This window comes from Saimiri boliviensis, chromosome 8, assembly GCF_048565385.1.
Source record: "Saimiri boliviensis isolate mSaiBol1 chromosome 8, mSaiBol1.pri, whole genome shotgun sequence".
Taxonomy (NCBI): Eukaryota; Metazoa; Chordata; class Mammalia; order Primates; family Cebidae; genus Saimiri; species Saimiri boliviensis.
Window position 1 is genome coordinate 72,869,027 of NC_133456.1, and position 57,188 is coordinate 72,926,214.

Here is a 57,188-nt window from a genome sequence, read left to right on the forward strand (position 1 = left end):
CATGATGAAACTCTGTCTCTACTAAAAAAACAAAAATTAGCCAGGCGCGGTGGTGGGCGCCTGTATTCTCAGCTACTTGGGAGGTCGAGGCAGGAGAATCACCGGAACCGGGAGGCAGAGGTCGCAGTGAGCTGAGATCGCACAAGTTGTCACTGCACTTCAGCCTGGGCAACAGAGTGAAATTCTATCTCAAAATAAATAAACAAAAATACAAAATTAGCTCAGCATGCTAGCATGCACCTGTAGTCCCAGCTACTCCGGAGGTTGAGTCATGAGAATCACTTGAACCCAGGTGGTGGAGGTTGCAGTGAGCTGAGATTAAGCCACTACACTCCAGTGTGAGTGAAACAGCGAGACTCTGTCTCAAACACACACACACACACACACACACACACACACACACACACACACACACTGGCTGGGCACAGTGGCTGACACTTGTAACCCCAGTACTTTGGGATGCCAAGGAGGGAGAATCCTTTGAGCACAAGGGTTCAAGACTGCAGTGAGCTACGATTGTGCCATGGCACTCCAGCTTGGTTGACAGAGTGAGACCCTGTCTCTGGGGAAAAAAGAAAGAAAGAAAAGAAGCAAACCAAAGTGTTGAGGGGTAAAGAGGTATGATGTGTAAAACTTAATTTGAAATGGTTCAGAAAAAAAATGCTTTCTTTGCAACTTTTGTGGAAGTTTTGAAGTTATTTTCAAACACAAAGTTTAAAAATTAATTGCTTAAAGGTCGGGCACAGTGGCTCACACCTGTAATTCCAGCACTTTGGGAAGCCGTGGCAGGTGCATCACCTGAGGTCAGGAGTTCAAGACCAGCTTGGTCAACATGGTGAAGCCCCATCTCTACTAAATATAGAAAACTTAGCTGGGTGTGGTGGCAGGTGCCTGTAATCTCAGCTACTGGGGAGGCTGAGATTACAGGAGAGGCAGGAGAATCGCTTGAACCCAAGAGGGGGAGGCTGCAGTGAGCTGAGATTGCACCATTGCCCTCCAGCCTGGGAGCGAAACTCCATCTCAAAAAAAAAAAAAAAAAAAATTTGCTTAATTGTGTGATGTCTTTTGTGAGGGGAGGGACCTACCATTGTCTTGTTTTCTGCTGTAGTTCCAGCTCCAGCACGTCGTAGACTTCAACAAGAAGTATTTCTTGAGGGAACGAATCAATGAATGAACTAAACCACCTTCCAATTTGGGTTTCAGGCAGGGGCTGGGATTTTGGAAGTCAAGCTTTAGACAGCAAGAGGCAAAATTCCTCTTTTTCTCTAGGTATAACTCTTCTGGAGCACCAGTCTGAGAGGGTAGATCATCTAAATCTTGGTCACAAGACCTCTGAACTCCAAGGGCTGACAGTCAGCCCAGAAGCAGGAGACATCGAGTTATGCTTTGCAACAAGAAAACCTGGCTGAGTGCCATTTTCTAAGTCAGTTCCCTCAGGTTCCCTGTTGCCCACATCACCACCACCCTTGGTTACATTTTTGTTTTGTTTTGTTTTTGTTTTTAATCTTTAATTGTTATGGAGACAGGGTCTCCCTGTGTTGCCCAGGCTGGTCTCAAACTCCTGGGATCAAGGGATCCTCCTGCCTTGGCCTCCCAAAATGCTAGGATTACAGGCATGAGTCACCATGCCTGGCCAGTTAAGATTTATTGATATGTTCTAGCCCCAATCTGGGCAGTGGTATCCTGAAAGCAGAGTCTGAAACCTCCCACTTGGGCCAGAGGAAAAGCAGCACTCTGCAGGCCAGTATGGTGGTGGCTGAGGTCAGCAGACGCCTGGACAGGGACCTTGGTGGCCACAATATATTATAAATATATAAAATATTTGTCAATTTAAAAACTGTTTTCTTTTTTTCTGAGACAGGGTCTTGCTCTGTCACCCAGGCTGGAGTGCAGTTGCTCAGTCACAGCTCACTGCAGCCTCAACCTCCCAGGCTCAATCCTCTCACCTCAGCCCCATGAGTAGCTGGGGCTACAGGTATGTGCCACCACACCTGGCTAATTTTAAAATTTTTTTGTAGAGATGGGATTTTGCCATGTTTCCCAGGCTAGTCTTGAACTCCTGGGCTCAAGGGAGCCTCCTACCTCAGCCTTAATTAACTTTTTTAGTGACAGAGTCTGGCTCTGTTGCCCAGGGTGGAGCCACATCTGGCTTTTTTTTTTCTTTCTTTCTTTCTTTTTTTTTTTAAGAGATGGGGTCTTGCTTTGTTGCCTGGGCTGGTCTTGAACTACGGGCCTCAAGAGATTCTCCTGCCTTAGGCTCCTGAAGTGCTGAGATTACAGTTATGAGCCACCAGCCGCCAGTTAAAAGCTTTTATAACATCCATTACTCTTCTAATGCAGCACTTACCTCAGTCTACTGGAACTGCCTATTTGTCTGCCCTTTTCACTAAAGTGTAAGACTCTTCTAGGCAGAGGCTAAGTCTTTTCAGCTTAGTATCCTCCTATCTGGCCTCACACCTGTAATCCTAGCACTTTGGGAGGCTGAGGCAGGCAGATTGCCTGAGCTCGGGAGTTCAAGACCAGCCTGGTAACATGGTGAAACCCCATTTCTACTAAAAATACAAAAAATTAGCCAGGCGTGGAGGCACATGCCTGTAATCCCAGCTACTCAGGAGGCTGAGGCATGAGAATCGCTTGAACCTGGAAGGCAGAGGTCGCAGTGAGCCGAGATCACACGTGGCACTCCAGCCTGGATAACACAGAGACTGTCTCAAAAACATCTATCATCTGTCTGTCTGTCTGTCTGTCTGTCTATCTATCTATCTAGCTATATCTATAATCTATCCTCCTATGACTACCATGCAGCCCACCACCCAAGCGCCATGCTATCCCCTTGCCCCACCTCCTGGAACCTAGTTCCTTCGAGGTCCAGTGCTGTCCCCTTCCGCTCTTGGCTGCCATGCTGCTGCCTCACCACCAGAGGGCCTTCCAGCTGGACCTCAGAGACGCTTCTTACTACCGACTCCCACCCCAGGTGCCAGGCACCCCGCACCGGCTCCCAGCTCCCCCATCCTGCAGGGTGCTCTACGCATTTTGTGGAGCCATTCAGCTGACTCTCCCTCCATTGGCCTCAGCTAAGATGGCCTTCCTAGCAAGACCTCAGAGCTGGTCCAGCTTCCCAGCAAAGTCTGGCTTCTGCCAACATATGTGTCTGGTCTGCAATAGGGACGCTATCTTCCTGGGAGACTGTCTTACATCCAGGTTCTTCTCAGGACCAAATAGAAGGGCCTCTTTTCCCATTTCCATGTGTCAGAGACCTCCCGAATGAGTGCTCTCTGCAGCCTCATTTTTGTTTGAGGGCCACCTCCCCTAACTTCCCCAGGGCTCTCAGACTCCCTCGGGGGTCTTGGGAGAGGTTTTATGGACCTTCCTGTTTTTTGACAGAGTAACACTGTCAAGCACAAGCAAAGTCTGCCAATAACAAGGGCCCCTCTGACAAGCAGAGATGTTTTCTCAGGGTGGGGGTCACTGCTATGAGGGGCAGTCTTCAGGCTGGAAGGCTTCACTCCCAAGGCCTACACAACCCAAGAGACCAAGGGGCTATAGCCTGAGGGAGCCGTCCTGCACACTCTCCCAACCCGGCAGAAGTTGGGAGTTGGCACTGCAGCGATGCCAAGGCTGGCTTCTTGGGGGTGGGAGGAAGTCGCTGCAGTGATGAGGAATCCCTGCTTGGAGTGAGTGGCCACTGAAGTGACTGCATGAACTGGAAGTACCTGCAGGGATGGGGGAGGTTTTCTGCAGTGATGAAAAGCACTCTGCAAAAGAAAGGGGCTGGCTTCTTGCGGGCAGAGTTCTGCGATGGTGGGGATGGGGCGCTGGGGTTCGCTGCAGTCAGGAGGGAGGGTCTCGGCAGCTACGGGAAGCCACTCAAGGCAGGGGGTGGGGTGGGCTGGAGAATGGACTGCCGTCGTGGTAAGGGGATAGCCGGGGTCGCAGCAGTGCGGAGGGCCCTTGCAGGATGCCTGATTCCTGAAGAATGGAGAGGGTGGGGTCTCTGAGGCCTTGGTCCCGCAGTGACGGGGATCCGTGCAGCGGCGGGGACGCGGTCCCTGCACTGCAGTGCCCAGCCTGGGTCGGGCTGGCGCGGCTGGCGCGGAGGCGGTACCGCGCCCGAAGGAGGGGGGAGCGCCATCCCCGCCGCAGCAGCAGCAGGCGGGGCCACGGCTGGTGGAGGGACCGCCTCTCGGAACGGGGGCGGGACCACCGCCGGCTGGACCCGCGGCCCTGCGGGGATTCAGAGCCGCTGCAGCCCGAGTCGCGAGCTGGCGGCTGGCAGTTGCCGGGACCAAGGGCCACCCCGGGCGCAGAGGCGGCACCACCCACCCGGATCCCGTGGGCGTCCAGAACTCCGCGGAGGACGCGACGGTGAGGCTGAGGCGGCCACAGGGACTGGGGCAATCCCCAGAGCCAGCCCGCGGCATCCCCTGCGCGGGCCGCGGCGCCTGCAGCCGCCCCCTCCTCCCACATCAGCTCTGCCCGGGTGGGGAGTGGAGCCCTGGCGGCTCCCGCGGACTCTCCGGCCCCACACCTCTCCCGGGCTTGCCTCCCAAAGACTCCCTCTCTTCGCCTCCCCAGCTCGCTCTTCCCACCCCAGCCCCCTTCCTCTCCGGCCAGCACCCCCGTCGGATGAGGGACCAGGGAGAGAAAGACCGAGGCCCTTTTGGCGCCCCCTCCACTCCGCCCCCGCGGTCCCTCGCCGGACCCGGGACCTCCCGGGGGATTCAGGCCCTTTAAACCTCCGCCCTCTCGGAGCATCTTCCATCTCCACCCGCGCAGCTTCCGACAGCTGGCGGCCGCGGGGAGCCCCGGGGGGCCGGCAGGTACGAGGGTGGCGGCAAGGCTGGGAGCGGGCGGGGGAACAGCTGTGGCCGCCCCCACCCGGGGGAGCTGCGGTGGGACTGCCGGGCGCCCGAGCGCTGGTTAATCATTCACCCTCCGCAGCCCGCGCCCCCGCCGCACTCCGCCCCGGCTGCCCAGGTAACGCGCGAGGATGCCCCCCTCCCCACCACGCCTGCACCCCCTTATCTCCCCCGCCACCTGTCGCCCGCAGGAGCCCCCGCTCGGCCTCGCGCCCCGGCAGGCGTGTCCCGGAGCTGGAGTGAGACTCTCGCGCTGGCCTCTGGAGCGCGGGGTGGGCGCCGCGTCCCCCTGCGCCCCGCTCCCCGGGCGCGTTCCCGCAGGGCCGGCCCCCAGGCGCCATGCCCGGTCTGTACTGCCCCTCCAGCTGGACGCCGCTGCCGCTCACGGACTCCTGGGTCCGGGCCTGCGCCAACGGCCCGTGCCTCAGCGTGCGGGCCCGGCTCACCTACCGCAACCCGCAGCCGCAGCCGGTGGACGGTGAGGCCCGGGTGGCGCGGGGCGGCGCGGGGCGGCGCGGGGAGGGCGGGCGCAGGGTGGGGTCCGACACCGCCTCCCGACGCCCTCCCCAGGCGTGTTCGTGTACCCGCTGGCCGAGGCCGAGGTGGTGTCCGGCTTCGAGGCCGAGGCCGCCGGACGGCGCGTCTCCTTCCAGCTGCAGAGCCGGCGCCGCTCGCAGGCCGCCTGCTGCCGCGCGCTGGGCCCCGGGTTGGGGACCCCGACGCCCCGCCGCTGCCCGCAGGGTGAGTCCGGCGCGGCGGCACCCGCGCTCCCGCACCCGCTCGGCCTCCGCCCCTCCCCCGCCTTCCTCCAGGCGCTGCCTTGTGCATTCATTGGCTCATCCCGGTATTCAACAGTCCTGGGCTGGGCACCTGACCTGCGCCAGGTGCTGGGAGAACGTGGCCTGGAGGTTCCCAGCCAGGGAGACAGACACAGCAGGCAGCACAGGGCTTGCAGGGGCGCACAGTGGACCAGTCTCTCTAGGGGGCTGCAAAGGGAGCCTTCCCCCCATGGTCCCCCCGGCCCCTTACCTTTTAGGCTGCACATCTCAGCCCGGCCCCGCGGGCCAGTGGATCAAGTGTAGACTCCTGGGCCCAGCAGCCAAGGCCCTTCCTCTCACCCCATTCCATCCCTCTCCCCCCGACCCCACACACCAGGTACCACCCCACTGGCCACGCTGACTGACAGGTCCCTTCCCACCTCTCTGCTCTGTCCTTCCATCTTCTATCGAGCAAATTCGTACTTCTCCTTTAGATCCACTGAACGTCACTCCCTGGGAAACCCTCCCTGGCTCCCCCAGAAATAGCTGCACTGTTTCCTGGCTCCCCCGGCCTTTTGTGCCCCCTCATTACGGCACCTAAGAGGGGGAGTCATTGTCACAGATGGGCATGTCTGTCTCCCGCTGGAGCACCTCCAAATCCCAGCACCTCACACAGACCCTGGCCCTACGAGGCCCAGCGAGTGTCGGGGGAAGGGACGGAAGCCCAGCCCTGTGCTGTGTGCTGGCTCGTACCTGGTTCTTTCATTGATACATTCATACATTCCTTTGATTCCTGCCCATGGGATTTACAGTCCAGGTAAGAAGAGGAACGGAACCCAGTGGTGTTGAGAGTTGGCATAAGCCCAGCAGGTTAGAGGCTTGTGGTTAGAGGCTAGAGTGAGCTCGGGCTGAGGACCCGGAGTGTTCAGGAGGAGGTGGATGCAGCATGTGACTGAAAGGATAGGACTGGGTTAAGTGGAGGGTGGAGGCAGCTGCTGCTCATCAGTAGGTTATAGTGGGTTATGACAATAAAATGCCCCGTTTGTAGTGATGTACAGTTCACAATCGCTGGCATCACCTCCTTTGAATCCCTACTCTCCTTTGAATAGTAGGTGATGCCAGCGTTGCTTCCCTTCCTCCTGTGATGAGGGATGAAAGTCATAGCAGGGTCACTGATTTACATGTTGGGTGCTTTGCATACATTGCCTCATTTGTTCCTCACCGCAATCACATAGCTACTATGATCCCCACTTTATGGATGAGGAAACTGAGGCTCCTCAGTAGAGAGTTGCCAGAAGACTCCATTAGAGATCGCAGAGCTGCTATTTCAGACTTGCTGCTGTTCTCTCCACGGCGTCAGCTGGCTGGGATGGAAGCCCCTTTCCTCCCTTCCTTCCGTGTTTTTCCTCCTTTCAATTATTCAGCAAGTATTTATTGAAAGAATGAACAGCTGGTCATTGTGATGCAGTGAGGTTCAGCAGGGCCGTGAAGGTGGGCTGGGGCCAGACCTTAGCGGTGGTGTACACGGCTGCCACTGTACATGGCTGGTCGCTGTTCCTTTAGCAGACCCACCAGTCCCCACATAAGTCCAGGAGCTAAATAAAACAGTGCGTGCAGTGTGCCAGTGGGGATTCATGTCCTCTAGCCTGCTTCCTGCTTCTCTTCTCCTCCTGCCCGGGAGGAGTAGAGAAATCAGGAGCCACCTTAGTAGGCGGTGGGGGAGCCCTGGGTAATTCATGAGCAGGAGATTTATAAGCAGAGCGTGTCCCAGGCCACAGGGAGGTGTCTACCCACAAGGGACGGTGGTCAGGGGTTGAATAGAAAGAGGCAGGCAGGGGGATGGGCAGAGGCTGTGGGTATCCCAGGACCTTGAGAGTGGACCGCTTCTCCTCAGCCTTCTATTAGTAAGGATGTCATCGCGCTCTTGCCTGATAACAGCAGACCCATCCTCCATTAGCCTGCCTCTGACCATCATTCATCTCATGCCACCATGCCATGTCACCAGTGCGCTAGCCCAGTGCCAACACGCAAAGTCCCCCTTGCCAGGCTCCCTGACTCCGTGCCTGCTCCCACCTCTAGTTTCCTCCCTCTCCTCTGCTTCCAGCGTGCTCTGACCCCGTTTCTCACCCATCATAGGTCATCTTGTCTTGGATCTGGCCCAGGCCCGGTCCACGTTGGTGCTGCCCACAGGCCTTATCGCCGCGGCTGGCACCATGACGGTGACCCTGCACAGTAGCCGGGAGCTGCCCTCAAGGCCTGACGGGGTGCTGCATGTGGCTCTGCCCACTGTGCTCACCCCGCTGGCCCCGCCAGGCCTGCCGGGCCCCCCCAGGCCTCCGGGGCTCTGTGACGACAGGTTGGGCCTATGGTGATTCTCTTCGTCCCTCCCTCGGCTTCTCTGGGTCTAGTGCGGGTGAGGGGGCATTGGAGGGTACCCCAGGGGATGGGAAGGGTGAAGAAGGGCTGAGGCCAGTCAGCTGGAGGGGTTAGGGGCCTTCCCAGTGGCCCAGTGACCCTCCTCGTGCTCCCTTCCAGCCCCACCAGCTGCTTCGGGGTAGGCAGCCCTCAGGAGGAAGGGCTGGCCTGGGAGGAGCCGGCTGCCCCTCGGGACGTGTTCTCAGGTCCTGCCCGCTGCCCTGCCCCATATACCTTCTCCTTCGAGATGCTGGTGACTGGGCCATGCCTGCTTGCAGGTGGGTGCATCTGGCTGGCCTGGCCTCTTTTCAGATGCCCACACCTCCCAGTGCAGTGACTAGAAGGGAAATGGGGCTCAGGGATGGGAGGAGCACAGGAAAAAAAGCAGGGCCCCAAGACTCAGGGACACCCAGGTCGCCGCTCCCCAACACACACATCCCTAATTTTATCAAGGCAACTTATTTCTATCCCGTCCCACCCACCAGTGGGATGAAGTCGATTTGCCTTATGCAGAAGGTAGGGGGTGGATGCTAAATCAGCACCTGGCTGGTGCGTGGCTCTTCGACCAGCCAGAAACCCAGCTGGAATCAACCTCCCGGCCAATGAAAGCAGGCACATCCTCCCTGCTATAGATCAGATTAAGAGCTGACTGAATCAGCGGTGATCTGCCAACAGTTGCTGTCTCTGGGAAGGTGTGATGGCTGCATCTCCCCTTCCTGCCTCTATGTTCCTCAGGCCTGGAGAGCCCCTCTCATGCCCTGCGGGCAGATGCACCTCCTCATGCCAGCTCTGCAGCCACCATCTGTGTCACACTGGCAGAGGGCCACCACTGTGACCGGGCCTTGGAGATCCTGCTGCACCCCAGTGGTGAGAGACTGGGGCACACCGTGGGCCGGTTCTGACCTGATTCTGAATGAATGGGGGAAGCATTTCTCAAGCACAGGTTTCCCGGCCCCAGCCAGGTGGACTGAGCCATCTGTGAGGGCAGAGCCAGTGGTGCAGGAAGGCTGGACCTGTAGGCTCCTCCCTGACGGTGAAACTGGGCACTTGGGGTCCAGAGGCAGGGAGTTCCTTGACAGAATTGTGTCCTCTCCTCTCAGAGCCCCATCAGCCACACCTGCTGCTGGAGGCTGGCAGCCTGAGCTCAGCAGAATACGAGGCCCGGGTGAGGGCCCGCCGAGATTTTCAGAGGCTGCAGCGAAGGGACAGTAACGGGGACCGGCAGGTACTGCCATAGGGGCCTGGCCCGGCCCCTGGCCTTGGCTACATTTGTGCATAAGGAACAGGCAAGCAGGTTCATGTTGGCAGGGGAAGGGGGAGGCCTCTTTTCTCAGCAAGATCTCTCCACATCTGCCACTTACCACCACAGAGGGCAGATGAGTATTGACACTGGAAGGTCTATGTGAATCTCTCTGGGATGTGACTCAGAGGATGGAGGCTAGGTCTGATATAGGTAGAAGACAGCCACCTGCCTTTATTCAAATTACTACAAAAAGATGTCCCTCTGGGTGGATCAGACAGAAAAACGCTCCAGCACCAGTGCCACCGTCTACCCTGAACAAGGTAGCACTAAGCCTTGCCCAGGCTGACTTGGGTCTCCCCTGCTCAGGTGTGGTTTCTGCAGCGGCGCTTCCACAAGGACATCCTGCTCAATCCCGTGCTGGCGCTGAGCTTCTGCCCTGACCTGAGCTCCAAGCCTGGACACCTGGGCACAGCTACTCGGGAGCTCCTCTTCCTGCTGGATGCCAGCAGCACAGCACACAAGGCCTGTGGGGCATGGGGTGGGCAGGCCTGGGGGCTGAGGGGGCAGTGGGTCTGAGGTGGGCTGGGGGCAGCCTCTTGAATCCGGGAGTTACCTTGTTGCTTCAAATACCATCTTCCAAAGGGGAAGCACATGGCAACTCCTCAGGGGGATTCCCTTAGCAGCCCTGCTTCAGTCTCCAGACAGACTATCATGCTCTCTTGCTCATATTCACGCACACATGTGTTTCTCCAAGATTCCAAGAGCTTCTCATGCGTAGACTGGCACCCAGTCCACCCAGCCACAGGGAGACTCAGGTTTCACGTATAGCTCCAGAGTCCCAAGCAGTTTCTCACACACTCGGGGCTCACCTGCACAGGCTTTCTCTCACATGCAGGGCCTCTCACTTGAATCACGGCCTGGATAAGCCAAGCGATCTGGCGTCCCTTGCTCTGTACCAGGGCCCTTGGGGCTGGCCTCACACTGCCCTCTCTGGCTCTCCACAGGATGCCATTGTTTTGGCTGTGAAGTCTCTCCCGCCCAAGACGCTCATCAACCTGGCTGTGTTTGGGACGTTGGTGGAGCCACTCTTCCCAGAGAGCCGGCCTTGCAGTGATGTGAGTGTGGTCCGGGATCTGGGGGCCTTCCGGAGAGGTTTCAGCCCAGTGCATCCTGGCCTGTGCCTTCCCTCTCCAGGACGCTGTGCAGCTGATCTGCGAGAGCATTGAGACCTTGCAGGTTCCCAGTGGGCCCCCAGACGTGCTGGCTGCGCTGGACTGGGCCATGGGGCAGCCACAGCACAGGGCCTACCCTCGGCAGCTGTTCCTGCTCACTGCGGCCTCACCCATGGCTGCCACTATCCACCGAACCCTAGAGCTCATGAGGTGGCACAGGGGGACAGCCAGGTATGGGATGGGCAGAGCCAAATGCCTACGATTGAGCCCCCATAAGGCTCCTGAAGGTCATAGCTGCTTCCTTTCCTTCATCAGATGCTTCTCCTTTGGGCTGGGGCCCACCTGCCCCCAGCTGCTCCAGGGTTTATCTGCCCTCAGCAGGGGCCAGGCCTATTTCCTGAGGCCTGGGGAGAGGCTGCAGCCCATGGTGAGTTTCAGCCTGGGCCCTATTCCCTACACCTGAAAGTCTTTCTCCCAAGTGTACGTCAAGTCTGAAACAGAAACCAGGCAGGCCAAGGGGGCTCCTGGCACCCTCACCAGGCTGTCTCCCCACTTCCCCACTCCAATCAGGGGAAGAGCTGTTGGTGCTGCAAAGGCCAAGGGTGTGGGAGCACTGCCTCTGACCACCCTCTGAATCTCATTTAGTCCTGGGATTGAGCCTCATCCTGTCTCGCCCCATCCATGGGGCAAAGCTCAGGCCAGGAGACAGACCAAGCCCCGAGGACCGAGTACTCGGTTCCCTGCTCGTTCCTATCCTCATTCCTTCTCCTGATCCCAGCATGGCCCTGTGCCCCATCAGCTCAGGGGCTGGGCAGATGGCATCAGGGGAAGGGCAGCCTTCCTGCTCTGTCTGGCCATATGACACCTCTTTCCCTCCCTCTGGCCACTCCCCACAGCTGGTGCAGGCTCTGCGGAAGGCACTGGAGCCTGCTTTGAGTGACATCTCTGTGGACTGGTTTGTGCCCGACACCGTGGAGGCACTGCTGACGCCCCGGGAGATCCCAGCACTCTACCCTGGGGACCAGCTGCTCGGTTACTGCTCACTCTTCAGGGTGGACAGCTTCCGGTCCCACCCACCAGGGGTAGGCCTGGGCTGGGGTGTGGTGGGGGGGCCCTGGATGGCTGAAGTCCCCGAATCTCTTCCAAACCTTTCTTGCATTCTGTATCTCTTTACCAAGCTCCTCTACTATCCCCTAGGCCTCCACAGAGGTCACACTGGCCCCCCACGATGGTCACACCCTGACCCCCTCATGGGGTCTTCCACTGAGTTGTCCTGCTTACTGAGGAGCAAGACAGCAGGGGTATGGGCAGTGTGGTACTCTGGGCTTCGCCTCCCCAAGGCGAAATGTTGCCCTTGATTTTTTACCCAAGGTCACTAAAGCACACAGCCACAGAAAACAGCACCCGCATTTGCTATGAGGTTTCCGCCAAGACTGCGGTTCATGACTTCACATAGTACCCTACAGAAAGCACCAGCAAACGTATTTCCTGTGACACTCTGATGGATGAGCACGCTCTAGGTGCTCTCTAATGCCAGCTGTCACTAGCCATTTGATTTGAGCAAGTCACTTCACCTTGCTGACCCATTTCCTCATATGTAAATGACGTTTTTCACAGGTGGCTGTAATCAGGGGTTGACACAGTAGGAGCTGGAGATGTGGTAGTTATTTTGTAATGAAAAATCTTACCTCTTTAAAAGAACTCAGCATGCCTCCCCCTTTTTGGTCATGAGAGCTATATAGCAGACTTTTTTTTGCCTGGCTGCCAGGAAGCTCAGGGCCCAACTTAAAGCTCAGCTTCCCAGCAGCTCTGTTAACCCTCACAGTGAACGCGTTTGCCTCCTCCTTCTTTAGAACTGGTCTTCAGTTTCTGGTTTATTCGTTTTATTGCCTCTTGCTGTGAACCATCTAAAACTCCCATTTGGAAAGAGGTAGTATGTACCTGTAGTTAATTTTTTCCCAATGATATTCTCTCTAGGGTCAAGAGCCTGGCTGGCAGAGCTTGGGCGGGTCCGTGTTTCCATCCCCAGAAGATGCCCCATCTGCTGCCAGCCCTGGCACTGAGCCCACTGGCACCTCGGAGCCACTGGGAACAGGCACTGTGTCAGCAGAACTGTCCAGCACATGGGCTGCCGGGGACTCAGAGCGGAGTGAGTGCCCAGGTGTATGTGTGTGGCTGTGTTGGAGCAGGCACCGGTCGGAGTCTGGGCTGGGGACCATTCTACTGCCTCCCAGCAGGTACTGACGCTCTGACAGACCCAGTCACGGATCCTGGACCCAACCCTGCCTCTGACACAGCCATATGGCGCCGCATCTTCCAGTCCTCGTACATTCGGGAGCAGTACGTGCTCACCCACTGCTCTGCCAGCCCCGAGCCAGGCCCAGGCTCCACAGGCAGCAGTGAGTCCCCAGGCTCCCAGGGCCCTGGCTCCCCTGAGGGTAGTGCTCCCCTGGATCCCCCTTCTCAGCAGGGCTGCCGCAGTCTGGCCTCGGGAGAACCTGCAGGCTCCCGTTCCTGTCCCCTGCCTGCACCCACACCAGCTCCATTCAAGGTGAGATCCAACCCACATTCGTTCGCCTTGTATTCAGAAAATACTTATTTACCACCTGCTGTGTGCCAGACATTATGCAGTTTACTATTAAGTCTAGCTAGAGAGAAAGGTGGGTAAATCTCCAACCATAATACTATGTAACAACCAGTGATGAGCACAAAGACATGTATTATGGGGGCTTAGAGAGGGTGACTAACTCTGCCTGAGGGAGTCAGGAAAGTCAGAGCCATATCTGGAAGACTAAGCACAGGTCAGCCATGCAGAGAGGGAGAAGACAGAAATGAAACAGAGACAGGCAACAATCGAAGTGGGAAACAGGGAGGGGTGGGATGACACTGGGAGGGGCCAGGACAGAGGTCACTGTAGGCCATAGGACTTGGCCTTCCCCCTCATGGTGATGAGCGGCTACCCAGGGTTTCAGACAAGGGGCACAGGCCAGCTGTGCACCCATGTATAACGGCCAGGGGTTCTGCATTCCTTGACCAGTGGCCCCCATATCTCGCATGCAGGTGGGCGCCTTGAGTGCTGAGATGCTGGGCCGGCAGCACAGAGCAGCTCTGGCTGGCCGAAGCCTCTCCTCCCCTCCAGGCCGGGCAAACCCAGTTCCCAGCCGACCCCGGAAACCCTCTCTGGGTGCAGCCCCAGATGGCCCAAGTCCTGAGTCAGGCCAACAACTGGGACAGGGCCTGGATGACTCTGGTAAGTGCCAGACGGGGAGCAGGTTTCCCTCATGCCAAGGAGTCCTTGGGGAGGTGAAGCCCAGAGTACCACACTGCCCGTACCCCTGCTGTCTTGCTCCCCAGGAAACCTGCTCTCCCCAGCCCCCATGGACTGGGACATGCTGATGGAGCCACCCTTCTTGTTCACGGCTGTGTCTCCCAGTGGGGAGTTGGCTCCTCCAGCAGCGCCTCCCCAGGCTCCACGCTGCCATGTGGTGATCCGGGGCCTGTGTGGGGAGCAGCCTGTGTGCTGGGAGGTGGGGGTTGGGCTGGAGACCCTGTGGGGGCCTGGAGATGGCTCACAGCCTGCCTCACCTCCTGTAAGAGAAGCTGCTTGGGACCAAGCTCTCCATCGGCTGACAGCAGCCTCTGTGGTCCGGGACAATGAGCAGCTGGCTCTCCGAGGAGGGGCAGAGACCACAGCTGACCAGGGTGAGTTGCTGGTGGGACCAGTCAGGGCCCAAAGGCATGGGCAAAAAGCAGCAAAGGTAGAGGTCTGCATGTTTGATAATTATACCTCACTCTGATCACAAAGGATTTGAGGCTCATCACACTAACAGATAAAAAATTAAGGCCGGGCGCGGTGGCTCAAGCCTGTAATCCCAGCACTTTGGGAGGCCGAGGCAGGTGGATCACGAGGTCGAGAGATCGAGACCATCCTGGTCAACATAGTGAAACCCCGTCTCTACTAAAAATACAAAAGACTAACTGGGCGTGGTGGCGTGTGCCTGTAATCCCAGCTACTTAGGAGGCTGAGGCAGGAGAATTGCCTGAGCCCAGGAGGCGGAGGTTGCGGTGAGCCGGGATCGCGCCATTGCACTCCAGCCTGGGTAACAAGAGCGAAACTGTCTCAAAAAAAAAAAAAAAAAAAAAAAAAAAAAAAATCAGGGCAATGGGAAAAAGTAAAAATAAAAGGAAACTGAGAATGGGGATATATACACACACACATATACATACATATGTATTTTATATATGTACACATACATGCATATATACATATATATAAAATACATGTGTGTGTGTATATATATATATATATATATATATATATATATATATTTTTTTTTTTTTTTTTTAGACAGGGTCTCACTCTGTCACCCAGGCTGGAGTACAGTGCCTCACAATCTCGGCTCACCACAACTCCCAACTCCTGGGTTCAAGCAATTCGCCTGCCTCAGCCTCCTGAGTAGCTAGGATTACAGGCACACACCACCACGCCCAGCTAATTTTTGTATTTTTAGTAGAGACGGGGTTTCACTATGTAGGCCAAACTCCTAACCTCGTGATCCTGCCTCAGCATCCCAAAGTGCTGGGATTATAGGCGTGAGCCACCACGCCTGGCCGAGATGAGGTTATATTAAAGGTGCATGCTGTCAGGTTACGTAATCTTACAAGGATGGGACCCAGAGCTGACAAGCTTCCTAACGGGCAGCACAGAGGGAAATGTGATCTCGTAATGATACACAGCGCCCACAACATAAGAACAAATCTTTGTCATTTAGGAAAAGACTTCAGGTCGAAAGTTCATTTCCTCAGTTGCCCTAGCCACATCCGAAGTACTCAACAGTCGCATGTGACTAGTGGCTACCACAATGGATCATGAAGAGAGAACATTTCCAAGTTCCATTAGTGCAGAAATAGGTGGAGGAAAAGGTGCCAGTCAATGCTTCCTCTGGGCGGTGTCCAGAGTGCTGAATTGCTAGGCAGCCAGGGGTCCTTCGCTCTGCTGTGGACTGAAGGTTCAGCCTGGCCACTCTTGCCAAAGTTAGGGAATCTGAGCTGCTTCTGGGCCTAGCAAGGCAATCTACTCTTTAAGTTGATAGAGGGAGAAGCTGGGGAGAACACTACAACTTTTCCTATGAGCGCTCTGTAAAGGGTGGGTGTGGGTGTTCCACAGACCGTGCCTTGGTTCCACAGGCTATGCCCGGAAGTGCTGGCTTCGGGCCCTTCAGACAAGCAAGGTCAGCTCTGCCCTCTCCTGCTTCACTTGCCCTGTGGCCGTGGATGCTGCCACTAGGGAGATCCTGCCTGGGGCCCTGCAGGTGTGCAGCTCAGGTAGGGGCTTTTCTGGTGACCTCTCAGGTGCAGCTCTCACCTCACTGGCCACCCTCCTGGACAAACCTGACTCCTGTCCCCTGTGCCCCTGCAGACCCAGCCGAGCCCCCCGGAACCCCTCCCACCTCTCACAGCCGTCTAAATGCAGCTCCTCTGCCCGCTGCTGTCTACTCTAAAGGTAACACCCAGAGGTAGGGAAAGGGCAGGGGCACCTGGCTGACTACCTGCTGGCACTGACAGTCCCCACCGCAGGACTTCAGGGAGGCTATCCAGCCGGCGCCTGGGACTCGGACCAAAATGGCAACTCCAAGTGTGTTTTGGGGGACTCTGCTGCTCCCACGGAAGGGCCTCGCCGCTCACCTCCCCATCCGCCCTCTCGGCTCAGCCTGGGTCGCCGGCGCAAATTCTGCAGCCCCGACCCAGGCCAGGCCAACAGCAGTGAAGGCAGCGACCACGACTACCTGCCCTTGGTGAGGACTCGGGAGGTGGAGGGTGCGCCGCCCGGCCGGGCTCGGCCTCAGCATGCTTCTCCCCCCACCTCCTCTCTCCTCAGGTGCGGCTGCAGGAGGCGCCGGGCTCCTTCCGCCTGGACGCGCCCTTCTGCGCCGCTGTGAGCATCTCGCAGGAGCGCCTCTGCCGCGCCTCGCCCTTCGCCGTGCACCGCGCCAGCCTCAGCCCCACTTCGGCCTCGCTGCCCTGGGCACTTCTGGGCCCTGGTGTTGGCCAGGGTGACAGTGCCAAGGCCTCCTGCAGCCCGTCGCCCAGCTCGGGCTCCGAAGGTCCAGGCCAGGTGGACAGTGGGCGGGGCTCAGACACGGAGGCCTCGGAGGGGGCAGAAGGACGGGGCGCCGACCTGCGGGGCCGGACCTGGGCCACTGCCGTGGCGCTCGCCTGGCTGGAGCACCGATGCGCCGCTGCCTTCGGCGAGTGGGAACTGACAGCCGCCAAGGCTGACTGCTGGCTGCGGGCCCAGCACTTGCCTGACGGCCTCGACCTGGCCGCCCTCAAGGCCGCAGCCCGGGGGCTCTTCCTGCTGCTGCGCCACTGGGACCAGAACCTGCAGCTACACCTCCTGTGCTACAGCCCGGCGAACGTGTGAGGACTGCCCGCTGTTGCTTGGGCTGACGCCCCACCGCACACTCAACTCACTGCCGCCCAGGGCTGGCCTCTCGGTGCTGGGAAGGGGTCGGCTGGTGCCAGCCTGTTCCCCACTGCTTCTTCCTCCCTCCCTAGAACCCTCTTATCCCCACAAAAAGTGCCTGCCTGTGCTCTCTCCCGCTCCTCCCACCCCCTCCCCCTCCCCTCCATCCTCTGAGCTCCCTGCAGCAGAGCGCAAGGGGAGAGAGCCACAGTCCCCAAATCCTATGCAATAAAGTGCCTCTTAGGACTGCTTGAGAGAATTCTTTATCTGCCCCATACATGCCCCTCACAGCCGGGCCCAGGCAGCGGCTGCCCCTACCTCCGTGTAGGCTGCACAGAGGTGGACTTGGCAAGGTTTATGTGGATGGGCACACAGTCCATCCCCCGTCAGGTCCTGAGAGTGGCTGAGGGAAAGGGGTGGATTTCAGTGGGCTTTCTTGCTGTGTTGGGTGCTCTTGGGGAAAGGCTGCGGGCCCAGCCAGAGCTGCAGCAGGATGACGGCATGGCACACGTGCAGGGACGCAGAGCTGCAGGCCGTGGAGGGGTATGTGTTCCAGGAGAGCTCGATGAGCCCCAGCACCAGCAACCTGGAGACAAGAAATGGGCTCCAGGTTTTGTCTGGTTTCAAGACCTGCAGACCTTCAGTTCCGCATGCCCCAAACACAACCCCCTCAGCAGGAACTCCCTATCCCTTCCCACTCCCCCGGGTTGTCCCAGCTGGTACCTGAGCAGGTGTGTGAGCCAGCGTGCAGGCGTGGCCCACAGGAGGTAGGGCAGTGTATGGAAATACCAGACGTAGAACTGGTAGTGGAGGGAGCGGCTGAAGCAGATGCCAATGAAGTTGGAGGTGAAGAGGGTAGAGACGATCTGTATGCCGTGGTCAAGGCCAAGGGCAGGAGTGTGTGTGTGTCAGACAGGCAATTGTTTTTAAGTCACATAGCTCCCTGGCTCTGCCGTTCGTAGATGCATGCCTTTGCACAAGTTTATTAACCTCTCCAGACCTGCTCTCAACTGAATATGGAATGTGGAGAGAGGCCTTGCAGGTTTGAACCCCTAACTTACTGGCTGTGTGACCTTGGTCAGTTACTTAACCTCATGAAGTCTTCATTTTTCCATCTGAGCAATGAGGATAGTAAGCATAAGTGTATCTCCCTACCTCAGGGTCTCTGTGAGCTTTAAATGTTAGAACATATGTAAATCTCTTACAATAGTGTCAGGGAGAGGTACTCATAAGAGTAGCTCATATTTAGAATTAATCAAATATATAAAATGAAATAAAAAAGAAAAAAAATAAGCAAAAAAAAAAAAAAAAAAAGAATCAAATATATTTCAATAGGTAAAATGCCCAGCACAGTGGTGCAGATAGGAGTTCTATGATTGGGCTCCCCTTCCCTCGCCCAGGTCACCAGCCATCAAGGGATACCTGACCAGGACCCTGCCAGCACCTAGAGAGGGCAAGACTTAACCTTCCCACGATTTAAAGGATATGGTTGGGTGTAAGGGGCTGGGGTGGAACCTTCCTTTTGGAGGGATCCCTCAGCAGTGACAAGATACTTTCCCCTGTGCTGGGGAAAAACCATTCAGACAGTTATCAAGCCCCTGTTGCAAGTCAAACTCTAGACTCACCCCATGAGCTCATTAACATTTCCTCCCAGTGGCCCCCAAGGCTTAGGCCCTTCGCTCCTTCCCCCAACTCGCCCAGGGCACTGCCATCTTCTCTCACCTGTGCCACCTACAGAGAGCAAACAGCAGGAGCAGGGTGAGGTGGGCAGCCAACAGGGCCAGGTGGAAGGCTCGATGCAGGAAGAGAGCCTCCGGAAGGAAGCGCCAGTTCACTGTCCAGCGGAACAGAAACTGGCGGCCAAGGTCAAAGGATCGGGACAGGTAGCCGACGGGGTTCTCCAGCAGGAAGGGCAGCCCCAGCGCCACCTGAGGACCAGTGTGATGTCAGCATAGCTGCCCAGGCTCATTCCCAACAACCGGCTTTCATGCTCCTCATTGAGGGGAGCGAGCTGGGATGTAGGCTTTGGAGCTTCCCCAATTCCCATCAGAAACAGCAGAAAAAACACACCCCCTGCCCCCACCCCAGGCCAGAGCTTGGGGCCAAGGAAGCTCAGAGGCAGGGGCTCAGAGGCAGGCCGTAATAGTGCTTTAAGGTGGGGATTCGCCAAGTGACAAACGGGCAGAGCCAGGAAGGCTCTCAGAGGCCAGGCACGGTGGCTCACGTCCGTAAGCCCAGCACTTTGGGAGGCCAAAGCGGGAGGACTGCTTGAGCCCAGGAATTTGAGAGCAGCCTGGGCAACACAGCGAGAGCCCATCTCAAAACTTCAAATTAAAAAAAATAAAAAGGCTCTCAGACACCATCAAATGTAAGACCCTATTTTATAGCTACAGAAACTATAGCCTAGAGATAGTGGCTTCCTAGCTCAGAATCAACTCCAAAACCTGGTCTCTTGGCTTTGAGGGAGTCTCAGGGATAGATCCCCTCAATCAAGACAAGTGGCTTCTCCTTGATCAGAAAGAGGAAGGGTGAGGTGGGGGTACCTGAAGGCCGGCACAGATGCCCAGCTTGGGGAGGGCCCCACGGAAGCCAAACTGTGTGAGGAGAAGAAACAGTAACCCAGGGGCGAAGAGTAGCACATTCATCTTCACAGAGACTGCCAGGCTGGGGTGAACAGGGGAGAGGAAGGGTGGAGATCAGCTCCAGGGCCGGGCACATCAGAGCCAAAGACACACATCCCACCATCAGCACAGCAGCCTTCCCCTGCCACCGCGCCGGCAAACTCCAGGATGGGGCCTACACTCACAACTGCTACAGGGAGGGGCCTGCAGTGGGCAGGGGGCAGATATGTAGTCTCTATGCCTGGGCTGAGTGAGCATGCACTGAGCATTTAGAACGTGAAGGACTAATTCCAACAATGAGTACTGTCTGGAAGACAGGATGGAAAGAGGCATGTGTGTGTGTGTTGAGGGAGCAGGGATGGCAGGGCAGAAGCTTTCTATAGATCCTGGACTTGCTTTACGGAGCCCTGAGGGACCCATGCTGCCTGGCTACTCCTTTACTCCCTCTGCTGCAGGAAACTGGGAAGGGATGGCAATGCAGATGCGAAAGAGGGGGCCAGAAGGAAGAGGTGTTGACCTGAAACAGCAGCAGCCCCAGCCCCAGCGCTGGGCCAGCAGGAGGTTGATACTGAGGAAGAGCAGCACCATGGCCACTGGGTCATTGAAGAGCCGCAGCACAAAGATGGAGTGGACACGGTAAGAGGCACAGCACATGAAGAAAAAGACGAAGGGAGGAACCTGAAGGGTAAACACAGTAAGGAGCAAGGTCAGCTCAGCAAGCCTGAGCCATCCCCACCACCTAGCCCTCCCAGGCTGGGGCCCTCTGGTGGCATGACTCACCTTGCAGGTCTGGTGATAGATCAAGAAGACAAGCAGCAAGGTGGCCAGGTAGAGCATAGCAAAGATGTTCTGGGCCATGCGGATGTCAGTGCCTCGGCCAGTGGCATAGTATAGCCCCATAAAGATGTACACGAAACCAGCTGGGTACCTGGAAGATGAGAAGAAATGTGAGCCTGGGTCACACCACCCAGGCTAGTGCCTCGCCAGCTCCTCACATCCTCCCCGAAGTTCCTATCCCCACTCACACAAGTGGTCCAGTGTCACCCCGCAGTTGGGTATAGTCATAGGTTCCATTGATGACGCCCTCTACCTGCGCCATGTAGGCCTTCCAGTCAATCTCTGTGTCTGGAAGAAGACAAAATCATCTGGTTACTTCTGAGTCTAGAACTGTCTGCCACCCTCCCCATGCCTCCAGACCATCAAAACACAGACTTTCGGCCAATCCTCAGAGCTTCACTACCGCTGAATCTCTTCCTTTGACATTATCTGGGTGGGCCCAGGCATCTCCTCATTTCTATAAGGGAACTTGCGATCTTTCCTCTCACTCCGATCTACTCCTTCCTGGGTTCCACAGATGGCACCACGCTCTTAGCTACCAGGTCATGAACCTGAGTAACATCTTTGATACTCCCGCCTCTCTCATTTCCAACCCTTAGTCAACACGTTCTGCCTGTTCTTCACCCTAAATATCTCTATCTCATTCTTCGCTGCTACTACATACTCAGACTTGAGCATAAAGTAATCTCCAGCCTCAATGATTCTACAATAGCCTGCTAATTAGACTCCTGCCTTTACTTTCACCTTACTATAATATATTTTCCACCCTGCACCAAAGAGCTCTTCCCAAAATACAAATCAGGCTCTTTTCCACCTTGCACCAAAGAGCTCTTCCCAAAATACAAATAAGGCCTCTGCTTAAAACCTTTTGATGATTTCCCAAGACCCTTAAGAGACAGAAAACTCTATATTATTCCCATTTTTAGAAGGAGAGCCTAAGAATTAATTAGGTTAAATGACTAGCTTAAGATAACTGAGCTAGGATGGTAAGAGTTGGGATTGAAACCCTCAGGGTCCCAAGTTCTTAATTATCATGCTATCTTCTTTTCATTTTTTTTCTTTCACTTTCTTGAGACGGAGTTTCACTCTTGTTGCCCAGGCTGGAGTGCAATGGTGTGAACTTGACTCACCACAACCTACAGGTTCAATTGATTATCCTGCCTCAGCCTCCCAAATAGCTGGATTACACGAATGAGCCACCATGCCCAGCTAATTTTGTATTCTTAATAGAGATGGTTCTCCATGTTGGTCAGGCTGGTCTGGAACTCCTGACCTGAAGTGATCCATCCACCTCAGCCTTCCAAAATGCTGGGATTATAGACATGAGCCACTGCGCTTGGCCTATCATGCTATCTTCTTAACAAAGCTTTCAAATCCCTTCATGTTCTGGCCTCAATATCTGCATTCCCATCTTTTACTATTCTCTTCACCTGATTTCTACCTTCTAGCTCTAAGAAAATTATTTCGGTTCCTCAAAGGAACCAGATTCTCTCTCTTTTTTTTTCTTTTTTGAGACAGAGTCTCACTCTGTCACCCAGGCTGGAGTGCAGTCACACAATCTCAGCTCACTGCAACCTGCCTCCTCAGTTCACGTGATTCTCCTGCTTCAGCCTCCCAAGTAGCTGGTACTGCGGGTGTGCCACCACACCCAGCTAATTTTTGTATTTTTGGTAGAGACAGGTTTCACCATCTTGGCCAGGCTAGTCTTTTTTTTTCTTTTTTTCTTTTTTTTCCTTTTTTGAGACAGAGTCTCACTCAGCTGCCCAGGCTGAAGTGCAGTGACATGATCTCAGCTCACTGCAACCACCATCTCCCGGACCCAAGCGATTCTCCCATTTCTAATTTTCGTATTTTAGGAGAGATGGGGCTTCACCATGTTGGCCAGGCTGGTCTTGAACTCCTGACCTCGTGATCCACCTACCTCGGCCTCCCAAAGTACTGGGATTACAGACATGAGCCACCGTGCCCAGTCTAACTGGAGATTTTTTTTTTTTCTTGCTTAGAGATTTCTGATCGAGGATCCTCTCTACCCAGAGCACTCCTTCCCCTCACCCTTTCCTTCTTTCCTTAACTAGCTAGTTCCTACCTTCCAAGGGTGGCTCTATGAAACCTTTACTAACTACTGCAACCTGGCTTAAGTGACTTCCTATGCCCTTTAGGGCATCCTGTCTTACTATTACCATGATGAATATGCTGCATCAAAATTGCCTGCTAACTTATTATCCAGGCCCCACTTAGAAATGCATCTCTTACCACTGTACCTTTCTCTGGTAACCAGCATAATGCTAGGCATATAATAGGCACTAAATAACTACTTGTTGAATCAAGAGTCTTTAGCAAGAAAGCCAAGTGCCTTAAGCCTAGTATCTAGTTTCAGCCCGGAAAAGAGTAGCCAATAATGCCTAATGGACTCAAGTGGTCACAAAATGCCATCACTGAGAAGGGACATTCAAAGACCACAGAACTGAACACATGGAAAAAGTTGAGATGCAGGAGGGGACCTGAAGTGTCCAAAGCCACCAGGAAAAGCAGCAGCAGCAGCACAATTTTGGCCAAAATCTGACTTCTAAACTGGTGTGCAGGCTGTAAGCTCAGTGCAGGCCAATCTCTACGTCTCCACCTGTCATGTGGGTGGACTGAGATCCGGTTTTCTGTCGAGCAGGCTTGGCGCTCAGGTAAGGGATATGGATGAATTTAGAACTGATGAGTGAGTGGATAGAGTCTGGTTTTGAGTTCCAGGTCTGAGATCCGGTTTGGGTCCGGGTTTCAGGTCTCCCTCCCTCCTCTCCTCTCCCCTCCCCTCCCCCTCGGCGCACTCACATGCCACCCTGTGAATGACCCAGAAGGTGATGCCCACCTCCGCCAGGCAGAGGCAGGCGGCCACCAGCAGCGTGTAGCGCGGCTCCCGCAGCAGCAGGCGCCGCTCTTGCCAGGTGCGATACAGCCATTGCCTGCAGAGTCCCGCTGCCTGGGCCGCGGAACCGGACCGGCCGCGCTTCCGCAGCCCAGCCGCCATGTTGACGGTGCGCCGCTTGTGTGGGGCCACCACCCCCGGAAACTCGAACCTTCCACACTTAGGTTCCGCTATCCACGCCGGGCGTTCCACCAGGCTAAGCGCGGAGCCGAGTAGCCAGGCTTCATTTATTCCACTAAAATGTACCTTTCCACATTTATCTCCTCTGATGCACTCCACGCTCCTCCATAGGAGGAGGGACAGTCTTCTTAGTTTATACCCAGCCCTGGGTACACAGGCGCTAATGTAGGAAGAATGTCCAGAAAAGCAACATTCCTGCCTACCTACCTCGAACCCCTCCAGCCAGCATTCTACTTCGCCTGTGTTGGGAACATCGGTGTTCACGCTGTCTCTCCAGAAAGGCAAAGTCCCTGTTCGCTCCCCTCCTCCCTCCCCTTAGAGCCTTCCAGATACTCAAAATTGGCTTGGGAGAAAAAAAGAAACTTTCATTAATTTCGGACTTCTTAATACAAGTCATTCAAATTGAAAATATGAGAGAACGCAGTGATAAGCCCACGTGAGTCTGACACCATGAGTGTGGACCTAGGAAATGAGTGGGCAGTACAGCCGGAGGATTCAGGGGCTGGACAACGGTTTTCCCAGCCGGAGGATTCTTCCAAGAGCGCTTAGGAAAGGACGGAAGTTCCACGTGTTTGTGTTGAGCAACTGCAGATGGTGGGCGGAGACACCACGGCCCCGCCTTCTGCATCCTGCCTTCCGGATTGGCTGACGTACCGGCGGCTCTGGCGGCCCCGCGGCTGAGAGCATGGCCTCTCCGGAGGCAGGTAGGGCGCAGCCCAAGTTACCCGAGCGGAACTGCGGGTACCGAGACGTCCAGTACTGGGATCAGCGCTACCAAGGCGCGGCCGATTCTGCCCCCTACGATTGGTTCGGGGACTTCTCCTCCTTCCGTGCCCTCCTAGAGCCGGAGCTGCGGGCCGAAGACCGTATCCTTGTGCTAGGTGGGTAATCCCGGCGCGGCCCCGCCAGGTGGAGCTGGCAGAACCTGCGCCGCGTGAGCCTGGCCAGGTCCGCTTTTCTCCCGCCTATCTACCCCTCTTAGAGGACGCCCGAGTCGGGATGCGAGATCCAGCTCCTTCAGAGTCCCGGCTGTATTTAGTCAAGGCAAACAGGAGTAAGAGGTTGTCGGTTTCGGTCCCTCAGGGTTTGAGCGTGAGGGGTATCCAAGATCCTGTCCAGACCCTCGGGAGGCCGGCAGCCTTGGGGACCGGTTTGCTCAGAGGACCTAGTTCAAGTCCCAGCGCTGACTTGTGTAACTTAGGACACGTCATGAACCTGTTCGCAGCTTCAGAGGCAGTTCTAGAAATGGGACCGCGAGGTCATGTCGGAGGCGGCACGCGCAGGCACCTCGAGAATGATACCCAGCGCTTTCCTTTCTGCCCCCCGGGCATTGGGACCCGGAGTCACCTAGAGAAAGTTATCGTCTGACTCTCAGCGCCATCTGAAACTTGGTCCTTTGCCTCCTGTGAAGTGAGCGTGAGAACAGCACCCTCTAAAGGTGGAGGGGAGATTGCTGCCCAGGGGGATGCGATTTCCCCAAAGGGAAGACGTGCTGGAGGAAAGTTAGGGCTCCACTTTCCTCTTGGGGTTCTCTCCTACTGTCATCCTTGAAGGCACTAGTGAAGTCTGAATGAGCAACAGCTTTTCTTCCAGTAGTCGTTTTTGCTTTGCTCTTTGTAAAAGCCTTTGTCTGTTTAGGTGAAGTTTTGAATAAATATAAAAGGTATATGTAATATATATGTAAGGGACAAATAACAAATCTAATCTGTGTGTCTTTTCAACTCAGTTTGAGGAATAGAACATTACTAGGGATAGAAAGAAAGTATAATTTAGTGGTTAAGAACTTGGACTCTGGGCTGGGCTTATGGTTCACAGTCATAATCCCAGCACTTTGGGAGGCCAAGGTGGAAGGATCACTTGAGCACAGGAGCTCAAGACCAGCCCGGGCAACATAGTGAGATCCCATCTCTGCAAATTTAGGCTGGTGCAGTGGCTCATGCTTGTAGTCCCAACACTTTGGGATACCAAGGCAGGTGGACCATTTGAAGTCAGGAGTTCAAGACCAGCTTGGCCAGCTTGGTGAAAACCCATCTCTACTAAAAATACAAAAATCAGCTGGATGTGGTGGCATGCACCTGTAATTCCAGCTACTCGGGAGGCTGAGGCAGGAGGATCACTTGAGCCTGGGAGGTGGAGGTTGCGATGAGCCAAGATTGCGCCACTGCACTCCAGCCTGAGTGACAGAGACCCTGTCTCAAAATAAAAATAAGAATTAACTAGGTATCGTGGCCTGTGCCTATAGTCCCAGCTACTCGGGAGGCTGAGGCAGGAGGATCATTTGAGCCCAGGAGGTCCAGGCTGCAGTGAGCCGTGATGGCTCCACTGGGCTCCAGCCTGGGTGACAGAGTGAGACCCTGTCTCAAAACAAAGCAAGACAAAAAACTACCTTGAACTTTGGAGGCAGCTAATTATGTTGGAATCTTGGCTCGGCTTATGCTGGCTGTGTAATCCTGGACAAAATACTTGAATTTCTGTGCTCCCATTTTCTCCACCTTAAAAACAAGCATATTTATTAATTAGGCTTCAAGATGATTAAATGAGCATAAAGGATACCTAGAACAATGCCTGGCAAAATGAAAATTATATTCAAGGTTCTCTGTGTGGTCCTCCCAAAATCTCTTCTCCCCACAAGTAAACACTTTCTTGAATCTGTGATTTTAAATCATTGCATTTATTTATAGATTTACCATAGATCTGTTTTTTTCAAGCTTTAGTGTGTATCAAAATTACCTGAAGAGCTAGACCGCACTGTGAGATTCTAATTCCAGGGATGGTCTAATGTAGGTTTCAGCAATCTGTATGTTCAACAAGCTTCACAGCAGATTCTGATGCTGGTGATGGGCAGAGTAACACTGCCTTAAAATCTGCTTGACTGGTTTTTCACCAAACTGATCCTTTAAAAATAAAATTGCTTGACTGAGAACTCTCCTTTTCTGGATAAAATGGGCAAAAAGTCTAAAAATCAAAAGGGGAATATCTAGGCAGAATCCCCAAGGTGTAAGAACAGGACTCCTAACTTGGGGAATAATCTGTGTTACATTCCACCTCAACAAACTTAAGCTGAATGCCTGATAAGAGCCAGAGAATGTGCTGGGTCCTTTCTAACTTACCTAACCCTCATGACAACTCCTTAAGCCAAGTCAAAAATATTAAAATATTAAGAGACTTACTCTGAGTTAGGAGTCTATAAACTTTTTTTGAAAATCCTCAAACAAGTAAATATTTTAGGCTTTGCAGGCGACACAGTTTCCTTTACAGTGACTCGGTTCTGCCATTGTAGTGGAGAAGCAGCTACAGACAATATAAAAGTGAATGAAGGCGGACACGGTGGTTCATGCCTATAATCCCAGCACTTTGGGAGGCCGAGGTGGGTGGATCACCAGAGGTCCAGAGTTCAAGACCGGCCTGGCCAACATGGTACCCCGTCTCTACTAAAAGCACAAAAATTAGCTGGGCGTGGTGGCACACGTCTGTAATCCCAGCTACTGGGGAGGCTGAGGCAGGATAATTGCTTGAACCCAGGAGGCAGAGGTTGCAGTGAACTGAGATCGTGCCACTGTACTCCAGCCTGGGTGACAGAGCGAGACTCTGTCTCAAAAACAAACAAACAAACAAACAAAAAAAAACTCCCAGAGCCTCTGGTCAGAACACCGACAATGTCCACCTCTGTCATGCAGCAAGTAAGTGGTAAAGTAAGGGTGCTTTGTGACACCACACAGATGGGTGTAGGGGGCATTTAGAACTTAAAACTGGCAAAATGCCTACACTGTGAATCATAGCCTAATGGTCATATTGATACAGCTAACGATGGAATGTCACCACTGAAGGCGAGTAGGCCTCTTGAAAACTGGGAGGCAGTTGAACACCGTGGTTGAAGAGCCCTGGCTCTGGAGTGATAGAGGCCTGGGTCCAAATGCTGGCTCTTCCACTGACCATGTGACCTTGAGAAAGTTTCTTATCCACTTTCCTCAATTTTCCCATCTAGAAAATGGGAATGGTAATAATGGTATCTTTTTTGTTTGGTTTGGTTTTGTTGTTTTGTTTTGAGACGGAGTCTTGCTCTTCTGCCCAGGCTGGAGTGCAGTAGTGTGATCTTGGCTCACTGCAACCTCCACCTCCTGGGTTCAAGCGGATTCTCCTGCCTCAGCCTCCCAAGTAAATAGCTGGGATCACAGGTGTCCACCACCACGCCTGGCTGATTTTTGTATTTTTAGCAGAGACGGGGTTTCACCATGTTAGCCAGGCTGGTCTTAAACTTCTGACATCAAGTGATCTTCCCACCTCAGCTTCCCAACGTGCTGGGTTTACAGGCATAAGCCACCACTCCTGGCCAATAGTATTCTTTATATGGCCCTCCTCTGAAAGTAAACTGAAATAATTTTTATAAATGCTTAACATAGTACCTGGTGTTCAATTTTTAGATATTATTATTTTTAATGAAAATGGGAATCAAAGAGGCAGTTTATCCAGGACTGTTCAGAGAACAGAGTACCCTCTTGGAGGACGTGCGTGTCTGATCCCTATGGCTAAAATATCCTCAAAGCAAATGAATGCATGTGGCTGGCTGGCCCCACTTTGCTGTTATTTTACTTCTCTGATTCTCTATGCTTGCTTGACTTCATGCTCTGTAGGAACCTTCTTTTTTAGAGACAGGGTATTGCTCTGTCCCTGTCCCTACAGTGGTGTGATCTTGGCCCACTGCAGCCTCTGGAACTCCTGTGCTTAAGCAATGCTTTGGAATCTTTTGATCGTAATCAAAAATTAATTTGGAATTAATTTGACTTCCAATTTAGATTTCCTGTAAAGAGAAAAGGGGATTCAACTCCAGTGCCCATGATGGCTATATGTCTTGTTGTAAATGAGTAAGTTGGCGTTCTGACTCATATTTCAGTCTCTTGGTGGTGAGTTTGGATCCACACAGCTCTACACCCTCATGTGATGGATTCTAGGATATGGATCATTTCTCCAAGGCTCTACTTCCCTCAGGCCCCACTTTGGAAGGCAGTGGCTTTCTCAAGCCCCTTCTTAATTTCTGGCCCCAACTCTCTGGGTCAACAGAATCAGAGGTCACTGCTTGTAAGTATAACTGCGTCCAGCTTTATTTCCCCTTCATCTTTCGTAAAGTTCTTTTGGAAGATATCATCCTGTACTAAGGGGAACAAAGGAAGGAAATCTGGATTTGTCCACAGTTTGGCAGAACTCTACAGGTATATGAGGTCAGGTGTGGGGGTCATGAAGGGATTGTGGGTCAGTGAACCCAGTGGGATTTCCACCTGGAACTGAGTCAGGGTCTGCTGTATCTGCCAGCCCTTACCCCCATCCCGTATGCTGCATCTGCCAGCCCTTACCCCCATCCCGTATGCTGCATCTGCCAGCCCTTACCCCCATCCCGTATGCTGTATCTGCCAGCCCTTACCCCCATCCCGTATGCTGTATCTGCCAGCCCTTACCCCATCCCGTATGCTGCATCTGCCAGCCCTTACCCCCATCCCATATGCTGCATCTGCCAGCCCTTACCCCCATCCCGTATGCTGCATCTGCCAGCCCTTACCCCCATCCCGTATGCTGCATCTGCCAGCCCTTACCCCCATCCCGTATGCTGCATCTGCCAGCCCTTACCCCCATCTCATATGCTGTATCTGCCAGGGCTTTTTGTGGCTTCAACTTCGGGAAGCATGTATTGGGTTTTCCTAGGCAAGATAGCACTCCTTGAGCCCTAGGGCTTGGAGAGGAACATGGGAAGGGGCAGCTGGGAAGCAGCCAGCTGCCTCTGAGCACACTGTCCAGGTGCTAAACCCTGATAGATTAAGGCTATCCCAACTGCTGATCCTGTGATCCTCTTAGGGAGGCAAATGAGGATTAAAGGAGACCTAATCCCAAGAGTTGAAGATCCCCATCCCATGTAGGGCTGTCAAGAGCTGTCACCCAGCCCCATTCTCAGGCTGGGACTGGCCGTAGGAGGACCTGGAAGAGGCCACTGGATCCTCTAAGGGAGTCACGCCCATTGGACTGTAGATCCACATCCACCCCTCTCACCTCTATCCCTTCTCATCCTGACCCTGCCCGCTTTGGGACTTCTTCCCAGGCACTTCCTACCAGAGTGTTGGGAAGTTGGCAAGACTCTGTTTTTTAAGACTTTGCTTAGTTGTCAGCTCCCCAGAAACTCTTGGCTGAGGTGAGGTCCAGCCCTCCTGTGTGCTCTCACAGCCTGTCCCTATTGAAACACTCATGTTTTGTGACAACTGTCTGATTACACCTTTGTTCTTCCTACTGGCGCATGAGTTCCTTAAGGGCAGAGACTTTTATTCATCAGGAGAGCCTGATATGTAGTGCTCAGTACATACGTTAAGAATTGCGGCGGGTGCGGTGGCTCATGCCTGCAGTTCTAGCACTTTGGGAAGCTGAGGCAGTTGATCACCAGAGGTCAAGACCAGCCTGACCAACATGGTGAAACCCCATCTCTACTAAAAATACAAAAAGTAGCTGGGCATGGTGGCAGGTGGCTGTAATCCTAGCTACTCGGGAGGCTGAGGCAGAGAATTGCTTGAACCCAGGAGGTGGAAGTTGCAGTGAACTGAGATGGCACCACTGCACTCTAGCCTGGGCAACAAGAGCGAAACTACTCAGTCTCAAAAAAAAAAAAAAAAAGAAAAAAGAAAAAGAAAAAGAAAGAAAGAAAAAGAAAAGAATTGCAAGGAATTAATCGGCTCCACTGCGTGTCCTCGCCTAGTTCCCCCTTTACCTGTTAATTCTGCCTTGGAAAACAAAGTAGGAGAATAACCCCTAACATGAAGCCTTTCCAGGGCTGATAGCTTCTAAGGTTCTCTAAGAGGTTGGGGATTAGGATAATACTAATTTATATTATTATTATACTACTAATAATATTAAGGTCCTAATGATACCAATATTATTCCCATTTTGAATCTGAGAAAACTGAGGCTCAAAGAGTTGAATGATTTGCCATGGCTGTGTTACTCGAAATATCAGAACCCAGATCTTTGAAGTCCTAACTTTAGAGCTCCTTCAGCCACTCTCCAACTCTTCGTTCTGAAGTTTAATGCATCACATCCTGTATATGGCCTAGGTATTGTTATCTTTATTTTTCCGAATAGGAAATCCGAGTTTTAGCTGGCTGTGGTGGCAGACACCTGTAATCCCAGCTCCTCAGAAGGCTGAGGCAGGAGAATCGCTTGAACCCGGGGGGCGGAGGTTGCAGTGAGCTGAGATTGCGCCACTGCACTCCAGCCTGGGCGAACGAGTGGGACTCCGTCTCAAAAAAAAAAAAAAAATCCAAGTTTCTAGTATTTAAACGACTTGTCCCAGCCCACACAGCTGCGAGTGACAGAGCCAGGGTTTGCACCCAGGCCTGTGAGACTCCAAGGCTTGTGCTTTTTCTGCACTCCGACACCTCCTCTCAGTACTGCAGGGTTTGGACTGAGAGGAAATGGGGCCAAGAGTGGATAGAGATTCGGGCGAGGTGAGAACCAAAGCTAACGTAGCTTTTTTGCCACCCATCCCCTCCCACCCAGGTTGCGGGAACAGTGCCCTGAGCTACGAGCTGTTCCTCGGAGGCTTCCCTGACGTGACCAGTGTGGACTACTCATCAGTAGTGGTGGCTGCCATGCAGGCTCGCTATGCCCACGTGCCTCAGCTGCGCTGGGAGACCATGGACGCCAGGCAGCTGGATTTCCCCAGTGCTTCTTTTGACGTGGTGCTTGAGAAGGGCACGCTGGATGCCCTGCTGGCTGGGGAACGTGATCCCTGGACTGTGTCCTCTGAAGGTGTCCGCACTGTGGACCAGGTGTTGAGTGAGGTGAGGGAGCAACGAGAGAGGAAGGCAGATCAAGAGATGGGGCTGCGGGGTCGAGGTTTCAGGGGACTGAAAGAAATCAGAATCGAGAAGCATGTTTTGGAGCAAGTAGTGGGTCCCCTTCAGGAGTGTGGCTCTCTAAAGGAAGGAAAGGGTTAAGCTGGATCAAGATTATAGAGGGGGCTGGAATAGCCAGACTCACAAAGGCTGGTGCGTGGCTACTGGGTTGCCACAGGGATGAGGTAGCAGCCAGGTTCCAGACAGGTGACAGAGATTGCAAAGGTGAGCAGTTATAGGAAAGTGACGCTCCCTACACCTGATAACACTCCTGTACCCCCTCTCTGAATAGAATATAGCCCTAATCCCAAGGAATGGCCAGGGGCAGAGAAAGTGGCTCACTCTGCCATGGAAAGCCTGAGCTACTGATGTGGGGCTGGGAGGGCATCTGGAGCAGTACTGACCTTTGAGAACCTGAAGATCCACTTCTCACTGGGCTTCTCTGTCTGCCTTGCAGGTGAGCCGCGTGCTGGTCCCTGGAGGCCGGTTCATCTCAATGACCCCTGCTGCCCCACACTTTCGGACCAGACACTATGCCCAGGCCTGTTACGGCTGGTCCCTGAGGCATGCTACTTATGGCAGTGGTTTCCACTTCCATCTCTACCTCATGCACAAGGGTGGGGAGCTCAGTGTGGCCCAGCTGGCCCTGGGGGCCCAAATCCTCTCGCCTCCCAGACCTCCCACCTCGCCCTGCTTCCTTCAGGACTCAGATCATGAGGACTTCCTTAGTGCCATTCAGCTATGAGGCTGAAGCATAGTTCTCCACTCTTGTGCCATTCTGCTCTGGGCTCCTCAGGTAGTTGGAATTCCTGACTCAGGACTTGGGGTTGGGTCCAAGGTGCTTACATCCCAGGGGCCTCACGCCTAAGAGAGAGGGTGGGAGTGAACCCACATGAACCAATACAGCTCAGCTCCAACTAGATCCAAGATCCCAGGTTTCCTCCTTCTTCTTGTGTTCCTCAAATCTCTCCTGGGTTCCCCAATCTTCTCTGCCACCACACCAAACCACCAGTGATGCATCCCCTGGGCAAAGCTCAGCCTACCCCCTCTGCATACCAGCCAGCCTGGAGATCCTGGAGTCTGTTGCTAATCCTCATCTAGCCTGAGTTTGTCCACAGGAGACTGCAGCCTTTGAACCTAGATTGCTTTATGCTCCATCCCCAACACTGGTGACCAGTCCCGCCTGGGTTGTATCTACACCCAAGGAGGCCACATCATAATGACGTTCCCAGGCCAAGCTGGTCTGCCTGTCTTACTTGGCAACCATCCCTCACCAGCAACATGCATCTGAGATTCCCAAGTACCTGCCCCCCTCCCATTTTGGCCTGGCTCCTGAGACCTAAGCAGTGGCCACACACACACATACACACACACACGCACACACACACAGGGAGGTCTGTGTTTATTCACACACTCCTGATACAGTGAGGATGGAGGAACATTTACAAAGGGCACCCCTGGGTTAAGAACATCTTCGGGGCCACAGATGTCATCCAAAGGTGCAGAGCAGTCCCCATTTGGGTTCCCAGGGGCAAGACACAGGGGTCCAAGGTAAAATCGTATCTGGGCCCTTGGAAGGTGATGATACCTTGGGGAGAAGGGGTCTGCCAGAGAGCCTCCTGGGGTCAGGCCTGGGCAGACTGGCCGTGTGGTTGGTAACCGTGTTGGGGCTTGTCTCACCCCAGCCTCAACACCCATCCTATCTGCCAGGCGCAGAAGAGCGTGGCCGAGACTGAGGGGAGGGCAGGAACCATGAGCAGAGCCAGTAAACAAAGAGTCGGATATAAAAATACAAATGTGCTGAGGAAGTCCCTTAGAAAGAGGCTGAGGCTGGGGTCACGCCAGACAGGGGTGGGAGTGAGGAACGGCCCGGAGGACTGGGCTCAGGTGGGTGGAAAGCTCATGCAAGTACGCAGCCAAACATCCCTGGCCGCGCGAGGTCCGACACGGGCGGCCGCCCGGTCTGCAGACCAGACTGGCCGGAGGGGGTGGGGCAGGGGAGCCGTGCGGGAGGGGGCGGGCCGGGAGCTGGGGGCCGCGGGTCTCCGTGTCCGTTCCGGTGTGCGGGGTGGGGCTGCGGCCCGAGGTTTTAAAGTGCATGAGCGCGGCGGCGGGTTCCGGGCGGGTCCGCGCCGCCGCTACCGCGGCCGCCGTGGTGCTGAAGCGGACAGCTCCAGAGTGCCAGGCGGCGGCGGCGGCGTGGCCCTGCAGCCCCCGCCCGCGGGCGCCTGGGCCGGGGCGGGGGGCGCCGGCAGCCGCATCGCCGGCCGGCGCTCCTGGCCGCTGCGAGGCTGGGCCCGGAGCCCGCCGCCCGAGCCGGCGCGTCTACACTCCGGACGGCGGCTTCTCCCCCATCCCCTTCAGCACGTCGTCTATCCGGTCATCCTCGATCACCACTGCGCAGGGAGAAAGCGCGTCAGCCGCGCGGCCTCGGGGGGCGGCGGCGAGAATGAGCCCTGCGTCCTAGCGTCCCGCGCAGCTACTGCCCATGGCCCAGCGACGCCCCTCGGAACCCTGTGCCGCGGTGTCCTCCCCGTCCGAACTCTCCTGGAGACCCAGCCCGCCGCCAAGCCTCTGTCCCACGGACCCCTTCTCCTCCCCTCCCGATGGCGAAACGCCCCTCGTCCAAAGGCTCCAGCTATTCCCCCTCCCGGTGCGAGCCCTCCTGCCATCTGAGCCTTCCTCCCTCTGAGCTGATCAGAAACCTCATGGAACCCCCTCTTCAACCCACACTTAAGCAGAACCCCCTCCTCAAGTGGGGTTCACACCGAGTATGCAGCTAGTCCAGCCCCTCCTCAACCCGAGCCCTCTCGCCGCTGGCACCCCTCCTGGCACCAACAGAGCCCCCCTCCCCATGCAAACAACCAAGACAAGCTGGCCCCCGGCCTCCTGCCCTCTCCAGTTAAACGCCCCTCTCGACCCGAAGGTTCTCCGTAGCGTCCACCGACTCAGTATCTGATCCCAAAGAATCAGCCCGTTACCCCGCGTTCCCACTTCCGAGCAGCCCCGAATGCCCCGATAGGCCCCTCCCCCTCGCCCGGGTGCCAGGGCTCTGCTTCCAGAGGTGGCGAGCATCGAATCCGGGGCACCGTGTTCCCGGGAGAAGGGAAGAGGGGGACACACTGCAGCAGCGGGGACGCCCCCCTCTAGCCCGGGCCGGAGAGCGGCTGGTGCGCTGGTCTGCGGCAAGAGCTGCGGGCACTCGGCGGGGAACGGCAGCCGGGGGGCGCCCGGAGGAGGGTTTCTGGGTCAGGCGGCGACTCCGGGCCAGGGCCGCGTACCTCGCTTGGCTCGGCCGATCTGGCCCAGCTTGGGGGGTCGCTTGGCCTGATTGCCCGCGAAGAAGGAGTTGGTGTCCTGCAGGCGGCAGCTGAAGGAGAGGTCGGAGCCCTCGGGGTCTGCGCCGAAGCGGCCCATCTTGTCTTCGCTGTAGGGCAGGATCTCGGACATGGCGGGCGCGGGGTGGGCGCGGGGCGGGAGCGGGACTGCGGCGGGGCGCGGGCGGCGGGCTGGCTGCCGGACCGGCCCTAGCTCAGCAGGGGAGCCGGCGGAAGGATGAAGTCATGCAGCATCCGGGGCTGAGGAGCCAAGCGGGGCCTCCTCCCCCGCGCCTCCGCCTCCCGGGCCGCTGGGCAGGCGGCGGCGGCGGTGGCGGGGACCGGGCGTGGGCGGGGGCGGGGGGCGGGGGCGGCGGCGGCGGCGGCGAGAGCGGAATGACGATGAGCGCCCGACTGCGGCAGAGCACGGCGGGCGGGGCGCGGTGGAGGCGGGGCGGGCACTGGCCAGGGGAAAGAGGCGGGGCCGGGGGCAGGAGCGCGCCTGGTTACCCCAGGAGCTGAGGGAGCAGTAGCCGGAGGTTCCCGCACTGTGGCGGGGAATGGCCGGCACGTGGGTCTTGGGGAATGGTACCAGCCAACCCCGCCGGGACCTCGCGGGGAGAGGCGGTACCGGAGGGGGGTGGGGTCGATCCCGGTACTGGAGGAGCTTGGGGGAGGGTCTGACCCATGGGCTGGGAGAGGCGTGCCAGGGGGACTGGGAACAGGGGGGCAAAAGCTGGCGGGGAGCGTTGGGGCGCGAAGGCGGCCGCAGGGCGTGCAATGGAAAGGCGGGACCCGGGAAACGCGGCGGGAGGAGACTTGGGTACAGGGTGAGTGGGGAAGGCACTAACCCACAGCGCGGGAAGAGCTCGGGCCAGTGGATGGTGCCCTCGCCGTTGGCGCGCTCTGGTGCTAGTTGCTCTGCTGGTCTTAAGTAGATCGTCTGGGTCTGTACGTCTCCGACTGCCCGCCCGTGTCTCCGTCTGCGCCTTCGCATGTGTCAGTCTATCGCCAAGTGTCTGTATCTCTGTCTCTGTGCCCCGTGTCTCTTTCGCTGCGTTGTGGCCTTTGTCTACGCCTGTCCCTTTAGTGTCTTTGCCTTTCTGTATCTGTCTCCGTTCTTGGCTCCTGTATCCATGTACCACAGTGTCTCTGTCTCCTGAACCTGGGTGTTTCAGTCTCTCCTAGAAGGGATCTATAGTAACTGGGCCGACACGGCACGCACCAGGGCAGACACCCCCACCCCGCCCCCCGCCAGCCCTAGCCCGGCGGCTGGCGCCGAAATGTGGACTCGAAGCTCCCGCCGTGCCCTGTGGCTCCTCCGGCTCTGGAGGCCCGCGCTGCTCTCGCAGTGTAGGAGGAATGAATGGCGGCGTCGCGGGGGGCGCCCTGGCTGCGGGTGACTCGGGGAAGCTTGGAGCACCTGAGGACGCGGAGAGTGCCGGTGTGTGCCCCAAGGGAGTGCGGGAGGGAGGAGGGTGCCCCCCGCCCTCCTGGCTGGGGACCGCGAGTGAGTTCTCGCCTCACCGACGGGAACACGCCCTCTCCTCCCCTTGCCTCCCGCCCCCACAACCCCTCGCCCTGGCTGGCGGTCCGCCGCGGCGTCACCTGCTTGCCAGCGCGCAGGAGCTCTGGCGCAATCGCTGGCCTTGGGGAGGAGGGGGTGTCTCACATGCGGCGACAGTGACGGCAGCACGGATAAGGGTAATGATCACCCTGTAGGTGCATTCCACACCCCAGGCAGACGCGCTCTCCTTCCTTCATCTGGCCATATCACACAGCCGGTGAGCCTGCCTTGTTGTTAAGTCTCCTTCCAACACTTCCTCGCCAAGTGTTCCTACCGGGACACACGGACAAGCCCAATGGTGGCTGCCCAGGAACTGGATGAGGGGGGCGGTGCCACAGCATGCCTTGGTCCCAGCCTCACTCAAGGCCCCAGGCCTGGGGACCCATCATTATGAAGCCCTCCTCTGCTCTGTCCTAGTCTCTGGGATGAGGGCCACAGCCGGAGGTGGAGGCCCAGCCTGGAGTGAGAGGAGCCCTGAAGCTGGAAGGACAGTAAAGGCGGAAGCTTGGGGTCACTGGAAGAGAGTCTAGAAAATTCCACATCCACTGGAAGTTGTCCAGCAATGGGTTCCCATCCTGATTCCCACTTTCTCAGTGACCTTGAACTGAAGGACCCATAATCATGGTTTTTAAAAGTTGATTCGTTTGTACTTAAAATATTTTAGGAGGCTGGGTGTGGTGGCTTATGCCTATAATCCCAGCTCTTGGGGAAGCCGAGGAAGGTACATCACATGAGGTCAGGAGTTCAAGACCAGCCTGACCAACATGGCGAAACCCGCCTCTACTAAAAATGTAAAAACATTAGCCAAACATGGCACAACCCTGCAGTCCCAGCTGCTTGAAAGGCTGAGGCACAAGAATTGCTTGAACCCAGGGCAGTGAAGGTGGCAGTCAGCAGAGATTTCAATCCAGTCTTCCAGTCTGGGTGACAGAGTGAGACTCCATCTCAAAAAAAAAAAAAAAAAAAAAAAAAAAAAAAGGAAGGAAGGAAAGAAAAGAAAGGAAGAAAGAAAAAAAGCTTTAGGAAAAGAAAATCACTTTTACACTGTTGGTGGGAGTATAAATTACTTCAACCATTATGGAAGACAATATGGAAGTGTGGCAATTCAAGGATCTAGAAATAGAAATTCCATTTGACTCAGCAATCCCATTACTGGGCATATACCCAAAGGATTAGAAATTGTTCTATCATAAAGACACATGCATATGTGTTTGTTGCAGCACTGTTTACAATAGCAAAGATCTGGAATCAACCCACATGCCCATCAACGATAGACTGGACAAAGAAAATGTGGCACATATACACCATGGAATACTATGCAGCCACAAAAAACGATGAGTTTGTGTCCTTTGTAGAGACATAGATGAACCTGGCAACCATCATTCCCAGCAAACTGACACAAGAACAGAAAATCAAACACTGTATGTTTTCATTTGTAGGTGGGTGACGAACAATGAGACCACTTGGGCACAGGGAAGGGAACAACACTCAGTGGGCTAAGTGGGGAGGTGGAGGGGAGGGGAGGGGAAGGACAATGGGGGGTGGGGCGGATGAGGAGGGATAACACCGGAAGAAATGCCTGATGTAGGCAACCAGGTGTGTGGGGGGTTGGAGGCATGTATGTACTTATGGAACGATCCTGCAGGACATAGGATATGCACATGTATTCCAGAGCCCAAAGTACAATTTAAAAAAGGAAAAAAAGAGAAAATCACATAACTTTTTTTTTTTTTTTTTTTGCGATGGAGTTTTACTCTTGTTCCCTATGCTAGAGTGCAATGGCGTGATCTCAGCTCACCACAACCTCTGCCTTCCAGGTTCAAGCGATTCTCGTGCCTCAGCCTCCTGAGTATTTGAGATTACAGGCATATGCCATCGTACCCAGCTAATTTTGTATTTTTAGTTGAGACAGGGTTTCTTCATGTTGGCCAGGCTGCTCTCAAACTCTTGACCTCAAGTGATCTGCCCGCCTCGGCCTCCCACAGTGCTGGGATTACAGGCTTGAACCACTGTGCTCAGCCTTTTTTTTTTCTTTCTTTCTTTCTTTTATATTTTATATTTCTTTTTTTTAAAGGCTGGTCAAGTGAAGCAGTGAGAGCAGAGAAGGAACAAAGAAATCTGTAACTGGTTGTGATCAATTCATTGTAAACACCACTGCACTCGCATCAGCCTTTTTTTTTTTTTTCAAAGTGTCACTCTGTTGCTCAGGCTGGAGTGTAGCAGCAGATCTCTGTTCACCACAACCTCCGTCTCACAGATTCAAGCGATTCTGCCTCAGCCTCCCAAGTAGCTGGGATTACAGGCATGCGCCACCATGCCTGGCTAATTTTTGTAGTTTTAGTAGAGATGGGGGTTTCACTGTGTTGGCCAGGCTTATCTCGAACTCCTGACCTTGTGATCCTCTCACCTCAGCCTCCCAAAGTGCTGGGATTACAGGAATGAGCCATCATGCCCAGGCTTATGACATCTTTTATATATATCCTAGTTTTTCACCATGTGTCTGAATGCTATGTTACCTCTCTAAGCCCCATGTACTAGACTGAAATATGGAGATTATAAAACCTACTTTTTTTTTTTTTTTGAGACGAAATTTCGCTCTTGTTACCCAGGCTGGAGTGCAATGACGCGATCTCGGCTCACTGCAACCTCTGCCTCCTGGGTTCAGGCAATTCTCCTGCCTCAGCCTCCTGAGTAGCTGGGATTACAGGCACGTGCCACCATGCCCAGCTAATTTTTTTGTATTTTTAGTAGAGATGGGGTTTCACCATGTTGACCAGGATGGTCTCCATCTCTTGACCTCGTGATCCACCCACCTCGGCCTCCCAAAGTGCTGGGATTACAGGCTTGAGCCACCGCGCCTGGCCTAAAACCTACTTATTAAGGAAAGTTTTGCTCGGCACCATGGCTCACACCTGTGAATTCCAGCAACTCAGAAGGTTGAGGCAGAAGGATCACTTGAGGCCAGGAGTTGGAGACCAAGCTGGGCAACATAACTAGGCCCTATCTCTAAAAAAATAAGTAAATAAATAGGCAAGCCAGGCATGGTGGTGCATACCTGTGGTCCCAGCTACCCGCAAGGCTGTGATAGAAGGATCACTTGAGCGCAGGAGTTTGAGGCTGAAGTGAGCCATAATGGTGCCACTGCACTCTGGCCTGAGTGACAGAGCAAGACCCTGATTCAAAAAAGAAAAAAGTGACAGTTTTGTAGATGAAACTGTCCTGGGACAAAGCAGCTTGTCGCAGGAGGTAGTGAGTTGCCCTCACCTGCAGTGCCAAAGAAGAGGCATGAGTGTTCTCGCCAAGGAGGAGATAAGAGCATTGTGTGAGAAATGGAAATAATTCCCTCTTCTCTCTGCAGAATGAGGGAGATTGGGAAAATGACAGTTTAACCCAGAATTCACTTGGTTATCCTTCTTAAACAATTGTATTCCCATCCCTGTTGTGCCTGCTGGATCATGGTTAAAGCAAAAGCCCTAAGTACAAACTGGTGGAGCTATGACAATTTAAAAGCTTCAGCTATGTAAAAATGTAGGGGGATTTTTTTTTTTTTTTTTTTTTTTTTTTTTTTTTTTTTTTTTTGAGACAGAGTTTTGCTCTTGTTGCCCAGGCGTGATCTCGATTCACTGCAATCTCCGCCTCCTGGGTTCAAACAATTCTCCAGCTCCAGACCCTGAGTAGCTGGGATTACAGGCATTCGCCACCGTGCTGGGCTAATTTTTGTATTTTTGGTAGAGATGGAGTTTCTCCATATTAGTCAGGCTGGTCTCGAACTCCCAACCTCAGGTAATCCGCCCGCCTTGGCCTCCCAAAGTCCTGGGATTACAGGCATGAGCCACCGTGCCTGGCCAACCAGGCGGTGGGGGGGTGGATTTCTTTAAATTCTGCTCCTCTCTTTAGAATTCTGATATTCTGCATCCTTCCCATGAGAGGAAAACACATTTTCACACTAATCGTTTGTATGGAGTTGCGTGACAGTGCATTGTCTCTCAGTTGGAAACTTGCTCAGACCTCAAACCTAGTAAACTTGCTCCACGTGCTCTGAACAGAATAGCATGCCTTATGACAGTTGAGTATTAGTGGCACTTTTAGTCAAGTGGAAACTGTAGACCCCTGTAGTGGATTGAATAGGGACTCCCACGACAATTCATGTTCACCTGTAACCTCAGAGTGTGACCCAGGGCCAGGTGCAGTGGCTCATGCCTGTAACCCCAGCATTTTGGGAGGCCAGGCTGGGAGGATGACTTGAACCTAAGAGTTCGAAACCAGCCTGGGCAATATAGTGAGACCCCATCTCTACTAAAAAAAGTTAGGCATGGTGGTGTATGCCTATAGTCTCAGCTACTTGAGAGGCTAAGGTAGGAGGATTACTTGAGTACAGGAGTTAGTTGATAGTGAGCTATGACTGCACCACACTGCACTCCAGCCTGGGTGATAGAGCAAGACCCTGTCTCAAAAAAAAAAAAAAAAAAAAAAAAGAAACATGACCTTATTTGGAAATAGGGCTTTTGCAGATACAGTTAGTTAAGATAAGGTACAGTCAACTTAGGTGGCTCATGCCTGTAATCCCAGCTACTCTACTCTGGAGGCTGAGGCAGGAGAATCACTTGAACTTGGGAGGTGGAGTTTGCAGTGAGCCGAGATCAGCCACTGCACTCCAGCCTGGGTGACAGAGAGATACTCAGTCTCAATATATATACGTATATATATATGTGTGTGTGTGTGTATATATATATATATATATATATATATATACACACACACACACACACACATATATATTTACACACACACACATATATGGGGTAACCTTTTTACTATCACCTCTCATGATTATGTTTCTCCTTCCTTAGACTCTCTCTTGTTCCTTTAGTCCTGCCCTGTGCACCCGATGGAAGCCCACACCATGAGGGTATTTCCAAGACTCAATCTATTTAAAAGAAACTGATAAATTACTGTATCAGTCTGTTTTCACACTGCTGATAAAGTCATACCCAAGACTGGGTAACTTATACAGGAAAAGGGATTTAATGGATTTACAGTCCCACATGGCTGGAGAGGCCTCACAATCATGGCAGGAGGCAAGGAGGAGCAAGTCATGTCTTTCATGGATGGCAGCAGGCAAAGAACGAGCTTGTGCAGGGAAACTTTCTCTTATAGAACCATCAGATCTCGTGAGACCCACCCATTATCACGAGAACAGCACAGGAAAGACCTGCTCCCGGGATTCAGTCACCTCCCACCAGGTCCCTCCCACAACACGTGGGGATTCAAGATGAGATTTGGGTAGGGACACAGCCAAACCATATAAATTACCAAAAAAAAAAAAAAAAGTGAGAAAGCTCTATGTCAACAGGCATGGTAAAATCTCCAAGGCCTGCCAAAATGTCACCAAATAACAAATTTAGAGTAGAATGTTACATATGTGGGAAAAGCACACATACACACATATGTATACACACCTACATTCACATATATACTACCTACAGGATACGTAGGTACATAAATGCATGTAAAAGATTTCGGCTGGGCGCAGTAGCTTATACCTTCAATCCCAGCACATTGGGAGGCTGAGGCAGGTGGATTTCTTGGGCTCAGGAGTTTGGGACCAGTCTGGGCAACATGGTGAAACCCCATCCTTATTAAAAATTAGCCAGGTATGTGGTGAGCACTATAGTTTCAGATACTCACAAAGCAGGAGGATTGGTAGAGCCCAGAAGGTAGAGGTTGCTGTGAGCTGAGATTGTGCCACTGCACTCTAGCCTGGGTGACAGAGTGAGATGAAAGAAAGAAGCAAGAAAAGCAAGCAAGAAGAAGGAAGAAAGGATGGAAGGAAGGAAGGAAGGAAGGAAAGAAAGAAAAAGATTTGGAAAGAGATATATACTGAACTGCAGATCTCTCTGAGGATGGTACTAGGATCCCAACAGAATGAATTTCGGTTTTTTTAGACAGAGTTTTGCTCTGTCGCCCAGGCTGGAGTGCAGTGGCATGATCTTGGCTCACTGCAACCTCTGCCTCCCCGATTGAAGCAGTTCTCTACCTCAGCCTCCCGAGTAGTGTAGCGTAGCGTTTGCCACCATGTCTGGCTAATTTTGTATTTTTTTGAAGGAGTCTTGTTCTTTCGCCAGGCTGGAGTGCAGTGGCATGATATCGGCTCACTGCAACCTCCATCTACCGGACTCAAGCAATTCCCCTGCCTCAGCCTCCTGAGTAGCTGGGACTACAGGCCTGTGCCACCACACCCAGCTAATTTTTTGTACTTTAGTAGAGACAGGGTTTCACCATGGCTAGGATGGTCTCGATCTCCTGACCTCATGATCCACCCACCTCGGCCTCCCAAAGTGCTAGGATTACAGGCCTGAGCCATCACACCCAGTCTTAATTTTCTGTATTTTTAGTAGAGATGGGGTTTCACCATGGTAGCCGGGATGGTCTCAACCTCCCGACCTTGTGATCTACCCACCTCGGCCTTCCAAAGTGCAGGGATTACAGACATGAACTATGGCACCCGGCCATGAATTTCATCTTTTATTCGATATAATTCTAGAGTATATTACATTTGCAGTAAAAAGGTTTAAATATATATATATATGTGTGTATATATATATATATATATATATATATATATATGTATTTTTTTTTTTTTTTTTTGAGACAGAGTTTCACTCTTGTTACCCAGGCTGGAGTGCAATGACGCGATCTCGGCTCACCACAACCTCTGCCTCCTGGGTTCAGGCAATTCTCCTGCCTCAGCCTCCTGAGTAGCTGGGATTACAGGCACGCGCCACCATGCCCAGCTAATTTTATTGTATTTTTAGTAGAGATGGGGTTTCACCATGTTGACCAGGATGGTCTTGATCTCTTGACCTCGTGATCCACCCACCTCGGCCTCCCAAAGTGCTAGGATTACAGGCTTGAGCCACCACACCCAGCCTGGTTTAAATATATTTTAAATGTTACTATTTTATTTTATTTGTTATTATTATTTTTAAGGCAGAGTCTCACTCCCGTCTCCCAGGCTGGAATGCAGTAGCGCGATCTTGGTTCACAGCAGCCTCAACTTCCAGGGCTTAGGTGATCCTCCACGATGCCTGGCTAATTTTTGTGTGAGATAGGGTTTCACCAGGTTGCCCAGGCTGAATCCTGAACTCCTAGGCTTAAGCAAACCTCCAGTCTTGGCCTCCCAAAAGTGCTAGGATTACAGGCATAAGCCACTGAGCCCAGCCTTAATATATTTTTTAAAAGACTTAAAACCAGTGATATAGCACATTTATCAAACATCCTGCTCTAGCCCCAGACAAATTAGTTGGCTTTGAAAGGAAAATAGTGGGTTGGGCATGGTGGCTCTTGCCTGTAATCCCAGCACTTTGGAAGGTCAAAGCGGGTGGATCACCTGAGGTCAGGAGTTTAAGACCAGCCTGGCCAACATGGTGAAACCCCATCTCTACTAAAAATGCAAACATTAGCCAGGCATGGTGACAGGTGCCTGTAATCCCAGCTACTCCAGAGGCTAAGGCAGGAGAATCGCTTGAGCCTGGGAGGAGGAGGTTGCAGTGAGCCAAGACTGCACTGTTGCACTCCAGCCTGGACAACAGAGCAAAACTCTATCTCCAAAAAAAAAAGGAAAATAGTGTAGCAGTTAAGAACATGATGAAGTTCGGATTCAAATCAAGGCTCTGCCCTCTACCTGCTTGTAACTTTGGACACATTATTAAGCTTCTCTGTGTCTTAGTTTCCTCATCTCTCTAAAATATGGACAATAATATTGGTAGAATCCATCTTACATATATATAAACTGCTTAGGTAAATGTTGGACTACAGAAACGTTATTATTATACAGAAAAACATAAGGAAAATATGTTGTCATTAGATATATTTATTATTAACATTTTGTTTCATGTACTCCCAATCTTTTTTGTTTTGTTGTGTTGTGTTATGTTTGAGATGGAGTTTTGCACCGCCGCCAGGGCTGGAGTGCAGTGGTGCGATCTCAGCTCACTGCAACCTCTGGCTCTCGGGTTCAGGTGATTCTCCTGCCTTGGCCTCCCGAGTAGCTAGGATTACAGACACCTGCCACCACGCCTGGCTAATTTTTGTATTTTTAGTAGAGACAGGGTTTCACTATATTGGCCAGGCTGGTCTCAAAATCCTGAACTTGTGATCTACCTGCCTCAGCCTCCCAAAGTGCCAGGATTGCAGGTGTGAGCCACTGCACCCAGCCTTGTCTGTTTTTTGACATAGGGTCTCACCCTGTCATCCCCACTGGAGTGCAGTGGCACAATCATAGTTCACTGCACCCTCAATATTCCAGGCTAAAGCAATCCTTTCTGCTCAGCCTCCTGAATAGCTGGGACTACAGATGCATGTTGTCATGCCCGGCTAAATTTTATTTTTTTATTTTTTAATAGAGATGAGGTCTGGCTATGTTGCCCAGGTCTTGAGCTCCTGAGCTCAAGCAATCCTCTGCCTTGGCCTCCCAAAGTGCTGGGATTATAGGCATGATTCACCATGCCTGGAAATTCCAATATTTTTTTTAACGTATGCTTTTATACATTTTGCTTAGCAAGAATGAGATTTTGTAAACCTTTTTCTCCTCCACTTAACTGTATATGGGGAATGTTTTCCCACAGCGTAAACTCCTTGTCTATCATTTGTAAATGTTGCATCGTATCTCATTGTATAGATGTTTGATTTATTCAACAAGTCCTCTACTCTTGAACAATTGAATTCCCTCCCAATTATTTTTTTGGCATTATAAATAGTGATGTGATGAACAAACATTGTAGAAAAAAAGTGGCCACATTGTTTTGTATCTCCTCCAATCAAGAAGTAGTGTCTATTTCTCTATCCCTGAACAGGCCGGATCAGGTGACCTGCTTTGCCCAATGTGGACATTGGCAAATGCGTTGCAAGCAGAGGTTTGAAAAAAGTGTTTATGTACTGGGCTTTGCCCCTTCTTTGTTGCTGAGAATCCTAAGACCACCATACGAGGAAGCCTGGGCTAGCCTACTGGAGGAGAAGATAATACACAGAGACACTGTTGAGACATCCCACCTGTAGCCCATACATGTAAATGAAACCATTCTAGACCATGCTAAACCATCTAGCTCTGGCTGAGCTGGCCAATCTCAAAGAACCACAGAACATGAGAAATAATCAATGTTTGTGATTTTAATCTAGTTTGAGATGGTTTGTTACACACAAAAGCTAATTGATATAAACATCCCATGGATAATGATTATTTCCTGGAACAATTTCCTAGAAGTACATTTTCTGGGTGAAAGAGTGTGCACACTTTTATATCTTTTGACTCATATTGCCAAAAAGGTTGTATCAACTTCTAAGCTGCCAGCAATATATCAGTGTTCACATCTTCCATCTTTGTCTATACTGGACATTGATGTTTCTTTTCTGAGATGGAGTCTCACTCTGTTGCCCAGGTTGGAGTGCAGTGGCACCATCTCAGCTCACTGCAAACTTCGCTTCCCAGATTCAAGCAATTCTCCTGCCTCAGCCTCTGGAGTAACTGGGATTACAGGCACTCACCACCACACTGGTTAATTTTTGTGTTTTTAGTAGAGACGGGGTTTCACCATGTTGACCAAGCTGGTCTCGAACTCCTGACCTAAGGTGATCCACCTGCCTCAGCCTCCCAAAATGCTGGGGTTACAGGTGTGAGCCAACATGCCTGGCTTCATTGATATTTCTTGTTATCTTCATGACTACATTGTGTTTGAAGCCATTGTTCATTCCCTCTCTATTCACAATCAATTTAGACCAAAACAAAAATTATCCATAAGAAAAAAGACCAAGCAAAGATTATCCATGTAGGAAAGGAAGAGTAGAAAAGAGAGAGAGAAAAAAATAGAATGAGAGAAAAACAGAATCAAAGATGGTAAATACAGAGAAAGAAAATAGAATTATAAACTAGAACCACCTCCAAGACTTATGTATAGGGTATTTAACATGTAGTCAGAAATAGTTACTGGGGCTGGCCATGGTGGCTCATGCCTACAGCGCTTTGAGAGGCAAAGGCAGGAGGATTACTTGAGCTCAGGAGTTTGAGGCCAACCTGGGCAACATAGTGAGACATCAACTGTACAAAAAAAAAAAAAAAAAATGGCCAAGAACAGTCATATGCACCTGTAGTCCCAGGGTGGGAGGCTGAGTGGGAGGATCACTTGAGCATAGGAGGTTGAGGCTCCAGGAAGCTGTGATAATGCCAGCCTGGGTGATACAGCAGACCCTGTCTCTAAAAATTGGAAGAAGGAAGAAAGGGAGGGAGAGAGGGAGGGAGGGAGGGAGAGAGGAAGGAAGGAAGGAAGGAAGGAAGGGAGGGAGGGAGGGAGGGAGGGAGGGAGGGAGGGAAAGGATTAGTTATGAGTCAGAAATGATTTGGGTCATGAAGGAGGCTTGAAAAGAAAATGTCCATTTAGGCCAAGCCTAGTGAATCTGAGAGCACTGTAAAACAGGCAGCAGGCTCCTTCATATGTGTTGCATCTAATTCTCACAGCTACTCTCTGAGATAGGGGTGATTGTTCCCATTTTACAGATGAGAAAAATTAAGTCAGAGCTTTCAAACAACTCGATAAAGATGATACAGCTGATAAAGAATTGAGCCCAGATTTGAGTCCAAGTCTGCCTGTCTTAGAAATTTATGTGTTTCCACTTACTCTTCCTGGAAGGGATGTAGCAAAACTCTAGCAACTAATGCGGGGAGGAAGTGTAGCCTTCTTTTGATTCATACTGCGAAACTGCTCTCCAGAAAGGAGTCCTCCTCCCTGGGCTTGAATCCCAGCTCTGCCACTTACAAGCTGTATAACTCTCAGTCTTTCTATGCCTCCGTTTCCTCATCTGTAGAGTGGCTTCATAAGTGTCATGAGTGCATAGATGTAAACCACTTAGAGCTGTGGCTGCCACATAGTAAAGGGCTGTTTGAGCTTGCTATTTCCAGTGTGTTGTTGCAGTGACCATGGGAATATTGCTAATGATCCCATTGCCAGGCGGTCCCTACGCAGTAGCTTTCATTATGCCATCAGGCACCACGTAGCAACCTTTATGTCAATGACGGACTGCATGTATAATAACAGTGGTCTCATAAGATTGTAATGCTGTAGGCCAGGCACAGTGGCTCACGTCTGTAATCTCAGCACTTAGGGAGGCCAAAGCAGGCGGATCACTTGAGGTCAGGAGTTCAAGACCAAACTGGCCAACATGGTGAAACCCTGTCTGTGCTAAAAATAAAAAAAAAAATGAGCCGAGCATGGCAGCATGCTCCTGTAGTCCCTGTTACTCAGAAGGCTGAGGCAGAAGAATCGCTTGGAGGCAGAGGTTGTGGTGAGCTGCGATAGTGCCGCTACACTCAAGCCTGGGTGACAAGAGTAAGACTCTGTAACAAAAACAAAAATTATAATGCTGTATTTGTACTGTACCTTTTCTATGTGTAAATGCCCACATACTTACCACCGTGTTATAACTGCCTACAGCATTCGGCACAGTATCGCGTTGCCCAGGTTTGTAGCCCAGTAGCAAAAGGGGATACCGTATAGCCCAGGTGTACAGCAGGCTACACGGTCTAGGTTTGCGTCACTGCACCTGTGATGTTTGCTGCGATGCCACACTATAAACAAAGTGAACGGGAGCAACTCCAGAGACTTGTCCCGGGTAGATTTCTCAGGCCTTTCGGATGCAGTTTCCAGTATGGCTGGGCGTTAAAGCTCCTTGCCCAAAAACCCCCTCCTAACCTACAACTCACCTGCCTCCCCCACCATCTGGGAAATAGACTTCCTCCAGACTTACAATTACCATTTGTACCTATAAAGTTTGAACGATAATAATAATTAAAGTTTTTTTAAAAACCACATTGCAGGCCGTGCGTGGTGGCTCAGGCCGGTAATTCCAGCATTTGGGGAGGTCAAGGCAGGCAGATCACGAGGTCAAGAGATCAAGACTAGCTTGGCCAACATGATGAAATCCCATCTCTACCAAAAATACAAAAATTAGCTGCGCTTGGTGGCACGCACCTGTATTTCCAACTTCTTGGGAGGCTGAGGCAGGAGAATCGCCTGAACCCAGAAGGCAGAGGTTGCAGTGAGCCAAGATTGTGCCACTGCACTCCAGCCTGGCAACAGAATGAAACTGTCTCAAACAAAACAAAACCAAAAAAACACATTGAGTACCCATTATATGCCAGGCACTATCCCATATACTTTACAAGTATTATACTATTTCATTTAATTCTCATGACTAACCTTTAAAGTAGGTGTTATTATTATTATTATTTTTTTTTTTTTTTGAGACAGAGTTTTGCTCTTGTTGCCCACGCTGGAGTGCAGTGGTACGATCTTGGCCCACTGCAACCTCCACCTCCTGAGTTCAAGCGATTCTCCTGCCTCAGTCTCCCACGTAGCTGGGATTACAGGTGTGTGCCACCATATCCAGCTAATTTTTTGATTTTTAGTAGAGAGGGGTTTCATCATGTTAGCCAGGCTGGTCTCAACCTCCTGACCTCGGGTGATCCACCTGCCTCTGCCTCCCAAAGTGCTGGGATTATAGGCATGAGCCACCACGTGCAGCCTGAAATAGGCATTCTTCTTATTTCCATTTTACAAATGAGGACACTAAGGCTGAATCCCGAATCTTTTATCCTTACTGTGACACTGTACTGTCTCTTGTTTGAGAACCACGCAATTTTGGGGTGAGAAGTGCCAACAAAAGCAATCCAACACTTCTCAGACTGATCTGTTCATTAACCACTCTTTCTCAGTCGCAAGAACATTCTGTGTTACAGCCTCTTGCAGCAAGCTGGCTGAGAACTGAGGTGAGTGTCAATGCATGGATTACGTGCCAGGCATGGTGACTCAAACCTGTAATCCCAGCACACTGGGAGGCCGAGGTTGGGAAGATTGCTTGAGGCCTAGAGTTCAAGACCAGCCTGGGCAAGATGGTGAGACCCATTCCTGCAAAAAAAAATTTTTTTTTTAATTAACCAGGCACAGTGGCACGTGTCTGTAGTCCCAGCTACTAGGGAGGCTCAGGTGGGAAGATTTCTTGAGCCCAGGAATTTGAGACTGCAGTGAGCTATGATCATGTCATTGCACTCCAGCCTGAGCAACAAAGTGAGACATCCATCTCTTAAAAAAAAAAAAAAGAACAAAAGAAAGAAATAAATGAATTATGTATATGCTACCAGTTCAAGCCTTCTCAGGTCAAATTCTTGTACTCTCTCAGTGGGGGTGGAGGATGGGGAGAGGAAGATGAATCGCGCTCTCTTTTCCGTTTTTTTTTTTTTTTTTTTTTTTTTTCAAATTGTAAAAACACGAGGCACTTTTCAGTGCAGCAGACTGCAATAACACCAGGCCTGATTAAGGAATGACAATATGGAAGGCAGATGGCAGATGCATGGGTGCCACACTATTGCTTTTCAGTTAAATATTGCTTGGTGTTAATTTTTTTTCTCCTTGTAAATCTCCCAAATAAAACGGTTTGCTTTCCCCAAGTTAGAAGTGTTAGCACGTCTTTTCTTTAAATATCTGTGCATGGCTGTTTTTTTCCCTGCCAATTTGTCGCCATCTGTAACCCTCCCTTCATGAGATGATCTGATGAGAGCAGTCATCCTGGAGAGTGGAAGAGATCTTGAAGCACCATGTGAGAGTGGAGTCAGCGTAGGCTGGGTGCGTGGAGTGTGTGCTGCCCTGCACTTGGGGCGTGTGTTGTGTGTACATACAGAAGCACGGTGTATGTGTGCGTGGGCTCTGTGTGTGTGCGAGTATGCAGTGTGTGTACATCCCGTGGGTGTCTACGTGTGTGTGGACTGTGTGTTGGGCGTCGTGCCTGCCCGTGTCCTTGGGGTCTGTGTGCTCTCCGCACATAGGTAAGTACCGCGTGCACACCCTGAATGTGGGTGAACTGTGTGCTCTGGATTTGTCGGCTGAAGAGGGGCTGTGTGGCCTCCTGGGGGGATGTGAATGCATAATTTCTCTAAAGTGCTTCAAGGGGATGGGAGCGCCTGAAATCTGGGGGAAGTGGGCCAAGGAGTATTAGCAAGGTTTGGGCCTGGTTGCATTTCATGACTTTTTCCAGGAAAATAAATTATGGGTGACTTGCAGGAGGGTGCTGCTGAGATGGGGGCAGACTATGAAGCGCGGAGGGGTCTCGGGTGTTGCTGGAGGGCAGCCGCAGCCTGCGGAGAGCCTCGGCGCGCTCCTCCCTTTCCCCCATGCTCCCCCCAGCCCGGGCGGGGCGCCGCGTGGGGCGGGGGCTGCCGCGACCGAGCGAGGGGGACGGGTGGGTGCTGCGCGGCGGCCGTGATGGCGGGTGGCAGCGAGGCCGAGCAGGGGACCGGGGCCGCGGCCCGGGAGAGGGCCAGCCGCACGGAGCCCTGAAGCACCGCCTGGCCCGACTCCACCATGAACGTCGCGCTGCAGGAGCTGGGAGCTGGCGGCAACGTGAGCGGGGGCCCCGGGGCTCCAGGGACCGGGTGGAGGTCGAGGCAGAGGGGTCGGCCGCGGAGGGGCAGGTGGTGCCCGGCTCGCTGGGCCGGCGGAGGTAGGGCCGCGTCCCGGGGCCGGTGGGGAGGTGACAGGGGGACCCCAGGCCCGGACGGACGGAGAGCGGGGCAGGTGGGAAGGGAGGGGCCCGCGAGGCACGGGGCAAGGGGCAGGGTCGTGGGCAAACAGCCCTCTCTGCCTGACCTCGGCTGGCAACCCCGACTGTCCGGCAGATGGTGGAGTACAAACGGGCCACGCTTCGGGATGAAGACGCACCCGAGACCCCCGTAGAGGGCGGGGCCTCCCCGGACGCCGTGGAGGTGGGCCAGGGGGCTTCCCCTTTCTCACCAGGCCCCAGCCCTGGCATGACGCCCGGCACACCCAGGAGCTCTGGGCTGTTCTGGAGGGTCACCTGCCCCCACCTCCGCTCCATCTCTGGCCTCTGCTCTAGGACTCTGGTGAGGCGATTCGAAGCCATGACGTTGCACAAAACAGGCCCAGGGCGCAACTCACCCGCCGGCCTCATTGCCCCTGGGCCCAAAGTTAACCCCGTTAGTCTCTGCTCCATGGCTCTGGAAACTGCCTGTGGCTTCGCCCTCTGGGGGTCTTGGATCCCTGTCCTGCAGCTCAGTGGCTCTCTGCCCCCTGTGCTCCCCAGGTGGGATTCCGGAAGGGGACAAGGCAGCTGCTAGGCTCCCGCACGCAGCTGGAGCTGGTCTTGGCAGGCGTCTCTCTACTCCTGGCTGCACTGCTTCTGGGCTGCCTTGTGGCCCTGGGGGTCCAGTACCACAGAGGTAGGTGGGCCCACACTGGTCTTCAGCCTTCAGAACTAGGGGTTCTGGAGGCCAAAGGGCCTCTAAGCTTTTCACGGCTGGGGATGGCCAGGCACAGTGGTTCACGCCTGTAATCCCAGCGCTTTGGGAGGCCGAAGTGGGAGGATCACGAGGTCTGGAGTTTGAGACCAGCCTGACCAGCATGCTGAAACACTGTCTCAACTAAAAATACAAAAATTAGTTAGGCATGGTGACGTGAGTCTGTAATCCCAGCTACACAGGAGGCTGAGGCAGGAGAATCACTTGAACCCAGGAGGCAGAGGTTGCAGTGAGCTGAGATCACACCATTGTTAACAAAACAAAACAGATTTTCCCTGGTGGGGGGCAGCCTTCCCTGCAGAAAAGCCCCCCGGCTTTGCTTTCTCTTCACAACCTTCCTGCTGTCATGGCCCTTCCAAAGAGTTTGCCTCTTCCAGACAGACTGACAGTCTCCTACCCTCCGGCCATGTCCCCTGCCACAGACCCATCCCACAGCACCTGCTTCACAGAGGCCTGCATTCGAGTGGCTGGAAAAATCCTAGAGTCCCTGGACCGAGGGGTGAGCCCCTGTGAGGACTTTTACCAGTTCTCCTGTGGGGGCTGGATTCGGAGGAACCCCCTGCCTGATGGGCATTCTCGCTGGAACACTTTCAACAGCCTCTGGGACCAAAACCAGGCCATACTGAAGCACTTGCTTGGTGAGTGGGGCTGGCAGGGAGGCCGTGGGCCACCTCTGTGCCTTGTGCCTAGCACAGGGCCTGGCACTGAGCAGATAGTCAATGTCCATGGATGGTGAAGCAATGGGTGGCTCTGTGAACCCCAGAGGGTGGGGAGGCAGAGAGCAGGGGACTCTTGAGAAGGGGGGATGGGATTGAAGGGACAGAACTCTGGGTATCACGGAGGGCGCTTCTCTGCACTTGTCTGGAGGACGGTCACGGTGTGGTAGATACCAGGGAGTCTGTACTGCTTAGATATCCTTGAGGGTCTCCATGGACGGGGAGAGGAAGCCACGGCTTGCTGTTTCAGACACTCTTCCTGGGTCTGCATTAGGAGGACTGCTCATTGACAAGGCAAGGAGAGGAACCGAGCAAGGGCCAGGGACTCCCTCTCAGCAGTGAACATAATGGCCACCTGGACCCTGTGTTCTGCCCCACAGAAAACACCACCTTCAACTCCAGCAGTGAAGCTGAGCAGAAGACACAGCGCTTCTACCTATCTTGCCTACAGGTGGAGCGCATTGAGGAGCTGGGAGCCCAGCCGCTGAGAGACCTCATTGACAAGGTAGGGCCGCTGCGCTGGCTGGTGGCAGGGATGGGTGGGGAGGGCAGGAGGGGCCTTGAGAGAGGAGATGGCCCGGAAAGCTTTGGGATTTCCTGTGCTATGCATTCCGCTTATGGTCTCTCCACAGATCGGCGGGTGGAACATTACAGGGCCCTGGGACCAGGACAACTTTATGGAGGTGTTGAAGGCAGTAGCGGGGACCTACAGGGCTACCCCATTCTTCACCGTCTATGTCAGTGCTGACTCTAAGAGTTCCAACAGCAATGTTATCCAGGTGATGAGCTGGGGAAGGATGGGGAGAGGCTTAGGGACCCTTTTGCTGAACCCAGACTCCCCTCCCCTGTGACAGGCAGGCTGGGCTGAACCCCCCCACCCCAACCCCTGCTCGGGAGTTCAGGTTCCCACGGTGGGGAAAGCAGGGGCTCACCTCCTTTCCTTGCCATTGCAGGTGGACCAGTCTGGGCTCTTCCTGCCCTCTCGGGATTACTACTTAAACAGAACTGCCAATGAGAAAGTAAGGGACATCCTCCGAATCCCATCCCTACCCCTTGCTGAGCTGGGCTGATCCCTGTTGACCTTTCCCTTTGCCAAGGGTCAGAGCAGGGAAGGTGAGCCTGTCCTGTCACCTAGTGAACTAACTGCCCCCTTCCTCCCTTTCTTCCTCCCTCCTTCCCTTTCTTCCCCTTTTCCTTTCTTCCTTCCTCTTATTCTTCTAGTAGGTTTCATAGACACCTACTGTGTGCCAGGTGCAGTGGGGGAATTCTGAGATGTAAGTTTCAGAGCCATCATCACAGGAAGCGTTCAGTGTTGATGGGTTCATGGACCCAGATAGCTGAGAACAAGGCTCACGAGAGGGTCCCGAGGATTCGGGAGAGACTCAGGGAGCCAGCGAAGTCTCCCTGAAGAGACTGCATTTGAGCCGGCCCTGTAGAATACGTAGGAGTACATGAGGGCATGCTGGGTAGAAAGAACAGTTTAAACAAGCACAGTGGCTCACAGCTGTAATCCCCGCACTTTGGGAGGCTGAGGTGGGAGGATCACTTGAGGGCAGGAGTTCGAGACCAGCCGATCCAACATGGTGAAACCCTGTCTCTACTAAAAATACAAAAATTAGCCAGGCATGGTGGCAGGCGCCTGTTATCCTAGCTACTTGGGAGGCTGAGGCAAAGGTCTCTGAAAAAAAAAAAAAAAAAAAAAAAAAAAAAAAAAAAAAGAGACTTGCTCGAATCCAGGAGGCAGAGGTTGCAGTGAGCCAAGATGGCGCCACTGCACTCCGGCCTGGGTGACAGAGCGAGACTCCGTCTCAAAAAAAAAAAAAAGTGTTGACAAGGGAAAGGCTCAGTGTGTTTGGACCATGAAGGGGTCCACTGTGGTAAAATATAGAACTCAAGGCAGATGAAAGGCTGGAGAGGTGGGCAGGAACGGGTTCTGGAGGGAACCCTGAATAGCACACTCCGAGTGGATTCTGCAGCTCCCAGCGCGTGCTCCGAAGCAGGGAGGGAGTGCAGTGCCTTGGAAAGTCAGTTTGTTTGGGGTGTGAAAGTAGATGTGCGAAAGAAAGCCTGGAGATGAATGAAGTCTCTGCGGTACTCCGTGCTCTGAGTCAGGAAGGTCCCAAATGAAGGAGGCGGCAGAAGGAATGGTAGGAAGGGGAAGTTGTAAGAGACATCGTCGAGTCAGAATCACGGCTTGTTGGTGCCTGGATGTTAGAGGAGGGAGGAGGTGAAGACGGCCGAAGCTGTACACTTGAGTGATGGGGGAATGGAGGAGTCCTTTGGGAATTAGGGGTGTCTTTAGGAAGAACCAGCTTAGGGTACGTCGGGAAAGAAGAGGCAATGCCATGCCACAGGAATAGGAGAGACTCTGGAGTCAGGCCCGATTTCAGCCTCAGCTCTGCTGCTTGGTGCAAGTCGAGTAATCTCTCTGAGCTGTTCCCTCATCTGTAAACAGGGGATCGTGGCATCTTCTACCTCACAGGGTGTCTGGAGTAGGTTAGGGGTACAAACTTACGCTCCGGCATGTGGCAGATGCTCAGGGTATGAAAGCTGCTCCTTTTAGACTTGTGAGTTTGGTGGGACCTGGGCACCTTACATACAGAGAGGGCAGCAGGCAGCTGGGAAAGCCTTGTGGAGTTCTGAAAAGGGAACAAGCCTGAAAGTGTCCAGAAGCTTGAGGTGCATCTCCTTAGAAACCTCAACGGGCCAGGCACGGTGGCTCACACCTGTAATCCCAGCACTTTGGGAGGCCAAAGCAGGTGGATGACTTGAGGTCAGGAGTTCGAAACCAGCCTGGCCAACATGGTGAAACCCCACCTCTACTAAAAATACAAAAATTATCCCTACATGGTGGTGGGTGCCTGTAATCCCAGCTGCTTGGAAGGCTGAGGTAGGAGAATCGCTTGAACCCAGGAGGTGGAGGTTGCAGTGAGCTGAGATCGTGCCACCGCACTCCAGCCTGGGCAACAAAGCAAGACTCCATCTCAAAAAGAAAAAAGAAACCTAAACTAAGGCTTTGAAGAGGTGAGAGACAGGAGGAGGACGGAGAAAGGACAGAAGGAGATCCTTGTATTTTAAGGGCAGTGGAAGAAAGAGAGTCAGCCAAAGAGACTGCTGTGGAGTAAGACAACCATTTATCCTTCTGGCATTCATTCAGAAACATCTACTGAGCATTCCTTGGCCAGACCCTCCTCTAGGCACGTGGTGAACAGGACATTTCTACTACCCTCTAAGTGGAGGAGAAGACACGAAACAGTTTGCTACTCAGTTGTCCTGTTTCCAGGACTATAATCGAGGAGAAGCATAGGGTTCTGAGAGCAAGTGTACCAGGAACCTGCCTAGTCCCGGGGTGCGGATAGGCTGCAATGAAGGGAGAGAGCTCTGCAAAGGGAATAGCTTATGCCAAGGCTCCAAGGTGGGAAGGCGTATGGCCCACTGGCCATTCTCAATGGGAGGGAGAGCAGGAGGGGAGTGTGGGCCGAGGGGAGTCTGGACAGGCCCGTAGACTCACACTGTGCGGGAGCACTGTGGGCCACATTTAGGATTCATCTCAAAGGAAATAGAAAGGGAAACTCAAAAGGGATGTGAACAGATGTGCGGTTTTGATACCACCTGAGTCAGGAGAGGAGATGTTTGCAGTTTGGGAGAGGAGCACGTCATTCAACCCTTCGGAAGGGGCAACAGGAGAGACCCGGGTTTGGCTGTCAGCATGCCACTGGTTGCCTTCAAGAAGCCTCCTGTGCTGGAATCTAGAGAAAGATGCAACGCGAAAGGTTAAGATAGGATGAAAAATAGGCCGGGCGCGGTGGCTCAAGCCTGTAATCCCAGCACTTTGGGATGCCAAGGCAGGTAGACCACGAGGTCAGGAGATCGAGACCATCCTGGTCAACATGGTGAAACCCCGTCTCTAGTAAAAATACAAAAATTAGCTGGGCATGGTGGCGCACGCCTGTAGTCCCAGCTACTTGGGAGGCTGAGACAGGAGAATTGCTTGAACCCAGGAGGTGGAGGTTGCGGTGAGCCAAGATTGTGCCATTGCACTCCAGCCTGGGTAACAAGAGCAAAACTCCGTCTCAAAAAAAATAAAATAAAAGATAGGATGAAAACTAAGAGTAGGCCGGTGCAGTGGCTCGTGCCTGTGGTCCCAGCCCATTGGGAGGCCGAGGGGGGCGGATGTAGTTTGAGACCAGCCTGGCCAACATGGCAAAACCCCGTCTCTACTAAAAATACAAAAATTAGCCAGGCGTGGTGGCCGAGCCTGGAATCCCAGCTACTGGGGAGGCTGAGCCAGGAGAATCACTTGAATCCGGGAGGTGAATGTTGCAGTGAGCCGAGATTGTGCCCCTGCACTCCAGCCTGGGTGACAGAGGGAGACGCCATCTCAAAAAAACAAAAAACAAACAAACAAAAACTACGAGTAAAGCAGGGTTCAGGAGAGCCTCAGAAGTAAGCATTAAGCTGAAAGTGAGGAGGTAGGGGAGAAGGGGTAAGGGGAGGTCACTGGTTGAGCTAACCGTTCCCCTCAGGAGCTGGGATGACAGGGATTGGTACTCAAACCTCTTCCTCTGATGCCAGCGCAAGGAAGAGGAGAGGTGAGGGACAGGAGGAACTTGAAATACAGAGAATGGATGTTAAGGGATCTAAAACTTCTCTGTAAAGTAGAAGAGGGGATGGCCTTTGGCGATTAAGGGAGCCCAGGTGGGTCTTCAAGTTGAGTGGGAAGTGGTTTCTGGGAGGAGGGCCAAGGGCGTTGGCACAGAGCAGTGTTGAGCATCTGTTTGCAGGTTTTCGTCCTGTTATTCAAATGATATTTATTGAGCACTTACTATGTGGCAGACAGTTGCGCTTAGACTTGAAATTACAGTGGTGAACAAAGCAAAGACAGCTGTCTTCATGGA

At 53.2% G+C, this 57,188-nt stretch overlaps 5 protein-coding genes across 20 annotated transcripts in view; 3 read left to right on the plus strand and 2 right to left on the minus strand.

The window, feature by feature from the left end:
- The first annotated feature begins 4,302 nt into the window (after positions 1–4,302).
- VWA5B2 (von Willebrand factor A domain containing 5B2) lies at positions 4,303–17,159 on the plus strand. 8 transcript variants are annotated; one of them, XM_039478699.2, is made up of 20 exons: positions 4,303–4,365; positions 5,051–5,337; positions 5,430–5,600; positions 7,754–7,985; positions 8,153–8,310; positions 8,768–8,899; positions 9,133–9,257; positions 9,642–9,797; positions 10,280–10,390; positions 10,470–10,678; positions 10,763–10,874; positions 11,344–11,529; positions 12,425–12,596; positions 12,682–12,998; positions 13,508–13,697; positions 13,802–14,149; positions 15,635–15,772; positions 15,867–15,950; positions 16,025–16,242; positions 16,326–17,159. In XM_039478699.2, exons 2-20 carry the CDS (start codon positions 5,199–5,201, stop codon positions 16,869–16,871), a joined length of 3,744 nt encoding a protein of 1,247 aa, XP_039334633.2. In that variant the 5' UTR covers positions 4,303–4,365; positions 5,051–5,198; the 3' UTR covers positions 16,872–17,159. The 8 variants fall into 8 exon arrangements, with proteins under 8 accessions (XP_039334633.2, XP_039334635.2, XP_039334636.2 ...); XM_039478701.2 differs by having other exon boundaries at positions 12,685–12,998; XM_039478702.2 differs by having other exon boundaries at positions 7,754–7,973.
- Positions 17,160–17,163: 4 nt separating this feature from the next.
- Positions 17,164–23,401, minus strand: ALG3 (ALG3 alpha-1,3- mannosyltransferase). Of its 3 annotated transcripts, none has more exons than XM_074404627.1 (9): positions 23,192–23,401; positions 20,560–20,659; positions 20,315–20,462; positions 20,052–20,212; positions 19,457–19,577; positions 18,636–18,841; positions 18,400–18,472; positions 17,637–17,780; positions 17,164–17,499 (listed from the first exon to the last, which is right to left on the minus strand). In XM_074404627.1, the coding sequence occupies exons 1-9, from the start codon at positions 23,385–23,387 to the stop codon at positions 17,269–17,271; spliced, it is 1,380 nt and encodes a 459-aa protein (XP_074260728.1). In that variant the 5' UTR covers positions 23,388–23,401; the 3' UTR covers positions 17,164–17,268. The 3 variants fall into 3 exon arrangements, with proteins under 3 accessions (XP_074260728.1, XP_074260729.1, XP_010335940.3); XM_074404628.1 differs by having other exon boundaries at positions 18,400–18,477; XM_010337638.3 differs by lacking the exon at positions 18,400–18,472 and having other exon boundaries at positions 17,637–17,779.
- Positions 23,402–24,083: 682 nt separating this feature from the next.
- On the plus strand, positions 24,084–32,666 carry EEF1AKMT4 (EEF1A lysine methyltransferase 4). The gene is made up of 3 exons (XM_010337637.3): positions 24,084–24,346; positions 30,995–31,278; positions 31,790–32,666. Exons 1-3 carry the CDS (start codon positions 24,151–24,153, stop codon positions 32,075–32,077), a joined length of 768 nt encoding a protein of 255 aa, XP_010335939.1. The 5' UTR covers positions 24,084–24,150; the 3' UTR covers positions 32,078–32,666.
- A 51-nt stretch (positions 32,667–32,717) lies between these two features.
- On the minus strand, positions 32,718–35,047 carry CAMK2N2 (calcium/calmodulin dependent protein kinase II inhibitor 2). Its single transcript, XM_039478710.2, has 2 exons — positions 34,614–35,047; positions 32,718–33,728 (listed from the first exon to the last, which is right to left on the minus strand). The coding sequence occupies exons 1-2, from the start codon at positions 34,780–34,782 to the stop codon at positions 33,658–33,660; spliced, it is 240 nt and encodes a 79-aa protein (XP_039334644.1). The 5' UTR covers positions 34,783–35,047; the 3' UTR covers positions 32,718–33,657.
- Positions 35,048–49,768: 14,721 nt separating this feature from the next.
- Positions 49,769–57,188, plus strand: part of ECE2 (endothelin converting enzyme 2) — an 18,568-nt gene continuing 11,148 nt past the window's right edge. The window contains exons 1-7 of one of the 7 annotated variants that reach the window (XM_074404626.1): positions 49,769–50,660; positions 50,936–51,160; positions 51,361–51,496; positions 51,952–52,212; positions 52,671–52,795; positions 52,923–53,069; positions 53,244–53,309. In XM_074404626.1, the coding sequence (XP_074260727.1) occupies positions 50,622–50,660; positions 50,936–51,160; positions 51,361–51,496; positions 51,952–52,212; positions 52,671–52,795; positions 52,923–53,069; positions 53,244–53,309 (999 nt within the window). In that variant the 5' untranslated portion in view covers positions 49,769–50,621. The remainder of the gene's footprint in view (positions 50,661–50,935; positions 51,161–51,360; positions 51,497–51,951; positions 52,213–52,670; positions 52,796–52,922; positions 53,070–53,243; positions 53,310–57,188) is intronic. The other 6 variants (XM_074404625.1, XM_003926958.3, XM_010337633.3 and 3 more) reach the window with 6 other exon arrangements.

Excerpts from the sequence above, each read along its gene's own strand:
- VWA5B2 (XM_039478697.2), top strand. The coding sequence starts at position 5,199 with ATGCCCGGTCTGTACTGCCCCTCCAGCTGGACGCCGCTGCCGCTCACG. Across the intron at positions 8,900-9,132 it reads GATCCTGCTGCACCCCAGTG|AGCCCCATCAGCCACACCTG; the intron begins GTGAGAGACTGG and ends CTCTCCTCTCAG. Across the intron at positions 12,597-12,681 it reads TGCCGGGGACTCAGAGCGGA|CAGGTACTGACGCTCTGACA; the intron begins GTGAGTGCCCAG and ends ACTGCCTCCCAG.
- ALG3 (XM_074404627.1), bottom strand. The coding sequence starts at position 23,387 with ATGGCGGCTGGGCTGCGGAAGCGCGGCCGGTCCGGTTCCGCGGCCCAG. Across the intron at positions 20,660-23,191 it reads GGTCATTCACAGGGTGGCAT|ACACAGAGATTGACTGGAAG; the intron begins GTGAGTGCGCCG and ends GTCTTCTTCCAG. Across the intron at positions 18,842-19,456 it reads GCATCTGTGCCGGCCTTCAG|GTGGCGCTGGGGCTGCCCTT; the intron begins GTACCCCCACCT and ends ACTGGTCCTCAG.
- EEF1AKMT4 (XM_010337637.3), top strand. The coding sequence starts at position 24,151 with ATGGCCTCTCCGGAGGCAGGTAGGGCGCAGCCCAAGTTACCCGAGCGG. Across the intron at positions 24,347-30,994 it reads AGACCGTATCCTTGTGCTAG|GTTGCGGGAACAGTGCCCTG; the intron begins GTGGGTAATCCC and ends CCTCCCACCCAG. Across the intron at positions 31,279-31,789 it reads TGGACCAGGTGTTGAGTGAG|GTGAGCCGCGTGCTGGTCCC; the intron begins GTGAGGGAGCAA and ends TCTGCCTTGCAG.
- CAMK2N2 (XM_039478710.2), bottom strand. The coding sequence starts at position 34,782 with ATGTCCGAGATCCTGCCCTACAGCGAAGACAAGATGGGCCGCTTCGGC. Across the intron at positions 33,729-34,613 it reads GATCGGCCGAGCCAAGCGAG|TGGTGATCGAGGATGACCGG; the intron begins GTACGCGGCCCT and ends CTCCCTGCGCAG.